Consider the following 72,089-nt stretch of genomic DNA (forward strand, 5'->3'; position numbering starts at 1 on the left):
TAGTTTAACCCGGGGTACCTCTTCTTTAACTGGTTGGGTCAGTTCCCTCACCATCCTTCGCCTCTCTACCAGTGCAACAACTCGTCATAGGTGGAGGGGTAATTCTGGCTTACCTAGGTGTGAAGGTCTGGCGGTAGTCCTCTCATGTACCGGTCTATGACCAGAACCTCTAGTATCTCTTCTGGACTCCGAAATTCGGTTCGTAATCGTGCGAGATAGATGAGGTCATATAACTGGGACTGTCATAGGTTTCACCCCCACTCTGAACTTTAGGGTACAGATGTGGGGACCTGCATGAGAACCCCTAAGCTTAATTACCAGCTTAGATCAGTATGCTGCCACCACCCAAATAGTTTAAAACAGCTGTTTATGAGTCATTTGGGAAACTCTGTCTTCCCCCCAAAAAATCTCTCCCTCCCAAGTACGGTAACCCTTCCCTGGGTAACCTTGAGAGACTTCTCCACCAATTTCCTGGTGAACACCGATCCAAACCCCTTGGATCTTAAAATAAGGAAAAAAATCAATCAGGTTCTTAAAAAGAAGGCTTTTAATTAAAGAAAAGAGGTAAAAGAAATACCTCTGTGAGATTAGCATACAAGCTACTCTCACAGACAACAGATTTAAAACACAGAGGCTGTTCCCCTGGGCAAAACCTTAGTTACACAAAAGAAGACCCAATTTGATTATTCCTCTAATGCACAAGACAAGTCACAAAAGAAAATAAACATAAACTAATTTATTTCTTCTTTAATACTCACTATCCTTTTTGATTCCAGGGTCTTTTCACTCCAGCACAAAACTGAAACTAACTTCAGACAAAGGAAAACTTCCCTCCTTCCTCTTGAAACATCTTGTCCCCTCATTGGTTCCTTGGGTCAGGTGTTAGCTAGGCTAGGTGAACTTCTTAACCCTTTACAGGTAAAAGAGGCATTAACCCTTAACTGTCTGTTTATGACGGGGACCGTGGGGTTTTGTTTTCCTAGTACCTCCACTCATGATACCGCTGGGCCCACACTGCATTTGTTACCCCAGATCTGGCCAGGATCTCTGCTTTCAGCTGTGGGTAGTCTGCCGCAGACTCTTCAGACATATCATAGTAGGCCTTCTGGACCTCCCCACACAGGAATGGGGCGAGGATGCCAGACCACTGATCTCAAAGCCAAGCCTCCCATAGGGCTATCCTCTCAAAGGCCAGGAGGTATGCAGCTATGTAATCCTTCCGCGTCATTTTCTGTGACCAATTGCTGGCCTGTATGACCCGCGTCCCATCATGGCTATGGTTCATCTCTGTAAGGGCTTTCACCTGGTTTACCAGTTCCTGCAACATAGCACGGTCTCCTCTTCTCCAGCCCACCACTGCTCCCGCTTAGGTGCTGGGGGCACCTCCCCCAGCGCTCCAAGACAAGCTGGAGAGCCTCGTGCCTGCTGCATGTAGTCTGGCAGAGCCTATGGAGGAGGGTGTGGCAGGATTACCACCAGGCGTGGGAGAGGGCCCACCCCAGGTGAATCTTCCCTCCCCCATGCCTCCCCACCACTAGCTCCCCGAGCTCCAGTGCCACCACCCGTAGCCCCGGCCCGACTCCTGTCCACCAGCCCACGGATGATGCCATGGAAGGCTGAATCCAAGTACACGTGAAGTGGGGCAAGTGGAAGGCTTGAGCTCTGCTCCTTCCATCTGATGCAGAGGCCCCCCGAAAGACCAGGAAGGGAGCCACCGACACCGAGCCTTCTGCCTTGCCCCCGGGTGTATCCCATCTACTAGAGCCGGCTGGGGATGATATGGCAGCAATGGAGGGTAGCACTGCCCCTCCTCCGGAGTCCCTCCCTGGGGGTCCTCCAATGGAACCCCTCCTGCCCCCTTGCCACCTGACCTCCCTGCATGCTCTGAGGCACAAATCACTTCAGGCACCGGTGAGGAGGTCCCCAGGGTGGTGGGTGGTGATTTCCCCTCCATCTTTGAGGAGATCGAGGCCCTGGGTCTGACCCCAGTGAACCAGGGGGAGGACGACCTTCTGCCAGTGGGCCTCGATCTGGGCGACATCACCCTGGCCCCCCCCTTCCCCATGCTCTCTCCCCCTAACTGCTGCTTCTGCTCCCGCCTCTGAGGAACCCCTGGATTCTTCCACCAGCCCGGCTGCAGATGAGCCCCCGCTAACGGCCGCCGAGCCTATTGAGGCGATGGCCAGTGCCACGTGGCCGGGACCTGACTCATCAGGGGCATCCCTCATTGATGCGGAGCAGCCGACCTCCTTCCCGGGTGGGGGCCCCACTGCTGCATCCCCACCTATCGATGCCGTGGCCACAACACCCGCCTTGGAGTGTGAGCTTGGTATCGTCGAGGGCCCTCTTCCCACTCCACAGACCCCTGAGCCTGACTGAGAAATGCCACCCCCCCGGTAGCTCGGCTGCCGGGGCTCCCGGTTCCAACTCTGCCCCTCTCCCCAACCCTGCTCCTGACCCCTGCCCTGCCCCTGATGCCGACCCCGGCCCCCTCCCCTCCACCTCCCGTGCTGCTATTGATGCCCCAGGGGCCGTCTCCTTCCCCTTCCCAGAGGATGACCCCCAGGGAGCGGCCTTCATGTTCTCCTGTTCCGACCCCATAGGGGCTGCTATTTTCCCTCCGCTGCCCCCCAGTGAGCCGGGGTCTGAGGTGGGCTGCGTGGCGCTGGCACATCGGGCGCCACGCCGGGGGTCCGCCCCCTGCCTGCCCATCTTGGTAGCCCATGGGGCTTCGACAGGGGCCCCACTAGAGGACGGCCAGGGGCCTGTAACCCTGCCCCCCAATAGGCTGTGAGAGGAGCAGCGAGAGTTTCTCCAGGACGCCCGTGGGTCCCGAAACAAGGTGCAGCTCGCTCTCCAGCTCTGGGAGGACTTTTATCAAATTCTCTGGGCCATAAGGGCCATTCTGGGGGAGGGTAAAGGGACCGGGAGGCAGGCAGCTTCCGTGACTCTTTGCTCACCTATGGGGTAGGTCATGGTTTGCTGCGCGGCCCAATGGGGGCCGTGAGTGTCCCTGCCGGCAAGGATCCCCCCCAGACCTCCACATGGCACCCATCATCTTCACAATGTTAAACACCGGGGGCTGTAGGATGGGTCTCCGCAGGTGCCAGGTGCTCTCCTTCCTTCGGAGGGGGGGTTACTCTGTGTTTTTTCCTGCAGGAGATCCATTCTGATCCAGCCGCCGAAGCAAGTTGGTGGCTCGAGTGCGGGGACAGAGTCTATTTTAGCCACCTCACAGTTCGTACAGCTGGAGTGGCTACCCTGTTCTCCCCTGACCTACGGTCCGAGGTGCTTGGGGTCACCATGGCTGTGCTGGGTCGCCTGCTGCACCTCCGGGTCCGTATGGAGGGGCTAATGGTCAACTTCGTCAACATTTACCCCCTGACATCGGGCCCGGAGCAGCTGCACTTTTATCAGCAGGCGTCTGCCTTCCTTGGCTCTTTGGATCGTCGCGAGTGCCTGGTCCTGGGCGGGGACTTTAACACCACCCTCAAGGAGTGGGACCGCTCGGGGACCGAGCAGTGCCCGGCCTTTGCGGATGTCCTCCGGGAGATTGTCGACCGTCACTCCCTGGTGGACGTCTGGCACGACCACCACCCAGACCACGTTTCGAAGTTCACCTTCGTCCGGGTGGAGGCCCATCGGTCACGCCACTTCCGGTTGGACCGCATTTACTTCTCATGCTGCCACCTTTCACAGGCCCACTCCTCCAGCATCTGGCCGGTCCCGTTCTCAGATCACCACCTAGTGACCGTGATGGCCTCTCTCTGCGTGGAGAGGCCGGGGCCAGCCTATTGACACTTTAATAACAGCTTGTTCGAGGATGTGGCATCCTTCTGGGAGTTTTGGCTGGCCTGGCGACGGCACAGGCATGCCTTTCCCTCGGCGCGGCGGTGGTGGGATGTGGGGAAGATGCGCGCCCAGTTCTTCTGCCGCGACTACACCCGGGGCGCCAGCCGATGGAGAGATGTGGCGATAGAACAGTTGGAAAGGGAGGTCTTAGAGCTGGAGAGGCATCTAGCCACCAGCCGCGAGGATCCATCCCTCTGCTGAGTGTGCCGGGAGAAGCGAGAGGAGCTCCGGGCCCTCGAGGACCATCGGGCCCGGGGTGCCTTTGTTCAATCCTGCATCTGCCTCCTTCGGGAGATGGATTGCGACTCCAACTTCTTCTACGCCCTGGAGAAAAAGAGGGGGGCCAAGAAGCACGTCACCTACCTCCTGGCAGAAGACGGCACCCCCCTCACGGATCTGGCGTAGATGTGCGGGAGGGCCAGGGCCTTCTACGCAGGCCTCTTCTCCCCAGATCTGACCAATCCTGACATTTGCAAAATGCTCTGGGATGGACTCCCGACAGTCAGCGCGGGTGACTGAGACCGGCTAGAGCTGCCTCTCACTCTGGCCAAGTTATCGGAAGCCCTCCGCTGCATGCACACCAATAAATCTCCGGGCTTGGACGGGCTGACCGTGGAGTTCTACCGCGTGTTCTGGGACATCCTTGGCCCGGACCTTTCACCATCTGGGCCGAGTCCTTGGAGAGTGGGGTCCTCCCCCTGTCGTGCAGGTCAGCCATGCTCGCCTTGCTCCCAAAGAAGGGAAGACCCCCACGACCTTTGGAACTGGTGTCCCATCTCGCTCCTCAGCACGGACTACAAAGTTGTAGCGAAGGCCATCTCACTGCGGCTGGGGTCCGTGCTGGTGGACGTGGTCCACCCCGACCAGACCTACACCGTCCCGGGCCATACCATACTGACAATCTGTATTTGGTCTGGGATCTCTTGGAGTTTGGGTGTAGGGATGGTCTGTCGTTCGCCCTTCTGTCCTTGGATCAGGAGAAGGCGTTTGACAGGGTGGACCATGGGTATCTCCTGGGCACTCTACGGGTGTTTGGCTTTGGACCCCAGTTCGTGGGCTTTCTCCAGGTGCTGTATGCCTCCACGGAGTGTCTGGTCAAGCTCAACTGGACCCTGGCCAAACCGGTCAGCTTTGGGCTCAGGGTGCATAAGGGGTGTCCGCTGTCAGGCCAGCTGTATGCTCTGCCGATCAAGCCCTTCCTCTGTCTCCTCTGTCGGAGGTTGACTGTGTTGGTGCTCTGTGAGCCAGAGTTGCAGCTCGTCCTGTCAGTGTATGCCAAAGATATGCTCCTCGTGGTCCAGGACCCGGGTGACCTGGTGCAGGTGGAGGCTTGCCAGGCTATCTACTTGGGGGCCTCCTCTGCCCAGGTCAACTGGGTCAAGAGCTCTGGCCTGGTGGTTGGGGACAGGTGGCAGAAGAGCTCCCTCCCACCCGCTCTGGTGAGTGCGGGTCCGCTGCTCTATCTTGGCGTTTACCTTTCTGCCATACATTCTTCTCCACTGGAGAACTGGCTGGGGTTGGAGGGCATGGTGTCTGAGCAGCTGTGGAGGTGGACGGGACTACTCCGGTGCCGCTCCCTGCAAGGGAGGGCACTGGTGCTCAACCAGCTGCCCCTGGAGGAGAGAGGGCAGGGCCTGAAGTGCATGCGCACTCAGGTCCACGTTTTCCACCTCCAGGCCCTGCAGAGGCTCCTTTATGGTGCAGGTAGTCCGGCATGGAGCACACTGGCTCACGCCTTCCTGTACTGCTTTTGAGGACTCCGATATGACCCGCAAATCCTTTATCTTCATCTAAGGGGTCTTCTGCGAGACCACTCTGGGCTGCTGGTCTTCTACCAGGACCTCCTCCTGACCTGGAAACTCATCTGGGTGACCAGGTCTGTGGCGGCCACTGAGGGGGCGGATCTCCTCACAGAGCCCCTGCTACACAACCCCCAGCTCTGTGTGCAGGTGGTGGAGTCCCCCTCGGTGCGACAGAGGCTGGTCCTGGCAGAAGTCACCAGACTCGGAGACCTCCTGGAGTACGACCGCTGAGACTGGCTGGATCCCCTGATGCTCGTTCAGCGCATGGGGATCTCCAGCCTTCATACTCCCCGACACGTATTTCAGGAGGTGAGAGCCTCTTTACCTGCCCACTGCTTGGGCCTACCTTGACTGGGTCCTGCAGGAGGGCACCCCCTGCCCAGCCTACACCCAGGCCCTCTGGACCTTCTCATTGGGCCCCTGCTCCATGGCCCCACCCAACCATCCCACCCCTTCACTGTGAGCTGGCTGCACGAACTGCAACTGGCTCATTTCCGGACTGCACCAAGGAGACATCTATACACGCTCGTGCTCCACACCCTTCATGTCCTCATCCTCGCATCCCACCCTGCCACAAAGTGGTGGGGCCTCCTACCACCTCTGGAGGGTGAGAAACCCCAGTGGGTCAGCCTATATTCCACCCTGGTTCCGAAACCCGCCAGGGATATTAGTTGGTGGCTCCTTCACGGAGCCATGAGCATGGGCGTGTTCTTGGTGCGGTTCAACCCCGTCCTGGACACCTGTCCCTTTTGCAGCATGAGGGATACCCTGGCGCACGTGTATGTGGAGTGCGCCAGGTTGCAGCCCCTATTCTGGCTCCTCTTAGATATCCTGTTATGTTTTTGGCTGCACTTTTCCCATCACCTCCATATCTATGCACTCCCTATCCATGGCCCCACAAAGTCACAGGACCTCCTTGTCAATCTCCTCCTAGCACTGGCCAAAATGGCCATCTACAAGACCAGAGAGAGGAGGTTGGCTGACAGGGTTTCCTGCGACTGCGGGGCCTATTTCCGATCCTCCGTCTGCTCACACATCTGGGCAGAGTTCCTCTGGGCGGTGTCCACTGGCTCCCTTGACACCTTCGAGGAGCAGTGAGTGCTGTCCAGGGTTCTCTGCTCAGTGTCCCCATCAGGTTCCCTTCGTTTAGTCAGGTTCCCTGTGACTTCACTCCTGTCCCTGTGTGACAGGGTAGTTGCTCACTACTGTGGCGCCTCCTTCTGGTCGTCTCGGGGAATTAATTCGAACCAGTAGAGCGCCCTCTTCGAGTGGCGTCCCACCTGTCGTCTCGCCTTTGCTAGGTGCGCAAACTTGCGTTGCCCCCAACGTATGGCGTCCTCTTCAGGAACACTGCCCTCCGACAGTGTCCCTTTGTCCACTCACACCCCCTTCCGGGGGGGGGGGGGGGGTTGGATGACCCACAGTCTTACACCCTCAAGTCCGATCCCCTCGGTCAAGGATCTGGTGTAATTTCAGCCGGCCGCTCCCTGCGGCCTATGGCTGAGGGTATGGCCCAATGGAACAATAAGGGGGGAAGGGGGGGGGGACTCAGGCCTGCCCACTACTCTGAGTCCCGGTCCAGAGGCCCTCGGGCGACAGTCTGGCTGTCCTCCTTCTCCTTCCTCCTCTGACTACTCCTCTGGACCACTTCCCCAACGGCCCTTCTCTGTGCTAGGCCTTCTCCTTCCAGACCTGCCGCCTGGCAGGCTACGGAGTAGGGTCTTCTCCCATTCTCTAAGGCTGGCCTGCACTGCGCTGTCCGTGGTGCTGGCCTCCCAGCTCTGGAGACAGACCTCCCCTCTGAAAGCCTGGGACAGACTGACTGCTCTCGCGCTGAGCAGTCTTTTATATGGCTGAGCTGGGCCCAGATTGGCTGGCCCCAATCTGTCCTCTGATTGGTTCCCAGTAAGCCCTTCTCGGATTGGCTGCACGTCTACGCAGTCGTCCAAGCCTGCCGCAGCCCACCCTCTCCGGGTGTGGGGCAGCCGCCCCACCACACACCCTCCCCCTTAAGAACCCTCCCGGGCGGGGGGGTGTCCTAACCGGCCTAATGGCCTAGAGCACGGAAATTAGCCTTCGTCTCACGGTGGCCCGGCTTACCGGCTCCCAGTCTAGGAAATTAGCCCTCGCCACCGGGCAATATGGCCTACCGGCTCAAAGTCCTGGAGATTAGCCCTTGTCACAGGGCCTCCCGGCCTAGTCACCGTCTCAGCAGGGATCCCACCGAAACACGCTGAGGCTTACCGGGTCCGACGTACCAGTCCGTCAATTCCCGTAGACTGCTTCCTATCTGTTCGGACGCTGGGGTGTCCCACAGGTCTCCCGATTCTCGACGGGTCTCGTGGTCCGCCGCCTCTTTTGGTTCTTCCCATAGTGAGGCTCCCCCTCGACCTGGAGAAGTCGCGGTCCCTGGCGGCTCCGGGAGTGCAGGCCAGTCCTCCACCGGGGCTTCCCACATAGGTTCTTCACCTACGGCTGCCTGTCTAGGCTGGGGTATCCTCCCTCCTTTCGCACTCTCTGTGCATTTGGGACATGCCCCGTACGAGCGGGACGAACCCTCCGCCGTCAGGGCTACCTGTCCGGGGCCTCTATAGGTGGGTTGGGGCTTGGCTGCCCCCTCGCAAACCTCCCCCTGCACTAAGGATCCCCCATCCTGGTCTGTTTCCTTGCCCTCCTCCCCCAACCTGGAGAAGAAATCTGCGTTAGTATGGGCCTTACCCGGGCGGTGGAACACCTGGAAGTCGTAAGGCTGGAGGGCGAGGTACCACCGCATAATTCTAGCGTTGGTGTCCTTCATGCTGTGGATCCATCGCAAAGGGGCGTGGTCTGTGATCAATTTAAAACTGTTCCCCAGCAGGTAGTAACGTAGGGCGTCGATAGCCCACCGGACCGCTAGGGCCTCTTTCTCTATTGTTGAAAAATGTCTTTCCCGGGGGAACAGTTTACGACTTAGGTACAGTACTGGATGTTCTTCCCCGTCTACTTCTTGGGAGAGCACTGCGCCCAAGCCGACTTCGGAAGCGTCCGTTTGAAGTATAAACTCCTTCGTGAAGTCGGGGTGTCGTAGGATGGGTTCTCGAGTGAGCCGTTCCTTTAGTGTGGCAAAGGCTCTCTCACATTGTTCAGACCACTCTACCTGTCGAGGTTGGGAGTTCTTCGTCAGGTCTGACAAGGGGGCGGCTATAGTTGCGAACTCTGGCACAAAATGGCGATAGTACCCAGCTAGTCCTAAAAACTGACGTACTTGCTTCTTCGTCGTGGGGACGGGTACGTCTCTGAGGGCTTGTACCTTGCTAATCAGGGGCGTTAGTTTCCCCCCTCCTACTGTGTATCCCAGATAGGTCACTTCTTCTTGGCCTAAGTGGCATTTCGCCGGGTTAGCCATTGGGCCGGCCGCTCTGAGGGCCTGTAACACCTCTGCCAGGTGGTGTAGGTGGCTCTCCCAGTCGAGGCTGTAAACCACAATATCGTCTATATAAGCCGCCGCATATTGGTTGTGGGGTTGGAGGACCTTGTTCATCAAGCGCTGGAACGAGGCCGCCGCTCCGTGTAACCCGAACGGCATGGTTATGAACTGGAAGAGGCCGAAAGGCGTGGGGAAGGCCGTCTTCGCACGGGAGTTTGGTGTAAGTGGGATCTGCCAATATCCCTTAGTTAGGTCTATGGTTGACAGATACCTGGCTCCCCCGAGGCGCTCCAACAGTTCATCCACTCTCGGCATTGGATATGCATCGAAACGGGAGATAGCGTTGACCTTTCTGAAGTCGATGCAAAACCGGGTCGTTCCGTCCGGTTTCGGGACTAGGACGATAGGGCTTCGCCACTCGCTCGTTGATTCCTCTATCACTCCCATCTCTAACATCGTCTCTACCTCCCGTCGAACTGTATCCCACATTTTCTTGGGTAACAGCCGGTGGTTGTCCGTCACCCTCTTCCCGGGGTCGGTGGCGATATGGTGACTCATTAGAGTCGTCCGGCCCGGGCGGGCCGATAACACATCTGGGAACTCCTCCACCATCTGTTGTAGTTGCCCCCTCTGTCTGGGGTTGAGGCCTGACCCCAACATGGCCGGTCCGGGGTCGGGAAGGTCTCCTGCTAGGGGTCCAAGTTCCGAATCTGGGGTGGATGGGCCAATGTACAGGGCTTCTCGGGTTTTCCATGCCTTTAGAAGATTAATATGATAAATACGAGTCTCCTTACGTCGTCCAGGTAGTCTGACCTCGTAATCGACCGGCCCCACTCGTCGGATTACTTCATAGGGACCCTGCCATTTGGCTAGGAGTTTCGACTCCGCAGAGGGCAGTAAGAGCAACACCCGATCGCCTGGGCTGAATTTCCTCCCTCTAGCCCCATGATTGTAGAGGCGCTCCTGGCATGCCTGGGCCCTTTCCAGGTTTTCCCGGGCGAAGGCCCCTAATGTCTGGAGTCGCTCCCGGAGGTGTAGCACATATTGTAGCACAAGGACCCGCGTTTCCTGAGTTTCCTTCAAGAGGTCCAGTATTCCCCTGGGCTGTCTGCCGTATAAGAGCTCGAAAGGCGAGAACCCCGTCGAGGCCTGGGGTACCTCTCTTATCGCAAATAACAGGGCCGGCAGCAGGGCATCCCAATGTGAGGGGTCCTCCTCTACAAACCTCCGTAGCATGGCCTTTAGCGCACCATTGAAATGTTCTACTAGGCCCTCGGTCTGCGGATGGTACACCGAAGTCCGAAGGGTCCGTATCTGGAGGAGGCGACATAGTTCGGCTATTAACTTGGAGGACACGTTGGTGCCCTGATCCGTCAAAATTTCCCTGGGTATCCCAACCCGGGCGAAAATCTTTACTAATTCATTCGCGATGGCCTGGGCCGTCGCTGTCTTTAGAGGAACGGCTTCGGGGTAGCGCGTTGCATAATCCACGACTACTAATATAAAGCGGTTCCCTGTCTTACTTCGTTCAAGGGGGCCGACGAGGTCCATTCCGATCCGCTCAAAGGGCACCCCCACGATTGGCATGGGTACCAGGGGTGCCCGGGCTACCCCTTTCGGTCCGGCTTGCTGGCATTCTGGGCACAAGGCACAGAAGTCTGCCACTTCTCGGTGGATACCGGGCCAGAAGAACCGGCGAGCCACTCTCTGTAGGGTCTTCTCGCGCCCCAGGTGTCCTGCCCAAGGATTCGCGTGGGCTAGGTGGAGGAGACCAGGCCGGAGTCGTCGGGGGACCAACAGCTGGCGGAACGTCTCCTGGGTCTGGGGTTCCTGCGCTACGCGGTACAGGCGATCCTGCCATACCTCAAAGCTGGGGCCTTGCAGAGTCCGCAGCGTCCCGTCCCCCTCAGTAACAGGGCTGGTGGATTGCTCCCAGGCTCTGCTTAGGGTTGGGTCTTCCCGTTGCTCCCGTAAGAAGTCCCCATCACGCTCTAATTCCCCTTGGGCGTCCTCCACCGAACGGGGCCTGTCTCCAAGATGATTCCCGGGTGTCTCCGCAGTCGAGGAGGTCCCCTCGCCGGGGTCATCCCTTGGCCTGTGCCCGAGCAGCTCCGTTCTAGGTACTATAGTCCTGTCTGGTCAGGGCTTGGGCGGCTGATATCTCAGGAGGACCTCTCCGAAGCCGGGCCAATCCCGTCCCAACACCACCGGGTAGGCCAGCCTGTGGGCCACTCCTACCCGGAGACCCTCCTCTCGGCAGCCTACTCCCATCTTAACTCAGGCCGTGGGATACTGGCGGATGTCCCCATGCACACACTGTAGGTAGATCGGGGGCCCCGAAAGATTAAGATTCGGGACCAGCCCCTCTCGTATGAGGGTCTGGCTACACCCCGAGTCTACGAGGGCGTCTGTGGGGTTCCCTTCGACCCGGACAGGGACTATCAACTTTCCTACCCCTCCCTTCCGAGCCCTTCGTCCGGCCAGCCAGGCTTGCCCGTAGCTGCAATCCATAAACGGGCACTCTCGCCGAAAATGTCCTTCTTGACCACAACCCCAGCACCTCTCTCGGGCCTCGGCTGGGCCTGGGCCTCTTCCGAGGGGGCCTGCCCGCTCCGGGGGCTGTTGCTCCCTCCGAGTCGTCATCGGTGGTAACTTGTGTCGGGGCTCGGGGTTGGGGGGCCTCGGATACCCATGGCTGTTGGCTGCCAGTGGCTCGGAGGGTCCCGCCCCACGAGAGTTCCCTTTCTCTGCCCCGCCCTTGCGACCAAGGTTCCCGGCCGCTCGGGGTGGCGCCTCCACTCCCTCGGCTGATAAGTAGTCCTCCATTAAGGCCACCGCAGCGGATAGGGTGGCCAGTCGATGCCGTCGCACCCAGGCCCTCCCTCCCGGGGGTAGGATCTGGATGAACTGCTCTAAGGCTACCATCTCCGCCACCTGGGGTTCCGTCAGGCCTTCCGGGTTCAACCACTTCCAGCAGTGGTCCCGGATGCGTTGGGCCACGGCGCGGGGTCGGGCCCCCAGAGGGTATTGTTCCTTGCGGAGGCGCTGTTGGTAGGTCTCCGGGCTAATGCCGGTATGGTCCAGGATGGCCTCCTTCACTAGGGCATACTCGAGTGCTTCCCGGGGGTCGAGGCTACGATACGCGGCCTGAGCCTGCCCTGTCAAATAAGGGGCTAGTAACGTGGCCCAATGTTCTGAGGGCCACCGGGCAGCAGTCGCCACCTGTTCAAACGTCACGAGAAATGCCTCTGGGTCGTCCTCAGGCCCCATCTTGGTGAGGTGTTCTGGTAGTGCCCCCGGGGTATCCCCCAGTCCGGTCCCCATGGGGGCAGCAGGGGTGCCTCCCACCGGGCGTAATAGTGCGGCCACCTGTTGTACCAACTGTTCCTGCCGCACCTGCTGCTGGGTGGCCAACTCCCGGAGGAGCTGCTGCTGATTTTCCTGGTGCTGGGTCATCAGCAGCTGCTGTTGGGTAGTCATGTGCTGCAGCATTTGCACCTGCTGCTGGTGCTGCTGGGCCGACTGTTCCTGTTGCTTTTCTAGCATCCATTTTAACAGCTTCTCAGCCTCCATGTTGGGGTTCAGCGGGGTACTCCTGATTCAACTCCCACACGCTGGACCCGTTTGGCAGGTCCGGGTCTGCACCCGCAATCTGGGTCGACCGTCTGTCTGCACAAGTCACTGCTCTGGCAATAGTCCACAGTCTTGGCGCTAGCCCCTTGTGTCCGGGGTGGACCGCTATGCCTGCATTCTCCACCACGTGTGACAGGGTAGTTGCTCACCACTGTGGCGCCTCCTTCTGGTCGTCTGGGGGAATTAATTCGAACCAGTAGAGCGCCCTCTTCGGGTGGCGTCCCACCTGTCATCTCGCCTTTGCTAGGTGCGCGAACTTGCATTGCCCCCAACGTATGGCGTCCTCTTCAGGAACACTGCCCTCCGACAGTGTCCCTTTGTCCACTCACACCCCCTTCCGGGGGGTGGGGGGTTGGATGACCCACAGTCTTACACCCTCAAGTCCGATCCCCTCGGTCAAGGATCTGGTGTAGTTTCAGCCGGCCGCTCCCTGCGGCCTATGGCTGAGGGTATGGCCCAATGGAACAATAAGGGGGGAAGGGGGGGGGACTCAGGCCTGCCCACTACTCTGAGTCCCGGTCCAGAGGCCCTCGGGCGACAGTCTGGCTGTCCTCCTTCTCCTTCCTCCTCTGACTACTCCTCTGGACCACTTCCCCAACGGCCCTTCTCTGTGCTAGGCCTTCTCCTTCCAGACCTGCCGCCTGGCAGGCTACAGAGTAGGGCCTTCTCCCATTCTCTAAGGCTGGCCTGCACTGCACTGTCCGTGGTGCTGGCCTCCCAGCTCTGGAGACAGACCTTCCCCTCTGAAGGCCTGGGACAGACTGACTGCTCTCGCGCTGAGCAGTCTTTTATATGGCTGAGCTGGGCCCGGATTGGCTGGCCCCAATCTGTCCTCTGATTGGTTCCCAGTAAGCCCTTCTCGGATTGGCTGCGCGTCTACGCAGGCGTCCAAGCCTGCCGCAGCCCACCCTCTCCGGGTGTGGGGCAGCCGCCCCACCACACCCTCTTATATCTTTAGTTGTCCCCCGTACTTAATTGAGATCCTGGATTTTGTGGATCCTCTCCTTAGACTGGGGGAGGTCCTTTAGCAGTGGCTGGGCTTCCGCCTGCCCACTTCCAGGATCCCAACAGGACCAGACTCCTGCACCCAACTGGTCTGGGTCTGGCTAGAAATCCCTGTAGCCTGGGTCCAGTCCTTCCCCTCAGTCCAGTCTTTGTTCCTCAGGTGTTTCCAAGAGTCTCCTTTGGGCAGGGAGTCAGTGAAGAACCACAATGATGTCACTCCCCTGCTTTAAATAGATTTTGCATATGGTGGGAACCCTTTATCTCTAAGCTTGGTTCCCATGCCTTTCAGTGGAAAAACACTGGTATTCCAAGATGAAGCCCAGTACTAGGTGACTTGGTCATGTCTCTGTAGGGCCATAGCAGCCATGACTTGGAGGCTGGTTGTAGCGTCCTCAGGAAGGCTCCCCGGTGGGAGATAAACTTCTTCTAAGACCTATTGTTTTCTCTAATGGCCCTTCCCAGCCAGCCATCTAAACCAGGGATCTCAAACTCAAATCACCACGAGGGCCACATGAGGACTAGTACATTGGCCTGAGGGCCGCATCACTGAAACCTTTTCATACAACGATACAAAAGTATAGTCAAAAATGAAAAAAAAAGAAGAGTAATATAGTATGCTATTAAAAGTCAATGTAGTAACTTTTTTAAAACTGTAATGTGAAAAGGGGTTTTAATATAATATAAACACCTGTAACTATTCCTTATGTGGTCAGTAACACTGATGATGATCTACACTAACAGTCTATCAACATAGCTGCAATGGCAGGAACTTTTTAAAGTAACTATTCATACAAAATACATTGCCACTTTTAACAAACGTTCTTCCCAAATACTCACAGCAAAGAATCTGAACTTCATACCTCAGACGGCTCATCTAGTCCATGCTGTTTGGCAGCGGAAAGCGCTGGGAGGTAGGTGGAGGAGCAGGGACGCGGCATGCTCGGGGGAGAAGAGGAGGCCTGGGGGGAAGGGGAGCTTGGCTGCTGGTGGAGTCGGTGTCTATGGTGGGCTGCAGGAAATAACTCCGCCGCATGTTTAGAATCATAGAATATCAGGGTTGGAAGGGACCTCAGGAGGTCATCTAGTCCAACCCCCTGCTCAAAGCAGGACCAATTCCCAATTAAATCATCCCAGCCAGGGCTTTGTCAAGCCTGACCTTAAAAACCTCTAAGGAAGGAGATTCCACCACCTCCCTAGGTAACCCATTCCAGTGCTTCACCACCCTCCTAGTGAAAAAGTTTTTCCTAATATCCAACCTAAACTTCCCCAACTGCAACTTGAGACCATTACTCCTTGTTCTGTCATCTGCCACCACTGAGAACAGCCGAGCTCCATCCTCTTTGGAACCCCCTTTCAGGTAGTTGAAAGCAGCTATCACATCCCCCCTCATTCTTCTCTTCTGCAGACTAAATAATCCCAGTTCCCTCTGCCTCTCCTCATAAGTCATGTGCTCCAGACCCCTAATCATTTTTGTTGCCCTCCGCTGGACTCTTTCCAATTTTTCCACATCCTTCTTGTAGTGTAGGGCCCAAAACTGGACACAGTACTCCAGATGAGGCCTCACCAATGTCGAATAGAGGCGAATGATCACGTTCCTCGATCTGCTGGCAATGCCCCTACTTATACAGCCCAGAAAGCCGATAGACTTCTTGGCAACAAGGGCACACTGTTGACACATATCCAGCTTCTCATCCACTGTAACCCCTAGGTCCTTTTCTGTAGAACTGCTTCCTAGCCATTCGGTCCCTAGTCTGTAACAGTGCATGGGATTCTTCTGTCCTAAGTGCAGGACTCTGCACTTGTCCTTGTTGAACCTCATCAGGTTTCTTTTGGCGCAATCCTCTAATTTGTCTAGGTCCCTCTGTATCCTGTCCCTACCCTCTAGCGTATCTACCACTCCTCCCAGTTTAGTGTCATCTGCAAACTTGCTGAGAGTGCAGTCCAAACCATCCTCCAGATCATTAATGAAGATATTGAACAAAACCGGCCCCAGGACCGACCCCTGGGGCACTCCACTTGAAACCAGCTGCCAGCTAGACATGGAGCCGTTGATCACTACCCTTTGAGCCCGACGATCTAGCCAGCTTTCTATCCACCTTATAGTCCATTCATCCAGCCCATACTTCTTTAACTTGCTGGCAAGAATACTGTGGGAGACTGTATCAAAAGCTTTGCTAAAGTCAAGGTATAACACATCCCCTCATCCACAGACCTAGTTATCGCTTCATAGAAGCTGAGGTGAGGCTGACTGGCCTGTAGTTCCCCGGATCCTCCTTCTTCCCTTTTTTAAAGATGGGTACTACATTAGCCTTTTTCCAGTCATCCGGGACCTCCCCCGATCGCCATGAGTTTTCAAAGATAATGGTCAATGGCTCTGCAATCACATCCGCCAACTCCTTTAGCACCCTTGGATGCAGCGCATCCGGCCCCATGGACCTGTGCTCATCCAGGTTTTCTAAATAGTCCCGAACCACTTCTTTCTCCACAGAGGGCTGGTCACCTTCTCCCCATACTGTGCTGCCCAGTGCAGCAGTCTGGAGTTGACCTTGTTCGTGAAGACAGAGGCAAAAAAATCATTGAGTACATTAGCTTTTTCCACATCCTCTGTCACTAGGTTGCCTCCCTCATTCAGTAAGGGGCCCACACTTTCCTTGACTTTCTTCTTGTTACTAACATACCTGAAGAAACCCTTCTTGTTACTCTTAACATCTCTTGCTAGCTGCAACTCCAAGTGTGATTTGGCCTTCCTGATTTCACTCCTGCATACCTGAGCAATATTTTTATACTCCTCCCTGGTCATTTGTCCAATCTTCCACTTCTTGTAAGCTTCTTTTTTGCGTTTAAGGTCAGCAAGGATTTCACTGTTAAGCCAAGCTGGTCGCCTGCCATGTTTACTGTTCTTTCTACACATTGGGATGGTTTTTTCCTGCAACCTCAATAAGGATTCTTTAAAATACAGCCAGCTCTCCTGGACCCCTTTGCCCTTCATGTTATTCTCCCAGGGGATCCTGCCCATCAGTTCCCTGAGGGAGTCAAAGTCTGCTTTTCTGAAGTCCAGGGTCCATATTCTGCTGCTCTCCTTTCTTCCTTGTGTCAGGATCCTGAACTCGACCATCTCATGGTCACTGCCTCCCAGGTTCCCATCCACTTTTGCTTCCCCTACTAATTCTTCCCTGTTTGTGAGCAGCAGGTCTAGAAGAGCTCTGCCCCAGTTGGTTCCTTCAGCACTTGCACCAGGAAATTGTCCCCTACACTTTCCAAAAACTTCCTGGATTGTCTGTGCACCGCTGTATTGCTCTCCCAGCAGATATCAGGGTGATTAAAGTCTCCCATGAGAACCAGGGCCTGCGATCTAGTAACTTCTGCTAGTTGCCGGAAGAAAGCCTCGTCCACCTCATCCCCCTGGTCTGGTGGTCTATAGCAGACTCCCACCACAACATCACCCTTGTTGCTCACACTTCTCAACTTAATCCAGAGACTCTCAGGTTTTTCTGCAGTTTCATACCGGAGCTCTGAGCAGTCATACTCCTCTCTTACATACAATGCAACTCCCCCACCTTTTCTGCCCTGCCTGTCCTTCCTGAACAGTTTATATCCATCCATGACAGTACTCCAGTCATGTGAGTTATCCCACCAAGTCTCTGTTATTCCAATGACATCATAGTTCCTTGACTGTGCCAGGACTTCCAGTTCTCCCTGCTTGTTTCCCAGGCTTCTTTCATTTGTGTATAGGCACTTTAGATAACTCACTGATTGTCCTGCTTTCTCAGTCTGAGACAGGAGTCCTCCCCTCTTGCACTCTCCTGCTCGTGCTTCCTCCCGGTATCCCATTTCCCCACTTACCTCAGGGCTTTGGTCTCCTTCCCCCGGTGAACCTAGTTTGAAGCCCTCCTCACTAGGTTAGCCAGCCAGCTTGCAAAGATGTTCTTCCCGCTCTTCGTTAGGTGGAGCCCATCTCTGCCTAGCACTCCTCTTTCTTGGAACACCATCCCATTGTTGAAGAATCCAAAGCCTTCTCTCCAACGCCATCTGCATAGCCATTCGTTGACTTCCACAATTCGACAGTCTCTACCCAGGCCTTTTCCCTGCACAGGGAGGATGGACGAGAACACCACTTGCGCCTCAAACTCCTTTATCCTTCTTCCCAGAGCCACATAGTCTGCAGTGATCCGCTCAAGGTCATTCTTGGCAGTATCATTGGTGCCCACATGGAGAAGCAGGAAGGGGTAGCGATCCGAGGGCTTAATGAGTCTCAGCAGTCTCTCCGTCACATCGTGAATCCTAGCTCCTGGCAAGCAGCAGACCTCTCGGTTTTCTCGGTTGGGGCAGCAGATAGATGACTCAGTCCCCCTGAGGAGGGAGTCCCCGATCACCACCACCTTCCTCCTCCTCTTGGGAGTGGTGGTCGTGGAACCCCCATCCCTAGGACAGTGCATCTCATGCCTTCCAATTGGTGGAGTCTCCTTCTGCTCCCTTCCCTCAGATGTATCATCTACTCCACTCTCCGCATTAGTACCTGTGGAGAGAACATGAAAACGGTTGCTCACCTGTATCTCCAATGATGCTATATGGACGCTCCTCTTTCTTCTTCTGGAGGTCACATGCTGCCAATTTTCTACACCGTCCCTCAGTACCCTCTGTGCAACCTGCTCCGATTTTTCAGAATGTTGTGCCTGTAGAAGCATATCCTGACGTCTGTCCAGGAAATCTTCATTTTCTCTTATGCAACGCAGGGTCGATACTTGTTGTTCCAGACCTTGAACCTTCTCTTCCAATATGGAGACCAGCTTGCACTTTGTACAGACAAAGTCATTTCTGTCCTGTGGAAGAAAGACAAACATGGCACAACCTGTGCAGGTTACAACAACTGAACGCTCACCTTCCATATTACCTTCCTTCTAAGAGCTTCCTCAGCTGTTGCAGAACCCAGCCAATCATGGAAGGGCTTATTGGGAGCCAATCAAGTGGAGGCTTGAAAGCAGCCAATCAGGGCCAGGATGGGCCCTATATGAAAGCTGCAGGGCAGAGAGGAGGGCAGTATCTCCCTGGAGAGCAAAGGGAGAAGAACTGGCTCTTAGAGGGAAGCACCTAAGACATAACAGGGCTGGGCAGGGTCAGCAGAGGCTGGGAGAGCTCTAGGCTGACGACTGCCAGACAGGGGCCCTGACACAAAGATGCAGAGAAGGTGCTGGTGCTATGGGGAAGTGGCCCAGGGAAGCAGGCAGTAGAGGAGAGTTGGAAGAGGGCAGTAAGTGGCTGCCGCTAGAGGGTCCCTGGGTCTCGGCCCAGAATAGTGGGGGGGCCTGGGCCCACCTTTTTTCCCCCCACTTCCCAGTGATGAGAGAGGCTAAGCCAGACTGCAGTTTGCCCTTGGAGGAAGGGGCTAGACTGAGGATTGCAGTGAGCCACTGAGGCGAGTGATAGAACCAGAAGCTGATGGTTCCCCAGAAGGGGAGGAAAGCCAGCGGAGTGGGCACAGCCGGAGAGCAGTGTCCAGAAGCAGCCACCACGGTCCAGGAGTGACGTGGGTACGACTGTGAGGACGGGTGAAGGCAGAGAAAGTAACGGAGGGTGAGACACCACTAGCGAAGGCACACCACTGAAAGAGCTAATTCCCTAACCAACCAGCAGGATGTGCTGTTGTGGTGAGTCCGGTCCCATTACAGGGTGACAATCCTTCCTTTTGTCTGGAGTCCTGATCTCAGATGGTACACCTAGTACTGGCATACGAACCATAAAGAACATTAAGAATAATCCCATATAAAATATGCCAAGTACATTGCATTCAGTGGTCATTAATTTTCAGGAGTCTGCTGTACTTGAACCTACAAAATCAAGCAAGGAAGGTTCAGATGTGTCCACTTGTTTCTTCATACATTTCCTACAGCCCTAGATAAAGCCAACTTCGTATTTCTTCCACATCACCAAATCACCTAGCTGGTACGTGGGGTGGGCTGTAAGTCATTCATGCCTCCTTCATTCTCTAGGCCAGGCCAGATGATCACCATAGTCCCTTCTGGCCTTAAAATTGATGAATCTGTGAGAGAGAAAAAAGACGAATCCCCATGTGACATTCCCCTCTGGTGTCATCTGGATCGGTGATCTGCTAGGTCACTCCAATCCTTGACTCTGGGAGCTAGCCTTACCCTGCTCTGCTGTGAGAACCTCCACTCCTGGGCTGTTCACGCACAGCCTCTGGCATGTAAGCTGCTCCTTGGATTATGCAACCGAATGACACTAGCCATTAGTAGAAGCATTGCCAGCAGATCGAGGGAAGTGATTATTCCCCTCAATTCAGCACTAGTAAGGCCACATCTGGAGTATTGCATCCAGTTTTGGGCCCCCCACAACAGAAAGGATGTGGATAAATTGGAGAGAGTCCAGCGGAGGGCAACGAAAATCATTAGGGGGCTGGGGCACATGACTTACGAGGAGAGGCTGAGGGAACTTGGCTTGTTTAGTCTGCAAAAGAGAAGAGTGAGGGGGGATTTAATAGCAGCCTTCAACTATCTGAAGGAGGGTTCCAAAGAGGATGGAGCTCGGCTGTTCTCAGTGGTGGCAGATGACAGAACAAGAAGCAATGGTCTCAAGTTTCAGTGGGGGAGGTCTAGGTTGGATATTAGGAAACACTATTTCACTAGGAGGGTGGTGAAGCACTGGAATGGGTTACCTAGGGAGATGGTGGAATCTCCTTCCTTAGTGATTTTTAACGCCGGCTTCACAAAGCCTTGGCTGAGATGATTTAGTTGGTGTTGGTCCTGCTTGAGCAGGGGGTTGGACTAGATGACCTCCTGAGGTCTCTTCCAACCCTAATCTTCTATGAGTCTATGATTTTATAACATTTCAATAGATTGAGCATACTTAAGGTTTACCAAAGCAATCTTTAAGGCCGCCTCCAAGTCCACCCCACATAGCTGCCAAAAATCTATATACCATGTCTGGATGAAAAATGTGCTGATCTCCTTATACAGTATGAAAAATCCAGTGATCTAGAGCCTGAATGCAACTCAAAGAACATGCTGGGAAAAAGCAGTTTTAGAAATGGACATGTCATGATCTACCAAGAAAGCATGGACACTCATCAGGAAGTTCAGAGCAGTACAAAACCCACCAGATACACGGCAGTGGAAGGTCTCCCCAAACAGTGTTGCCACACATCTGACCAACATCGCTAATGCAGATAAAGATTTTTTTGAGGTGTCAATCAAAAAACAGTGGCAACAATACAAGCAGCTTGATCAAGATGAAAACTTCCAATCATTCTCTAGGGAAGAAATACAAAAGGCACTGAAATCAATGAAAATAGGGAAAGTTTGCAGCTTTGACTAAGTGCCACCTGAACTACTACAAGAAAATGGGAAGAAAAGGCAACACTGGTTGAACATCTTCATGTCCTGCGCCATACAGGAGAACATGATACTCAAGGCCTGGTGAAAAGCTAAGGTGATAGCTTTACCAAAGCCAGGTAAAGACCACTTGTTAGCAGCCAGCTATCAGTCAATATCACTCCAGAGTTGTAGCTACAAACTCCTGGAGTGGATGATCCTACAGAGACTCAAGCCCATGACAGAACAACTTCTGAGTGATGATCAGGCTGTTGCCGGCCCCGAGGGCCCCGAGGGGGCAACAGGGTTCGTTGCCCGGTGTGCGCTGCACCAATAGACACACCAGGGTGGAGAAGCAAACCAAGTTTATTTGAGATCTCAAAGTGGTGCAGGCAGACAGGCATGTCTCAAATCAAGCACAGCAAATACAAGCAAGTTTTCCCTTTTATAATCCAAGCTGTTTTCAGTAAGCCTTTTGTTCTGGTTTCTCCCTCCTACCCCTCCCTACCCGATAGCAGTTACAGCAGGTACACATTGTGCATGTTAGAAACATTCCTGTTCGCATGCTTATCTTCGGCCTTGCAAGCTCTACGCAGTAGGCCTTTCCCTCCCCCTTTCCCCCCCCCCTTATCACTACCATTTCTGCTAGTACGAGCGAAACTGCAGCTGTCTGCTAAAAAAAAGCTGACATTACATATTCTGCTACAGCCTTTAGGCTGTGAGCATGGAGGTTGGTCAAGGTTCACAAGATGGGGTTACTGTGGCTCACTTAGACCCAGAGCAGGGGAGTTTCATCAGCACTTATGGCCTTCCATTCCCCCGAGTTACCTGGTAGCTATGCCTAGTGTCGTCAACAATTTCCTCCTTTGAGAACACTCAACAAACCTTTGGCAGAGTTTTCTCATACTCTAAAGACAAAATGCGATTAAGCGCCATGCAATTGGGATCATCAATGAGAGAGTATAAAGGAACTTCTGGGGAATGGGAGGTACAAATCTTATGTATGAGCACTTTACAGCAAGCGAGCAAAAGGAAAAGAACAAAACATATCACAACACCTGTGAGCAAGATGCGAACAATGCCTCCCCCTAGTCCCCTTAGACCAGGTAACCAACCCCAAAGGGAATCAAAAATAGTGGGTTCTCCTTCCTGGGCCTTCCACTGGTTCAAGGCCTGTTCGGCTGACAAGATGTGCTTGTTAATATCCTGTGAAAACTCTGGGACATAGGTACAACATTCTTCTCCAATAAGGGCACAGACCCCGCCCCGTGAGGCTAACACATAATCTAGGGCCTGGAGGTTTTGTAGAGCCAGCAATCGAAGCTGGTACAGCTCAGAGCTTATGCCTTTTTCTATGGCTAGGGTATCATTGGCAAACTGGGTGAGAAATTTAGACAGTCTCCTGTAGAGTTGGGCTAGCCGTCCCACCCCATAAGTAGGAAGGAATATCATTCCAAACCTGTCTCCTTCTCCGATGGTTCAGTGGTAGCTCTCAAGGACCGATGGTACCTAGGGCGACCTGAGGGAGCCTGGGTTAAAACACGGAGGGGAGGAGCGAGATAGCCTTTGTAACAGCTACCATGCCAACCATGAGGAAGCCATTTATAGGCACTATTACCACAGATCCAGAATGCTTCATCATAACTAGCCTTTCCATTGTTACCTTGTAGGTCCCGTAGGGTGGCTTGTGGGGAAAGGGCAAAAAATGCAGTGCCGGTTTGCCAACTGGTGGCATTTAGTAAAGGGATAGTGAGACTTATACCAGGACCAATATAAAATCTACATGTACTAATGCCGACAAACCAGGTATGATTACTTGTACTGGCTTGCTGAAAACATATGAGACCAGTGGGTGGAGAGCGTAGACGAATAGGCTGGGGCTTAAGAGCGCTACTATAGTGGGAAGTCCAAGAGCCATTGTGTAGGCCATAAGGAGCTTCCGCAGTACAGTTGGATCGCAAACTTAAATTGTCAGAGGTGCTGCTGCTGGTAACCACCCACCTTTGACAATAGTCTGACCAATTTTGGGGAACTATTCTCCAGGGCAATCCAGCCGAATGGTGGGGAGTCTGGGCACATATCCAACAGTGGGAGAGATTGAACTCACGGGCAAAGGCAATTTTTAGAGCCTCATAGGTATTGGTAGCCATGTCTGCAGGGATGGCTCCCCATCCTGCATGCGATGTGGGTGAAACAGTAGGTAACAGAAGGATTACTTCTGTGACAAAAAGGAATGTTGTGAGAGACCCTAAACCTGAACCCATATTGTGATTACAACAACCCAAATGCCCAGAAGATAAGAATTATTGACACCAAACAAATCAAAAAAATAAAAGGACCAGGACCATAGGCTAGGTCGGCCTACTGTGAATAGATAGAACCAATGCTCAGGGTTTTCGCGGAGAATGCGCTGTGGCTGTTCAGAGAGATCACCAGGCATTCCCAGCTATCCTTACTGTCTTTTGAACAACAGCTTAAGTCCCAAATCGTCACTGGCAGTCTTCTCTACAGGCTGGACAGTCCACTGTTCAGGAGTGGGTTCTGCTTTCAGTCGAGAGTGATGAATCCAGTTCTTGTGCCCTTCGACCTTTGCTGCCGTGTGGGAGACCAGCAGGACGGTGTGGGGTCCCTTCCACTTCTCTTGGAGAGGTTCGTCCTTCCAGGTCCGAACGAGAACGGAGTCACCAGGCTGTAAGGAGTGGACCGGGGCATCCAGCAGAAGAGGCTGTGAATCTTTGGTGTATCTGTGAAGAGAAGAAAGAACAGAAGACAGAGAGCACATGTACTGAGACAAGAACCCACACCCCATTTCCCACTCTCCTGCCAGAACCGGTGTACCATTCAGAGGCCATGCCCTTCCAAACATGATTTCGAAGGGACTAAATCCTAACCTGCCCTTGGGGAGAGCACGAATACGGAGTAACACAAGGGGCAAAGCATCAGGCCACCTAAGAGAGGCCTCCTGACAGACCTTTGAGAGGTGTCGCTTAAGTATCTGATTTGTGCGTTCCACTACTCCACTGGCTTGTGATCGCCATGGTGTGTGGAGCTTCCACGGGATTTGCAAAGCACTTGATATCTTTTGAACAACTTGAGATGTGAAGTGTGTTCCGTTATCAGATTCCATCCACTGGGGGAGTCCGAAGCGAGGAATGATCTCCTTGACAAACTTAAGAGCCACCGTTTTGGCAGTGTTGTTACGACATGGGAAGGCTTCGGGCCATCCACTGAATCGATCCACCAAGACGAGGAGGTACCTGTACCCTTGGGTCCTGGGAAACTCAGTAAAGTCTATTTGCCACACCAATCCTGGGCCTGGGGTAGGTTCCAGAGTGGCTGGCAACACTGCTACTCCTGGTCGAGGGTTGTTCTTTTGGCAGATTAAACATTCAGCCTGTACCTGTGATGCTAGGGGTTTAAATCCAGAGGTTAGAAAATATTTATTCATAAGCTGGGTAAGAGCCTCTCTGCCTGCGTGGGTGGTTTGATGCAGTTTCTGCAACACTGGTCGGATCAGGCCCTTGGGCAGGAGGATTTTTCCCTCTGTGGAATAAAGCCATCCCTCCTTTTCCTGGAGACTGAGCCTGTCAGCCAGGTTTCTGTCATCATGGGAGTACTGAGGAGCTGCAAGCTCACCAACTGATGGGATGAGGGCATGCATTTGGGCATTCTCCTCTGTTGGTGATTTCAGGGTAGCAGCGCGCTTGGCTTCCCTGTCTGCTTTGGCATTGCCCTTGGTTACATCTTGATCTTCCTTTTGATGGGCTTTGCAATGCACCCCTGCTACTGCTGAGGGGAGTTGTACTGCCTCTAACAGCCGGAGAATTTGAGACCCATGCTTAACCGGGAACCTTGGGCTGTTAGCATCCCTCTTTGCTTCCACAGACCAGCGTGAGCATGCAATACCCCAAAAGCATACTTTGAGTCAGTAAAGATATTAACCCATTTGTCTTTTGCCAGCTCGAGTGCACGAGTCAGGGCCACTAGTTCAGCAAGCTGGGCAGATGTCCCAGCAGGTAAATTCTCAGCTTCCACAGTATCATGGAGTGTCACAATAGCATAACCCACCCTCCTTTGCCCATCCACAACAACACTACTGCCATCAGTATACCATTCCAAGTCAGCATTTGGGAGTGGTTGATCTTTTAAATCTGGACGACTGGAATATTGTGCATCTATGATTTCCAGACAGTCATGTTCCTGCTTTTCTGTCTCTGGTAGCAGGGTAGCTGGATTAAGGGAGGGACAGGTTTGCAGGGTAACTTCAGGATTCTCTAACAGTTTTGCCTGGTACCGAGCAACCCGAGCCTGTGTGAGCCAGAAACCACCCTTAGTGTCCAGCAGGACTTGAACCATATGGGGAATATACACTTGCACAGTTCCTCCCAGTGTCAGTTTTTCAGCTTCCCCAAGCACTAGGGCAGTGGCTGCGACCGCCCTCAAGCATGCTGGCCACCCCTTTGCAACTTGATCCAGTTGTTTAGAGAAATATGCCACGGGACGTTTCCAGGTGCCTAGTAACTGAGTAAGCACTCCCAGGGCTATCCCTTTCCTTTCATGCACATACAGTTGGAACGACTTAGAGAGATCCGGCAGACCCAGGGCTGGGGTTTCCATCAGCTTCCTTTTCAAGATTTTAAATGCCCTGTCCGCTTCTGGGGACCAGTGAAAGGGGTCATGATCCGTTCCCTTAACACATTCATACAGAGGGTTAGCCCACAGTCCATACTCTGGGATCCATATTCTGCAAAAACCTGCCATGCTCAAAAATGCCCTGAGCCGTTTACGGTTGCTAGGGATAGGAACTTGGCAGATAGTCTCCTTTCTTTCATTTGAGAGCTGCCTCTCCCCCTGTCTTATGTGAAATCCCAGATACTGTACTTCTGAGAGAGCAATTTGAGCCTTGCTCCGAGCTACCCTGTATCCTCGGAGTCCAACAAAGTTCAGGAGACTCACAGTGGCTTTGAGACAAGGGATTAGACCCACGGCAGCAATTAGCAAGTCATCTACATATTGCAGGAGCAGGACTCGGTCTGCATTATTCCACTCCTCCAAGTCTCTGGCTAGAGCCTGGCCGAACAGAGTGGGGGAATTTTTAAATCCCTGGGCCAATATTGTCCAGCAAAGCTGCTTTTTAACCCTTCTGTTGTCCTTCTTATGCCTGGCAGTATTTTGCAGATCTCATAGTTGCTTGGGCACATTCAGGCCCTCCTTTTCTTGGTTGTCAGCCAAGTCTTAGCTGTGAACAATGTCCTTGGATGGGGCCAGCATCTTATCTTTGGACTGAGCTTGCTAGCTATATTTTCCAGTTAACTCGTTCTGTTCTTTTTCCTCCTTTCTTGGCTTCTTTTAACCTCCAAAGAAACCTTCCACTCTTCACTCATACACCTTTTCCCAACAATGAACACATACACATTGCCATTATACACCCTTCCAGTAACATAACTTCTATACAGAGCTTTGGAGCAACAAACCAGGACAAGCACACCCACTTCTGAGGATTCCACTCCACTTCAGACAACAAGGTTCTCATAAGTATATTGCAATCATCCCAGTCAGGCTTATGGCTTGCTAGACACCCTTCAAAGATTGAAATAAACCGATTTGGATTCGTTGAGAATTCCCCTGCTTCTGCCTTAAAGGCAGCTAGGTGCACTGGGTTAAAAGGCACATGAGAATACACTGGCACAATCTGGGCTGCACGATCCTGTGTTCCTGGACGGGCTACCACATTCTCAGTAATCAATGGATACAATCCCACCGAGGGGGTACTCTCTAGAGCCTGTGGGGGTGCTGGAGCCGAAGGGGATACCGATTCTGCCATTACAACTGTGGGAGGGTTCTGGGGATTAGCACCAGTTACTAACGAGTCTGTCGGAGTCAAATGGCACTTGTCCAAAATATCAGTCCTATTTCTTAATAGCATAAACGTATACGCATAGAGATGTTCATTCTATTTATACCTGTTCGCTGACAAAACAAAAGTAACTGAAGGATTGTGTTGTAATTAAATGATCCTTCCGGTGGCCACCTTTCCTGGCACTCTAGCTGGTATTGAGGCCAGTCAACTGTATAGAATCTTTTCAATTTACTTCTAAGCATCGAATCTGACCCAAACACGTCCCAATTTGCTAGAACGCATTCTAAGGGCGTACACTGTGCCCCGCCGGCTGTACTCTGTCCCTGCCCCATACTCTAGCAGGCAAAAAGTCCCCACTGGACTGTTCCTACCTTATCCAAGGGTCCGGTTCCTCACCGTCGCCCCCAACTGCCTCTCCACTACTCGAGTGCGTTGCACCGTTGTGCCCTCCGGGGTCGATCACACCACATCTCAGCCGAGGCCCCCGATGAAGTCACCGGTGCGCGCTGGGCGTCAGTCGTCGCCGTAATCCGTCTGCCACCAGGAGGGATCCGGGCAAGGCTAAATTTCAGCCTCAAGCCCCACGTTGGGCGCCAAAACTGTTGCCGGCCCAGAGGGCCCCGAGGGGGCAACAGGGTTCGTTGCCCGGTATGCGCCGCAGCAATAGACACACCAGGGTGGAGAAGCAAACCAAGTTTATTTGAGATCTCAAAGTGGTGCAGGCAGACAGGCACGTCTCAAATCAAGCACAGCAAATACAAGCAAGTTTTCCCTTTTATATTCCAAGCTGTTTTCAGTAAGCCTTTTGTTCTGGTTTCTCCCTCCTACCCCTCCCTACCCGATAGCAGTTACAGCAGGTACACATTGGGCATGTTAGAAACATTCCTGTTCGCATGCTTATCTTCGGCCTTGCAAGCTCTACGCAGTAGGCCTTTCCCTCCCCCTTTCCCCTCTCTCTTATCACTACCATTTCTGCTAGTGCGAGCGAAACTGCAGCTGTCTGCTAAAAAAAAGCTGACCATTACATATTCTGCTACAGCCTTTAGGCTGTGAGCATGGAGGTTGGTCAAGGTTCACAAGATGGAGTTACTGTGGCTCACTTAAACCCAGAGCAGGGGAGTTTCATCGGCACTTATGGCCTTCCATTCCCCCGAGTTACCTGGTAGCTATGCCTAGTGATGTCAACAAGGCAGGTTTTCGACCAGATTGAAACACCTGTGATCAAGTGCTAGTAGTTACTACATACATTGAGAATACATTTCCAGAGAAGAAGAAAACTGGAGCTGTCTTTTTTGACCTTATAGCAGCCTATGACACCATCTGGCAGACCAGTCTGCCATACAAGATATCAAGAGCTCTGCCTAGATGCGTTGTCATGGCAACTGAACTGATGCCCCAAAGGCAGACATTTTCAACTGTCTTTGGGCCACAACCTCAGCATCTGAAGATTCCAGAAGACCAGACTCCCACAAGGCTCAGTGCTGGCACCAACTTTATTTAATTTATTCACCAATGACCTACCAAACACCATCCCCAGTCAGTCCATGCACACCAATGATATTTGCTTGGCCTTAAAGAACTGTGACTTCTAAAAGATTGTAGAGACCCTGATTAGTGATATGGGTGCCAATAGATGACTACTGAAAGAAATGGAAACTGAAACCAAGTATAATCAAAGACTGTATCAACATGCATCCACTTTCACCATGCACAGAGTTCACTAGAGCTTCACATCTTTTTGAATGGTCAGCGATTGGCACATAATCCAAAGCCAGTGTACCCTAGATTGTACACACACATACAAATGCCATCTCACTTAAGTAGCTCAAAAGATCAAGAGCAGAAACTGTCTCCTGAACAAATGAGTAGAGTCCACCTGGGAAGCCAATGCACAAACACTGTGTAGTTGAGGGCTCGCTCTCTGCTATTCAGCTGGTGAATAGTGTGCCCCAATTTGGTTAAACTCTGCTCACACTAGATTAGCAGACACACAGCTTAATCATATCAAGAGAATTATCACAGGCACAATCTGCATAGTTACCAGTCCTAATCAATGTTCCTCTGTCTAACATCCAGCATCTGAATGCAGCCAGCATACAGCAGATGCCATGCTTGCCCCTGTTTAAGGATCTATGGACTGCTCCCTGCCACAGACAGTGCTACCCACTCTTCATCCAGCTGAAAACATCATCAGCACACTGTGGCAGACAGAATGCAAGAGAGCCACTGCCACTCCCAGGAACTCCCAAAGCATCACTAGGCCAGATGAACGGCTACCTGGCTTTGGGCTACCAGGTGTGGTGTGGCTCGCTGTACCAAGACCACCCGTGCCTGGGACATCCAGGACAGCCCACTGTGCCTCTTTGGTGCTATGAAGGATGGTGCGCACATGCTGGATGGTTGTTTTGTGTGTGTTGGACTCCCTGGAGGTCTTCTCCAGCTGAACACTGCAGATTCAGAGGCCATTAACTGGCTCAAGACTATTTAGCAGTTTTCTAAGTATAGCCTTGCTTGTCTTGCCCATACACAATTGTGCTCTCTCTCTTCCCCCCTCTGTGTGTGTACACACACACACACATGTCATGGAGAGATTACGGTCATCATTTTCATACTTGGGGGCCTCAAGTTATACACCTACCTGTAAATCAGTACTTAGGCCCTAAAGAAGTTGCTCAGCACCTTTGAAAATCAGGCCACTTGTTTAGTGCCTTTAGACCCTCCAGTACCTCTGTCCCCGGCTCCCTTCCCTTTCTCTACTGCTCCAGAAGCTCTGCCCCCAGCTTCTTTCCTTCTCTATGACCCTTCAAAGTCCTTTAGCTTTCTTCCCTCTCTATGACCTTTCAATAGCCTCCATCTCTGTGACCCTATAGTAATGTCAGGCTTGAGATCCTCCAATAGTCCCCTGCCCTTCCTCTATCCTTGTGACCCTCTATCCAATACCCCATGATGACTGAGACTTTCCAATATCCCTTCTCCCCCTCTTTCCCTCACTGCAACCCTCTACTTCCATAGCATCCTTCTTCTTCCCCATCATCCACCTGTATGGGCTCTAAGGGAGCCCTGGCACAGGTGGGAGTTAGGGAGTGGAGGCAGGAGGAGGGATACGTACCCATTTCTGGGGCTGGGTATGGGAGATTGGCGAAGGGTTGTGCCCATTCTCACTTTTCCCAGCCCTAGCAGGGATTTGGGGCACCAGGGGATGGGGCATTATTCCCATACAGCAAAGCCCTCTCTGGTATATTTCATGGCCAAAGGCAGCTTTAGCTAGACTTGTTAAGACAAGACAATGGGGAAAGGCGCTTCACAGTGAAATGACAAGCTGATCCAACAATGGAGAGAATTCGTATGAAAAGGAAAATGAAAGCTCAGCAACAAGGTCACCTACACTGCCTCAGGCAATCTGGGGGATGACAAAAGTTGAAACATGTAGCACAATCAGCAGAAGACAAAACCTATCTCTGGGGAGAAGAGAGACAGAGGGAAGAGAGTGGAGCATACAAGGAATTTAATGGTGGAAAATTCACACCGATTGCTTCCTATGTAAAGGGTGCTCCTGAACAGATGACAGTGAAGATAGTAGTTTGTATAGCCCTGTCTCCACTGTGGCCCTGATTCTCCACTGCCTTGCATGTTCTGTAGTCACTTATGCCAGTGCAGTAAAACACCACTCTTCTGATCATAGAATCATAGAATATCAGGGTTGGAAGGGACCTCAGGAGATCATCTAGTCCAACCCCCTGCTCAAAGCAGGACCAATTCCCAACTAAATCATCCCAGCCAGGGCTTTGTCAAGCCGGGCCTTAAAAACCTCCAAGGAAGGAGATTCCACCACCTCCCTAGGTAAAGCATTCCAGTGCTTCACCACCCTCCTAGTGAAATAGTGTTTCCTAATATCCAACCTAGACCTCCCCTACTGCAACTTGAGACCATTGCTCCTTGTTCTGTCATCTGCCACCACTGAGAACAGCCGAGCTCCATCCTCTTTGAACCCCCCCTCAGGTAGTTGAAAGCAGCTAGCAAATCCCCCCTCATTCTTCTCTTCTGGAGACTAAACAATCCCAGTTCCCTCAGCCTCTCCTCATAAGTCATGTGCTCCAGACCCCTAATCATTTTTGTTGCCCTCCGCTGGACTCTTCCCAATATTTCCACATCCTTCTTGTAGTGTGGGGCCCAAAACTGGACACAGTACTCCAGATGAGGCCTCACCAATGTCGAATAAAGGGGAACGATCACGTTCCTCGATCTGCTGGCAATGCCCCTACTTATACAGCCCAAAATGCCATTAGCCTTCTTGGCAACAAGAGCACACTGTTGACTCATATCCAGCTTCTCGTCCACTGTGACCCCTAGGTCCTTTTCTGCAGAACTGCTACCTAGCCATTCGGTCCCTAGTCTGTATCAGTGCATAGGATTCTTCCGTCCTAAGTGCGGGACTCTGCACTTGTCCTTGTTGAACCTCATCAGGTTTTTTTTGGCCCAATCCTCTAATTTGTCTAGGTCCCTCTGTATCTGATCCCTACCCTCCAGCGTATCTACCACGCCTCCCAGTTTAGTGTCATCTGCAAACTTGCTGAGAGTGCAGTCCACACTATCCTCCAGATCATTAATGAAGATATCAAACAAAACTGGCCCCAGGACCGACCCTTGGGGCACTCCGCTTGAAACCGGCTGCCAACTAGACATGGAGCCATTGATCACTACCCTTTGAGCCCGACGATCTAGCCAGCTTTCTATCCACCTTACAGTCCATTCATCCAGCCCATACTTCTTTAACTTGCTGGCAAGAATACTGTGGGAGACCGTATCAAAAGCTTTGCTAAAGTCAAGGAATAACACATCCACTGCTTTCCCCTCATCCACAGAGCCAGTTATTTCCTCATAGAAAGCAATTAGGTTAGTCAGGCACGACTTCCCCTTGGCGAATCCATGCTGACTGTTCCTGATCACTTTCCTCTCCTCTAAGTGTTTCATAATTGATTCCTTGAGGACCTGCTCCATGATTTTTCCAGGGACTGACGTGAGGCTGACTGGCCTGTAGTTCCCCGGATCCTCCTTCTTCCCTTTTTTAAAGATGGGCACTACATTAGCCTTTTTCCAGTCATCCGGGACCTCCCCCGATCGCCATGAGTTTTCAAAGATGATGGCCAATGGCTCCGCAATCACATCCGCCAACTCCTTTAGCACCCTCGGATGCAGCGCATCCGGCCCCATGGATTTGTCCTCATCCAGTTTTTCTAAATAGTCCCAAACCACTTCTTTCTCCATGGAGGGCTGGTCACCTCCTCCCCATACTGGGCTGCCCAGTCCAGCAGTCTGGGAGCTGACCTTGTTTGTGAAGACAGAGGCAAAAAAAGCATTGAGTACATTAGCTTTTTCCACATCCTCTGTCACTAGGTTGCCTCCCTCATTCAGTAAGGGGCCCACACTTTCCTTGACTTTCTTCTTGTTGCTAACATACCTGAAGAAACCCTTCTTGTTACTCTTAACATCTCTTGCTAGCTGCAACTCCAAGTGTGATTTGGCCTTCCTGATTTCACTCTTGCATGCCTGAGCGATATTTTTATACTCCTCCCTGGTCATTTGTCCAATCTTCCACTTCTTTTAAGCTTCTTTTTTGCGTTTAAGGTCAGCAAGGATTTCACTGTTAAGCCAAGCTGGTCGCCTGCCATATTTACTATTCTTTCTACACGTCGGGATGTTTTTTTCCTGCAACCGCAATAAGGATTCTTTAAAATACAGCCAGCTCTCCTGGATCCCTTTGCCCTTCATGTTATTCTCCCAGGGGATTCTGCCCATCTGTTCCCTGAGGGAGTCAAAGTCTGCTTTTCTGAAGTCCAGGGTCCGTATTCTGATCAGTTACCTTTAACACACGCTTTGCACAGGTGTTGCTGAATGTGCAAGGTGGGGGATTTTAGCCACCTGGGTAGCCAACCCCATGCAACCCCCTAGCAGAAACATGTTGCATACTAGCCCAGTGCCATTTGCACAGGGTAAATCATGTTTTCACTAGGGGTTTGCACTAGAGCTGCTCGGGAATTTCCCGACAGTTTTTTCTCCAAAAATGTTGATTCGTTGAAACTGTTTGCAAGGCAGCTTCAGTGCTGACAAATCTTCAGACTCAAAAGTTCTTTTTGGTTAAAAAAAAAAAAAAAAAACTATTGAAGGGTCCCATTTCGACATTTGAAGGGTCCCATTTCGATATTTGCCCTGTTGAGTTGTTCCATTTTGCCATTTTCAGAATTAAAAGTTTCAGTTTTTCCAGTAAATATGACTATTCTTGTAGAAATTTTAGTAAATTTAGACTAAAGTATGGTTAAGAAAAATAAAAAAAAAGTCAGCATTGCAATGTTTCGACCTACCTAAGCCATTTTTAGTTCATTTGTTTGTCAGTTTGCAAAAATGTTGGAGCGTTCAACTTTTCATCCCAATTTGGGATGGTGACATTTTTCAAAATCTCACAAAGATTTCCTGCCTAGCCCTAGATTGCAGTAGTGCAGCTACACCAATGGCTAAAACCCCAGAGTAGAGATACATCCCCACTTGGATTTTTCCAGGAGAGCTCTAAGAACTGAGTTATTTCTCTATCCTGGGGTGTGCTGCTCTGTACCTTGGGGAAACACCCTACACCCCCATGTTCATCTTTATAAAATTAGTGTGTGGTATCCAATGCAAGGTTTGTCATGTTGGGTGTCTTCAGAAGGCTCATGATGCACTGAGCATGGATTTTATAGTGATGTTATAGTAATTGTTACAGTAATGTTATAAATTATAATTTCATGTATATAATTATGAGGCTGAAAATGTATCCTCATGGCTTAAAGCAAGCCCAGGCAAAAACTCTCCAAGAACAGAGAGGCAGTTTGCACCTCATCAGAGCATGTATGGGACAAACACAGCCCAGCCTCACAGGAGCAAAGGACGCTGGCCTAGGCAATGACAAAAGGGTCTGTTAGACTCTGAGTGAGTCACCCCCCTTCCTTTGGTCAGTTTGGGACTGCAATGAGGTAATGCTCACCTGACTCTGAAGGGGACGGGGCAAAGTTAAGAGGGAAGAAAGGACATGATAAAAGGGAGAGACATTTGCCATGCCCTCTCTCTTCCACCTACATCTACAGACACCACTACCAAGTGACTGAAGCGCTGATCAAAGGGGAGAGCTTGGCTGAAGAGCAACCAGCCAGCCTGTGGTGAGAAGCATCTAAATTTGTAAGGGCATTGAAAGTGTTAAGATCAGTTTAGGATGCATTTTGCTTTTATTTCATTTGACCAAATCTGACTTGTTATGTTTTGACTTATAATCACTTAAAATTTATCTTTGTAGTTAATAAATCTGTTTGTTTATTCTATCTGAAGGAATGCATTTGGTTTGAAGCATGTCAGAGACACCCCTTGGGATAACAAACCCGGTACATATAAATTTCTTTGTTAAATTGATGAAGTCATATAAGCTTGCAGCGACCAGCGGGCATAACTGGACACTGCAAGATGGAGGTTCCTAGGGTTGTGTCTGGGACCGGAGATCATAGAATCATAGAAGATTAGGGTTGGAAGAGACCTCAGGAGGTCATCTAGTCCAACCCCTGCTCAAAGCAGGACCAACACCAACTAAATCATCCCAGCCAAGGCTTTGTGAAGCCGGGCCTTAAAAATCACTAAGGATGGATTTCACCAATATCTGGTCTGGAGCTTGCATGACAGCCCCTAGAGGGAGCTCAGAATCCTACTCCCAGAACCTGGCAAACAACTGAAGGCAATGTCAATGATCCTTTTGTTCGGCAAATAAAGGAAGTAGCCCACAAGGGAGCCATGTTGGCTAATGCTTTAGAAGGGCCTGTGGGAATTGTGGGAATATCAGTGCTTGCCAAAGGGAAAATGGACCTTACCAATGAGGTAAAAAAAGAAATGCAATTATCAAGCTTCTAAGAAGTTATTACAAAACGTGGGCTGGATGCTGGGTGCCCTCAATTCCCATTGACATTGGAGGGATTATACAGAACTCAGCACCAGACAGGACTGGGCCCAAAGAAAAATTATAGATCAAACATGGGGGCTGAAGTTAGGCTACTAAAACAATAGCTAAGTCCCTACATATAAATTTTGGCCTGATTTTCAGAAGTGCTGAGTACTTGCACTTCTCATCAATTTTAATGGGAGCTACTGGGTGCTCATGACCTTTGAAAATCAGGCTCTTTTTGTGTAGCTGCCTAAGCATGGACTTAATAGCATAACTTTAGGCACCTAAAGATTGTGATTTTCAAAGGAGTGTAAAGACGTTAGGTGCCCAACTCCCCTGGGCTCATTGAAAATCTGTAGTTAGACTGTGGAACTCATTGCCACAGGATGTCATTGGGACCAAGGACTGAATACGATTCAACATGAGATTGGATAACAAGATTACTCAGAGTTATCCTAATTAATGTGGGGGAGGGGCAGAGAATTGGGTGGCTGGTGCAAGCCCAGGACACAGTGACAGCTGTCCGTCAGCACCTCCCTGCCGGACTCCCTCCCTGGGGCTCAGAGCGGGGGCCTGGGTGGGCGGGATCCAGCAGCTGTGTCTGCAGGGGACTGGACCAATCAGCTACAGATGCAGGGAGGGACCAAACAGGAAGCAAACCAATCGGGGCTCTTTCTGAGATGCAATGACCGCTCTGCAAAAATCGCAGAAATTGCCTCTTGTTTGAAAAACCCACCCGGACAGAAGGCGGGGGCTCAAAAAAGAGGCAATGTCTGGGAAAACCAAGACGAACGGTACCCTGCATGTGGGCTGTGATCCAAAGCCCATTGAAGTCAATGGGAGTCCTTCTCAGCTTTCAGAGGGCTTTGAATCAGACCTTAAGGTGTGCAAGGATTGTTCCGGTGTGTAAAGATTTGTAGGATCATGCCCCAATTTTGTCCTGACAGATAAATTCACTTTCAAGCAACATTGGGAGACAAAAGATGTTATCTGATTAATCTCAGGAGCATACAGTGCTAGTAAAACATCATTTTGAAAACACCAGATGGATGATGGAAACATCTTAACAATACCCACCATTTAAATGTTTAATGTGCAGTGTGCTCAGCCAACCAAGCTATCTGATTGTTGGTATATACCTAAATGCTTCAAGGTGGAAATTCACCCTTGGGCAGAGAACCCATACTAGGCCTTTTCACAGCTTAAGTCCAATTAGGAGGACCCTTGTGCTGGCCTTCTACATGAGGATGAATTTTATCCTAAAAGATGAGATGCATGGAGAGGTGTGCAAATATTGCAAAATCAGAATTTGTAAGCATGCATTGGAATTCTCAATGGCTGTTTGGTTCGGCCTTGTTCATGCTCATTTTCATTTGCTATTTTCCAGTGTTCATGCAACTGTGTTTTGACAACACACTTGTTTGGGGAATGACTATTCTTTGTATTAATACCCTTACGTGGCATATGTGGGTATACATGCACAAACAAGAGCATGTGCTAGTCATTATTATTCTGTCTAATCTACACGGATCTCACCACCACGGTATCTAAATACCTTTTTTTGTACAGGTATCCAGTCAGGGAACAGAAGCAACACCATGTGACATAGACAACCAATCATGCAACCTGAATAATTAACAGTGAGCTGCCTAAGTGAATAGTTTGCAAATACTTCATAACTTTTTTTTGTCAAAACAAAATTTTCATCAAAACCTCTGAGCAGTGAGTACATATGAACAAATAAGAGTCTGTTCACAAACTATTTGTGATCACAAAAAAGGGCTAAATTTCTCTGATAAATTATTTGTTAAAAAAAGTCAATCTCCAGCTATGGAAGAAGCTTTTATACGGTTATAAATTCAGGAAGGATAGAACAAGAAAAACAGCATAGACACTGCATACAGCAAAATTACAATATCATAGACAAAATACCAAGGTGATCTAGTTTAATTTCAGTTGGCATGTGCTTAGTAACTGCAACTTTTACTTAGCGCATTACAGTGTTGTCACTCACTGCCATTCATGGTGATGTTCTCCCACTGAAATTTTGACAGGTCGGTGGTGGGGATAACTTGTGGTTTGAGATAGTGGTTATGAGATGATTTCCAGATTTAGGACATTGAATGAGGAGATTCTACATTTTGATAATTGGGCAAACTCCTCCAGAAGGCACACTTCTTTCATAGTTCTAATGTTCATCCATCAATGACATTAGTAATATTATATCTATAAAAATATTTGAGCTGCTTTGAGATTGGACCTTCCAGTCCTTGGATATGAGGTATATTATAGACCTGAACTGAGTTGTCATTAGAGTTGGGTGAAGAGGACACAACAAAGAATGGATTCAATGAATTTAGCCTTTTTTTCCTGCTTGTCAATCAATCATTGGTTGATTTGCAATTTACTTGTTATTAAATCTCATTTTTAAATCTGTGAATTGATCATGAATATTCCAAATTTGAGCTCCTTTGCAATTGGTTGGCTAAGTCACATAGCATTATTTCTTCGTGGACACTACAGTGCAAATAATGATGGGCACATAAACACCACCTTATACCAGAAACCTACTGACCGCTATGCTTACCTACATGCTTCCAGCTTCCATCCAGGACACATCACAGGATCCATTGTCTGAAGCCAAGCCCTAAAATACAACCACATTTGCTCCAATCCCTCAGACAGAGACAAATACTTACAAGATCTTTATCAAGCATTCTTAAAACTACAATACCTACCTGGGGAAGTGAGGAAACAGATTGACAGAGCAGGACGAGTACCAAGAAGTCACCTACTACAGGACAGGCCCAACAAGGAAAATAACAGAACACCACTGGCCAACACATATAGCCCTAGGTAAAACCTCTACAGCACATCATCAACGATCTACAACCTATCCTGGAAAACGATTTCTCACTCTCACAGACCTTGGGAGGCAGGCCAGTCCTCGCTTACAGACAGCCCCCCAACCTGAAGCAAATACTCACCAGCAACTAAATACCACACCACAGAAACACTAACCCAGGAACCAATCCCTGTAACAAACCCCGTTGCCTACTCTGTCCCCATATCTACTCTAGCGACACCATCACAGGACCCAACCATATGAACCACACCATCAGAGGCTCATTCACCTGCATATCTACTAATGTGATATGTGCCATCATGTGCCAGCAATGCCCCTCTGCCATGTACATTGGCCAAACCGGATAGTCTCTACATAAAAGAATAAATGGACACAAATCAGACATCAGGAATGGTAACATACAAAAGCCAGTAGGAGAACACTTCAATCTCCCTGGACATCCTATAACAGATTTTAAAGTAGCCATCCTTCAACAAAAAACCTTCAAAAACAGACTTCAAAGAGAAACTGCAGAGCTACAATTCATTTGCAAATTTAACACCATTAATTTGGGCTTGAATAGGAATTGGGAGTGGCGGCTCACTACAAAAGCAATTTTCCCTCTCTTGGTATTGACACCTCCTCATCAATTATTGGGAGTGGACCACATCCACCCTGATTGAATTGGCCTTGTCAACACTGGTTCACAACTTGTAAGGTAACTCCCTTCTCTTCATGTGTCAGTATATTCATGCCTGCATCTGTAATTTTCACTCCATGCATCTGAAGAAGTGGCTTTTTTACCCACGAAAGCTTATGCCTAAATAAATCTGTTACTCTTTAAGGTGCCACCGGACTCCTCCTTGTTTTTATAGCGTTATTTCTGTTCTCTGACTGGATGAACACACTAGCTCTTCTGGTGTGAATACTTACTCATTCACATTTCAAATACATTATCTGGGACTACTCATGTACAGACTTTAAAATTTGCTTCCTGCAGACATTTGTACTGAAAAACTTGATCACTTGGATGTTTGCCGAAAGCAGACATAAAAGGAGCGCTGGCCTAGCTGAAGCAAAAACATTTAAAAATTAAAGAGAAGGTCCTTAGCTTTCCTGAGCCTGCCATGAGAAATGTCAATAAGAACCAGCTATACCATTGCTTCCTCTGACGGAGACACCTGTCTGCTATCCTCAAATTCATATAGGGGCCACTGAACAGCAACAGCTATTCTGAAATGGGTCAGGATTGAACAAGTAGTCTAGAAGCAAGAGTTCCTGAAAGCCCACGCCCAATTCCTGGAGCCATCCAGTCCTCTGAATTTTTAGAAATTTAAAGGATGAATGAACACATCAAATACCAAGACATTTTGCAACAGCAGCAACTGGAGGGAAAAAAAACATGCAGCTACAATCATTGAGCATGGACAGCTCCATATTTGTAGCTTCGAGACAAAGTCAGCAGCAACCGTCAGAATCTGTTTCAAGTTCGACCTTCTGCTTTTATCTATTTTTTAAACCCCACACAAGGTATACAAGGCAAATGTTTCTGTTACAGTCAGAGAGGCCTAAATAATGGATGAAGAACAGAGGCTAAAAAGAAAAAGAAAAAGCTAGAGGGGGAAAAAATAAATAAAAGAACTCTCCAAAATCAGAAAAAGCTGAACAGCTGCCACCAGTGAGAGCATATCATGATGCTGCTCCCACGCCAAGACACACACTGAGTCACTTAGCTGCCATCCCTGACATCACTTAGCAGCAGCAAGTGTCAAAATTAAGCAGCATATGTTTTGCATTTCATAAACTGGGATCAGCATTCAGGGAAAGATGCAGGCTCCCGCCACAGAAAGGGGACAGGATATTTTGAGAGGGACATTGAAAGGGGAAGGTCCCTATATTGGCTGTGGTTGTTCCATATTCCTCTGGTGAAGCTCAGAATGTCCCAAAATATCTTCAGGGCTGATGCAACAGTTGCACCTGTGATGATGTTGCTTCATGACACAGTGACATTTCCAGGGACATGCTTGCCTTCACTGAAGCCCAGGCAGGTGGTTTCCTCCTGTTTCAGTCCAGATCGAAGATGGGGGCCATTATTTTGCAATGGTTTGAAGATGCTTTTTTATCTAAATAGATCCTCTGAAGCTCTGATTCATGGATGTAAGTTATGGGTTCAAGCGCTGTGTGATGGGGGCCCTGCGTGTCAAGCTGGGGCGCCCCTGTTGGTCTAGTGCAGGGTTGGTACATCCCATCACCCTGTCATCGGGCTTCCCCGTTAAGTGGGTGATTTCGGCCAAGTGGGTCTCGGCCCCCAGCAGGGTGACTTAAACAACTAGTCCGGGGTCTCTGGGCAGACAAAACAAACAAACAGCCTGGAGCCCTGCAGCCTCCTGGCTGGGGCAGGCAATAGTACTTGGGGGACTAGCTCCCTAGATGCGGCAAAGCAGCAAGCACGCTGCAGCCCCTGGGCAGGACAAAGTAAGCAAATAGTCTTGAGTCCTGCAGCTTCCCGGCTGAAGCAACAATGGCACTTGGTGAATTAGGGCAAAACATCAATCAGTCTATGGCCCATGGGTGGGGCAAAACAAACAAACAGTCTATGGGCCTTACTTCCCTCTGGGCTGGGACATAGAGAAGGCAGCAGCCTCCTCAGTGGGTGGCAGCTTGGCTTCCCCAGACATCTCTGCCATTTGGCGAGTCGCCTGGAGTGTAGTCCAGGTCTTCAGGCTCTACCACCCGGAGTGTCGCAGGAAAGGGGGCATGGCTGCCTGTGCCCACAATGATTGACCCGTCCGTGGTGGCCCAGTGTAGGGTTGGTACACACCCTCCCTCTCAAGTCTGGACCAGACGGTGGTCCCCGCCCCATCCTCTTTCCCCCCACCCCGGAAAAGAAGTCCATATTTATGTGGGCTCAGCCTGGGTGGTGAAGAACCTCAATTCGTAGGGTTGGAGGGCAAGGTACCATCTCATAATCCTGGCATTAGTGTCTTTCATAGAATGGAACCATCAGAGGGGTGCGTGATCTGTGATAAGTTGGAAGTGGTTCCCCAGCAGGTAGTACCGTTGGGCTTCAACAGCCCATTTCACAGCCAGTGCCTCTTTTTCTGTTGTGGAGTACCTTGTCTCAAGGGAATAACTTTCTACTCAGAACACCAGGTGCTCCTCCCCCTCATGCTCTTGCGACAGGACCGTTCCAAGGCCTACCTCTGAAGCATCGGTCTGGAGTAGTGGATGGTTCTCTGAAATCATCCACTCAATGTGCAGCAGCAGTCAAAAAAGTGAACAGAATGTTGGGAATCATCAAGAAAGGGATAGAGAATAAGACAGAAAATATCACATTGCCTCTATATAAATCCATGGTATGCCCACACCTTGAATGCTGCCTGCAGATGTGGTTGCCCCATCTCAAAAAAGATATATTGGAATTGGAAAAGGTTCAGAAAAGGGCAACCAAAATTATTAGGGGTATAGAACAGCTTCCGTATGAGGAGCGATTAATAAGACTGGGAATTTTCAGCTTGGAAAAGAGACGACTAAGGGGGGGGATATGCTAGAGGTCTATAAAATCATGAGTGATATAGAGAAAGTAAATAAGTGTTAATTACTCCTTCTCATAATACAAGAACAAGGGGCCACCAAATGAAATTAATAGGTAGCAGGTTTAAAACAAACACAAGAAAGTATTTTTTCACACAACGCACTGTCAACCTCTGGAACTCCTTGCCAGAGCATGTTGTGAAGGCCAATACTATAACAGGGTTCAAAAGGGAGCTAGATAGATTCATGGAAGACAGGTCCATCAATGGGTAGTAGCCAGGATGGGCAGGAATGGTATCCCTAGCCTCTGTTTGCCAGAAGCTGGGATTGGGTGACAGGGCATGGATCACTTGATGATAACCTGTCTGTTCATTCCCTTTGGGGCACTTGCCATTGTCCACTGTCAGAGGACAGGATACTGGGCTTTATGGACCTTTGATCTGACCCAGTATGGCCGTTCTTATGTTCTTATGAGTATAAACCTTTTTGAAAAATTTGGGTGAAAAAGGACTGGCTCCTGATTTAACAACTCCTTCAAGGTCTGGGCAGTGTATTTGCAGGCCCTGGACTACTGTACTCTCTTGGGTTGGAAGCTTTTTGTCAGGTCTGTTAGCGGTGCTGCTAATGTGGCAAACTCTGGAACAAAGCATCTGTAGTAGCCAGCCAGGCTCAGAAACTGTCAGTGGGTGTAGCTGCCCCACCCCACCATGTATCCCAGCTATGTTACCTCCTTTTGCCCTAGGTGTCACTTGGAGGGCTTGGCCATCAACCCAGCTTCTCCAAGGGCTTACAGCACTGCGGTGAGGTGTCTAAGATGGTCCTCCCAGCTGGTACTGTATATCACTATATTGTTGATATAGGCGGCCGCGTATTGCTCATGTGGCCACAGTAGTTGGTCCATAAGCCTCTGAAAGGTCACAACAGTGCCATGTAGCCTGGAGCTAGTTGCCATGTAGCCTGAATATAGCCTGGAGCTAGTTGCAGGGACTGTTTGATAGTGTGTTTGTTTGTTTGTTTGAAAAGTGTGAATTGGGAGTGCTTTGTTCCAGGTGGGCCTTGAGTAGTTGATTGGAGGGAAGGCCTTGAGCCAGGTCAACTGCTTTGAGCCATCAGCCTTATAAAAAGGCAGCCAGTTGCGAACTGAGTGAGCAGCAAACAAAGGACAGGCAAACAGAGGGACTTTGCCTAGGGGGACTTCCCACAGAGTGTTTTTGCCTTTCAGGCTTCTGTGAAAAGTAAATACAACATCTGAGGATGCTTTTAGAAGGAAGACATGGATAGTGAGCGATCAGCTGTTGTGACCTGCACAGGATGTGCCATGTTTGTCTTTCTACCAGAGGATAGAAGTGACTTCATCTGTACAAAGTGCAAACTGGTCTCCATATTGGAAGAGAAGGTTAAAGGACTAGAGATGCAAGTATCAACCTTGTGTTGCATCAGAGAAAATGAAGACTTTTTGGACAGAAGTGAGCGTTTGGTTCTGGAGGCACAACATGCCGAAGAATCAGAGAGGGCAGTGCAGAACGGGGAAGAAAATTGGCAGCATGTGACTTCCAGAAGAAGAATGTGAAGAACCCATGTACCTCCTGTGCAGATAGAGGTAAGAAACCCTTTTCAGGCTCTCTGCACAGGTACTACGGCGGAGAATGATTTGGAAGAGCCCTCTGAGGGAAGGAATAAGAAGGAGACTCCATCGACCGGAAGACATGAGATGCATTGTCCTAGGGATGGGGGGTCCACGACCACCACTCCCAAGAGGCGGAGATGGGTGGTGGTGGTTGGGGACTCCCTCCTAAGGGGGACAGAGTCATCCATCTGCTGACCAGACCAAGAGACTCGAAGTGTGCTGCTTGCCTGGAGCTAGAATTCAGGATGTTACGGAATGTCTGCCAAGATTGATCAAGCACTCGGACCTCTACCCCTTCCTACTTCTCCACATGGGCACCAAGAATGACCTTGAGCGGGTCATTGCAGACTACGTGGCTCTGGGAAGAAGGATAAAGAAGTTTGAGGCGCAAGTCGTGTTCTCATCCATCCTCCCTGTTGAAGGAAAAGGCCCAGGTAGGGATCATTGAATTGTAGTGGTAAATGCGTGGTTACGCAGGTGGTGTCGGAGAGAGGGCTTTGGATTCCTTGACCATGGGATGTTGTTCCGGGAAGAAGGATTGCTAGAAAGAGATGGGATCCACCTAAAAAAAGAGGGAAGAATATCTTCACAGGCAGGCTTGCTGACCTAGTGAGGAGAGCTTTAAACTAGGTTCGCCAGGGGACGGTGACCTAAGCCCTGAAGTAAGTGGGGAAGTGGGATACCAGGAGGAAACACAAGGAGGCCCTCCTGATTCATACTGAGAAAGCAGGGCAATCGGCTAGTTATCTTAAGTGCGTGTACACGAATGCAAGAAGCCTGGGAAAAAAGCAGGAAGAATTGGAAGTCCTGGCACAGTCAAAGAACTATGATGTGATTGGAATAACAGAGACTTGGTGGGGTAGCTCACATGACTGGAGCACTGTCATGGATGGGTATAAACTGTTCAGGAATGACAGGCAGGGGAGGAAAGGTGGAGGAGTAGAGAGCGGTATGATTGCTCAGAGCTCCAGTATGAAACTGGAGAAATGCCTGTTGAGAGCCTTGGGTTACGTTTAGAGATGAGAGCAACAAGGGTGATGTCATGGTGGTCATGTGCTATAGACCACCGGACCAGGAGGATGAGGTAGATGAGGCTTTCTTCGGACAATTAACTGAAGTTTCCAGAACACAGGTCCTGGTTCTAATAGGGGACTTCAATCACCCTGACATCTGCTTAGAGAGCAATACAGCAGTGCACGGACAATCCAGGAAGTTTTAGAGAGTGTTGGGGACAACTTCCTGGTGCAACTACTGGAGGAACCAAGCAGGGGCCGTGCTCCTCTTGACCTGCTGCTTACAGACAGGGAAGAATTGGTAAGGGAAGTAGAAGTGGGTGGGAACCTGGGAAGCAGTGACCATGAGATGGTTGAGTTCAGGATCCTCACAATAGGAAGAAGGGAGAGTAGCAAAATACGGACCCTGGACTTCAGAAAAGCAGACTTAGACTCCCTTAGGGAACTGATGGACAGGATCCCCTGGGAGGCTAATATGAGGGGGAAAGGAGTACAGGAAAACTGGCTGTATTTTAAAGAAGCCTTATTGAGGGCACAGGAACAAACCATCTCGATGTGCAGAAAGAATAGCAAATATGGCAGGCGACCAGCTTGGCTTAACAGTGAATTCTTCAGAGGTCTTAAACACAAAAAGGAAGCTTACAAGAAGTGGAAACTTGGTCAGATGACTAGGGAGGAGTACAAAAATATTGCTCGAGCATGCAGGGGTGTAATCAGGAAGGCCAAAATATAACTGGAGTTGCAGCTAGCAAGGGATGTGAAGGGTAACAAGAAGGGTTTCTACAGGTATGTTAGCAACAAGAAAAAGGTCAGGGAAAGTGTGGGACCCTTTATGAATGGGGGAGGCAACCTATTGACACATGATGTGGAAAAAGCTGAAATACTCAATGCTCTTTTTGCCTTGGTCTTTACAGATAAGGTCAGCTCCCACACTGCTGTCTTGGCCAAAACGGTATGGGGAGGAGGTGAGCAGCCCTCAGTGGTGAAAGAACAGGTTAAGGACTATTTAGAAAAGCTGGACATGCACAAGTCTATGGGTCCAGATCTAATGCATCATAGGGTATTGGCTGATGTGATTGCAGAGCCATTGGCCATTATCTTTGAAAAATTGTGGCGATCAGGGGAGGTCCCGGACGATTGGAAAAAGGCAAATATAGTGCCCATCTTTAAAAAAGGGAAGAAGGAGAACCTGGGGAACTACAGACCAGTCAGCCTCACCTCAGTCCCTGGAAAAATCATGGAGCAGGTCCTCAAGGAAACCATTTTGAAGCACTTGGAGGAGAGGAAGGTGATCAGGAATGGTCAGCATGGATTCACCAAGGGCAAGTCATTCCTGACCAACCTGATTGCCTTCTATGATGAGATAACTGGCTTTGTGGATATGGGGAAATGGTGGACGCGATATATCTTGACTTTAGCAAAGCTTTTGATATGGTGTCCCACAGTATTCTTGCCAGCAAGTTAAAAAAGTATGGATTGGATGAATGGACTATAAGGTGGATTGAAAGCTGGCTAGATTGTCGGGCTCAACGGGTAGTGATCAATGGCTTGATGTCTAGTTGCCAGCCGGTATCAAGCAGAATGCCCAGGGGTCAGTCCTGGGGATAGTTTTGTTCAACATCTTTATTAATGTTCTGGATGATGGGATAGATTGCACCCTCAGCAACTTTGCGGATGACACTAAGCTGCAGGAAGAGGTAGATATGCTGGAGTGTAGGGATAGGGTCCAGAGTGACCTAGACAAATTGGAGGATTGGGCCAAAAGAAATCTGATGAGGTTCAAAAAGGACAAGTGCAGAGTCCTGCACTTAGGACGGAAGAATCCTATGCACTGCTACAGACTAGGGACCGAATGGCTAGGTAGCAGTTCTGCAGAAAAGGACCTGGGGATTACAATGGATGAGAAGCTGGATATGAGTCAGCAGTGTGCCCTTGTTGCCAAGAAGGCTAATGGCATATTGGGCTGCATAGGTAGGAGCATTGCCAGCAGATCGAGGGAAGTGATTATTCCCCTCTATTCAGCACTGATGAGGCCACATCTGGAATATTGTATTCCACACTACAGAAGGGATGTGGACAAATTGGAGAGAGTCCAGCGGAGTGCAATGAAAATTATTAGGGGGCTGGGGCACTTGACTTACGAGGAGAGGTTGAGGGAACTGGGCTTGTTTAGTCTGCAAAAGAGAAGAGTGATGGGGGATTTGAGAGCAGCATTCAACTACCTGAAGCAGCATTCAACTACCAAAGAGGATGGATTTAGACTGTTCTAAGTGGTAGCAGATGACAGAACAAGGAGTAATGGTCTCAAGTTGCAGTGGGGGAGGTATAGGTTAGATATTAGTAAAAACTTTTTCACTAGGAGGGTGGTGAAGTACTGGAATGGGTTACCTAGGGAGGTGGTGGAATCTCCTTCCTTAGAGATTTTTAAGCTCAGGTTTGATAAAGCCCTGACTGGGATGATTTAGTTGGGGATTGGTCCTGCTTTGAGCAGGGGGTTGGACTAGATGACCTCCTGTGGCCCCTTCCAACCCTGATATTCTATGATTCTATGAAATCAATGCTCCATAAATTCGTGGAGGATGACTTGCGACACTGGACTTCCTTTGAGAAACCTGGGAGGAACAAAAGTCATGAGTTATGGCGTCAGTTCCATATATATTACAACTGTGAGAGCGCTTGAAGAGGCTTCGAGAGTTTGCCCATGAAAACTGAATGAAAGCCCAACAGACCCAGGAGCAGAGATACAACCAGGGCACCCGTCTCAGACCTTCAAACCCGGTGATTGTGTCTTGTTGTTACTCCCCTCGTCTGAGTCCAAACTGTTAGCCAAATGTCAGGGGCCATTTGAAGTCGTCCAAAGATTGGGACCGGTAGATTACAAGGTCCAGTTGCCCGGACGGCAATGCAATACCAGAGTGTACCACGTCAACCCCTTAAAGGCCTGGAGGGCCCAGGAGGGCATGCTAATTGCACCTTACATGGCTGACTCTGAATTAGGGCCAGACATGTTGAATGCCCCTGATGCAACAACGTCGCCATCAGGCAGGAGCTCAATGAAGAACAGCGGTAAAAACTGCAACAACTGACCCAGTCCTTTCCGGCCGTTCTATCACCCTGCCCCGGATCTACAAAGATGACGTACCATCACATAGCTACCAGCCCAGGACAGAGGGTGCGAGATCATCACCAGCCATTGCCCTGGAAGCTGTGGGGGATCATCAAGGAAGAAATTGAGGCAATGCTAGCCTTGGGGGTCATGGAAGAGTCCCATAGTGAGTGGAGAAGTCCTATCATCCATGAGGTACTGCATAGACTTTCGGAAAGTAAACGTAATCTCCCAGTTTGATGCATACCCTATGCCATGGGTAGATAGATACTGGAATAGCTGGGGAATGCCGAGTTCATATCTACTCTTGATCTAACACAGGGGTACTGGCAAATTCCCCTGACTCTGGCTTCCTGGGAGAAGACAGCCTTCGCCACATCGTTCGGCCTCTTCCAATTCACGACTATGCCATTCACAGTATCATAGAACATTAGGGTTGGAAGAGGTCATCTAGTCCCAGGGCCAGTGCAAGGATATTTTGCACCCTAGGCAAAACTTCCACCTTGTGCCCCCCTCCCCCCCTCTCCCCCCGGAGTATCGCTTATTATAAACTTTCAAAAATGAATACTGCATAATGTGGCATTGTTCGTTAGAATTAATACACATTTGGCTTGAAAATTTATTAATTTCATTATTTAGTCTACATACAGTATTTAATGAAAATAAATGGCCTTGGGTCTCCTGCACATGGCTAGAGTCCCTCCTGCTCCCCCGCCCCCATGGATCTGGAAAGGGCTGTTTTGGGGATCAGAGCACAGATCTCGGGGGCTCGGGGAGGAGGTGGCTCTGAGTTGGCGGGGGGGGGGCGCAGGCGGGCGGGGATGTGGGGCACAGTGCAGGGAGGCGGTGGGGCCTGCAGTTGCAGAGGATGCCCGCAGAGATAGGTGCTAAGGGGCAGGTTCTGTGGGTGGAGAGGGGAGCGCTGTGGGGTGGGTTCCCAAGGGCAAGGTCTGCGGGGAAAGAGGAGCGCTGCGGGGAGGGTTCCCCAGATCAGGTTCTGTGGGTGGAGAGGGGAGCGCTGCGGGGTGGGTACCCGAGGGCAGGGTCTGGGGGGAGAGGGCAGCCCTGCGGGGCGGGTTCCAGGGGGAAGGGTCTGGGTGGAGAGGGGAACGCTGCGGGGCGGGTTCCCCAGAGCAGGTTCTGTGGGTGGAGAGGGGAGCGCTGCGGGGTGGGTGCCCGAGGGTACCCCTCTCCACCCAGACCCTGCCCTTAGTTTTTACTAATATCTAACCTATACCTCCCCCACTGCAACTTGAGACCATTACTCCTTGTTCTGTCATCTGCTACCACTTAGAACAGTCTAAATCCATCCTCTTTGGAACCCCCCTTCAGGTAGTTGAAAGCAGCTATCAAATCCCCCCTCACTCTTCTCTTCTGCAGACTAAACAATCCCAGTTCCCTCAGCCTCTCCTCATATGTCATGTGCTCCAGCCCGCTAATCATTTTTGTTGCCCTCTGCTGGACTCTTCACGATCCCATAAAACCTCTCGACTAAGCCATCGGTCTGGGGATGGTAGACGGAAGTCTTCAGAGCCTGGATGTTTAGTAGCTTGCACAACTCTGCCATTAGTTGAGATGAAAAGTTGGCGCCTTGGTCTGTCAGTATCTCTCTTGGTTGATATCCCAACTCGGGCAAACATTTCTAAGAACTCCTTTGCTATGGCGGTTGCAGTCGTTGAATGCAAGGGGACTGCCTCGGGGTATTGGGTTGCATAGTTTACCACCACCAATATGTAGTGGAACCTTGAACTGCTTTTCTCTAAGGGCCCAGTTAGGTCCATGCCTATCCTCTCAAATGGCACTCCTACCATTGGGAGTGGGATATGGGGTGCCTTGGGTATTCCTTTGGGGCCGGCCCATTGGCACTTTGGGCAGGAGGCACAGAAGTCACTCACTTTCTTATGGATGCCGGACAGAAAAACCTAAGGGCCACCCAGTATAGGGTCTTCTCTTGCCCCAGGTGTCCAGCCCAGGGCACCAAGTGAGCCAACCGCAGCAAGTCACACCAGAACTTACGTGGCACCAGCAGTTATTGGATCACTTCTTGGGTTTGCGGGTCCTTGGTCATCCAGTATAGGAGTGCATTATGCATCTCAAAGCGGGGTCCTTGGGGTGTCCGTGGCTTGGCATCCCCTTCCTCCTCGATTGGGGTCAATTACTCCCATGTGTGACTCAGAGTCAGGCTTTCCCTTTGCTCTCTCAGGAAGTCCCCATCAGTCATCAGCCATTTCTGCTTCACTTCCAGCGTCTCCCCTCCCGCAGGGCATGGTCTGGGGCCTTCTGCAGGGCAGGAGGGTCTCTCCTCTCATCCTTCTTCCTTTTGGCCTAGGAGTCCCCTCACCCATTGGTTTGTTTCTGCTGGTGGCTGGCACCCCCATTCTTGCATGACTTCCCCAAACCAGCACCAGTTGCGACCTAGACTTGAAGTCTTTAAATCACGATCTGGAGACTTCAACAGCTGAGATAAGGGAAATTGGGTGGGTCAGCTTTTGTGGCCTGCATCATGCGGGAGGTCAGACTAGATGACCATAATGGTCCCTTCTGACCTTAAAGTCTATGAGTCTATGAGTCTAGGACTGTGGGATATGACAGTTTTTTGGCCAGGCTGACCCGGCATGTCTTCTCATGACCGCCCACTGTTAGCTTTACCTTAATGGCGGGGTACAGTTGTATATCCCTGTGGATGCACTGGAGATATATAGGGGCCTCTGTCTGATCCACTGACTTCACCAGATCAACCCATATGAGGGTCTAGCTGCAACCCAAGTCAATAAGACCAGATACTGGGGTGCCATTGACCTGCATAGGGACTATCAGTTTTGATGAGCCTCTTTGTTGTGCCTGAGAACCTGCTACCCAGACCTGTCCATAATTGCTGTCCATGAAAGGGCGGTCAAGTCTGACGTGTCCCTCCTGGCCGTACTCATAATCCTTCAATGTGTCTGCCTCAGAGTAGTGTGGCACTGGCCCCAGCCCACCAGCTGAGACCTCTTCCCCTTGGGGTCTCACCCTAGGTCTCTGCGTAACTCCTGGGTGGGAGGTTGACCCTTGTGCCCCCAGCCTACTTCGAGGTCCTTCTTCCTCTGGTTTGGTCTGTCTCTCACTTGGGTCCCTCCTGGTTTAGGATCTAGAAGTCGGGGTCCCTCTGCGGCCAGCTAACCTTCCATCAAGGACACTGCCTCAGCGAGAGCCCTCGGTCAATGTCAGTGAACCCATTCCTTCCCCTCCGATGGGAGGATCTGTGTAAACTGTTCCAGGGTGATAGCCTCTGCCACTTGAGGCCCGGTCATATTCTCAGGTTCCAACCACCTGCACCGCCCGAGGTCGCGCTCCCGGGGAATACCTCTCCCGTCAAAACCACTAACGGAATGTTTTGGGCAACAGAGGGTCCTGTGGCACCTTTAAGACTAACAGAAGTATTGGAGCATAAGCTTTCGTGGGTGAATGCCCACTTCATCAGACGCAAGTAATGGAAATTTCCAGAGGCAGGTATAAATCAGTATAGAGATAACGAGGTTAGTTCAATCAGGGAGGGTGAGGTGCTCTGCTAGCAGTTGAGGTGTGAGAATGCTTGATGAAGATCTTGTAGGTGTTGGTCTCTGTCTGAGGGGTTGGAGCAGATGCGGTTGTACCTCAGCGCTTGGCTGTAGCCGATGGATCGTGTGGTGTGTCCGGGGTGGAAGCTGGAGGCATGAAGGTAGGCGTAGCGGTCGGTGGGCTTTTGGTATAGGGTGGTGTTAACGTGGCCATCGCTTATTTGTACTGTGGTGTCTAGGAAGTGGACCTCCCGTGTAGATTGGTCCAGGCTGAGGTTGATGGTGGGGTGGAAGCTGTTGAAATCATGGTGGAATTCTTCCAGGGTCTCCTTCCCATGGGTCCAGATGATGAAGATGTCATCAATGTAGCATAGGTAGAGAAGGGGCGTGAGTGGACGAGAGCTGAGGAAGCGTTGTTCCAGGTCAGCCATAAAAATGTTGGCATATTGTGGGGCCATGCAGGTGCCCATGGCGGTGCCACTGGTCTGGAAGTATATATTGTCACCAAATTTGAAATAATTGTGCGTGAGGATAAAGTCACAGAGCTCAGCAACAAGTTGTGCTGTGTCATCGTCAGGGATACTGTTCCTGACAGCTTGTATTCCATCTGTGTGTGGGATGTTTGTGTAGAGAGCCTCTACATCCATGGTGGCTAGGATGGTGTTTTCTGGGAGGTCACCAGTGCATTGTAGTTTTCTCAGGAAATCAGTGGTGTCACGGAGATAGCTGGGAGTGCTGGTGGCGTAGGGTCTGAGTAGGGAGTCCACATATCCAGACAGTCCTTCAGTGAGAGTGCCAATGCCTGAGATGATGGGGCATCCAGGATTTCCAGGTTTGTGGATCTTGGGTAGTAGATAGAATAACCCTGGTCGGGGCTCTAAGGCAGGCCTGCACAACATACGGCCCGCGGGCCGCATGCGGCCCGCCGGGGCTCACTGTGCGGCCCGCGGGGGCTCACTCTCAAGCCTGGGAGGGAGGTGGAGCAGCGGCGAGCGAATCAGCTGTTTCGCGCGCTGCCGCCGCTCGGGGTCTCCCCCTCCCTCCCAGGCTCTCAAACCTGGGAGGGAGGGGGAGATCCCGAGCGGCCACGGCGTGCGAAACCGGCCCCCCTGCCCCAAGCGGGACACGGGCAGGGAGCCCTCATGCGCCGCTGCGCCTCTCCCCCCCCCCCCGCTCCAAGCGGGACACTGTCAGGGAGCCCTCGCGCGCTGCTGGACCCCCCCCGCCCCAAGCGGGACACGGGGATGGAGCCCTCGTGCGCCGCCGCGCCTCCACCCCCTCCGCCCCAAGCGGGACATGGAGCCCGCGCGCGGCGTCGCACCCCCCAGGCCTCAAGCAGGACACGGAGCCCTCACGCGCCACTGCCCCTTCCCACTGCCCCAAGCAGGACACAGGGCTCAGCCACCGCCCCCGTCCTGAGCGCTTTTTGGCCCCCCTCCCGGGACTCCGGCCCCATCCAATCCCCCGCGTTCCTTGATGCCCCCCCCGGGACCCCTGCCCCATCCACCCCCTTCCCTGTCCCCTGACTGCCCTCCGCCGCCCCATCCAACTCCTCTCCTGATTCCCTATCCAACCACCCCTTCTCCCTGTCCCCTGACCACCCTTGGAACCCCTGCCCCTGACTGCCTCCCACCGCCCCATCCAACCCCTGCTCCTTCCTGACTGCCCCCCGGGACCCTTGCCCCCATTCAATCCCCCTGTTCCCTGCCATCTGACCGCCCCGACCCCTATCCACCCCCCCACACCCCTCTGAACTCCCCTGCCCTCTATCCAACACCCCCTCCCTGCTCCCTTACTGCGCTGCCTGGAGGTGGCTGGCGGCGCTACAGCCACGCCGCTCGGCTGGAGCCGGGCCACGCCGCCACCGTGCAGTGCCTGGAGCACCGGGTCAGGCTGAGCTTGCAGCCCCCCCGCTTCCCGCGAATCAGCTGTTCGCGCAGGAAGCCTGGGAGGGCTGAGAAGCAAGTGGCGGCTTCGCTCTCAGGCCCAGGGAGGCGGAGCAGAGGTGAGCTGGGGCGGGGAGCGGTTCCCCTCTGCGCCCCTCCCCCCGGGTTACCTGCTGTGGCGCGGGCAGCTCCCCCCACCCCAGCTCACCTCCGCTCCGTCTCCGCCTCCCTGGGCTTGAGCGCGAAGCCACCGCTTGCTTCTCTGCCCTCCCAGGCTTCCCGCGCGAACAGCTGATTCGCGGGAAGCGGGGGGAGGGGGAGAAGCAGGGCAGAGTGTTCAGAGGCGGAGGCGGAGCGGAGGTGAGCTGGGGCCAGGGAGCGGGGCGGAGAACTGGAGCACCCATGGGGTCGGCTCCTAAGGCGCCACTTTTGGATAATGTGCTCAGGGGGAGCAGCCGCTCCCTCTGCTCCCCCCCCCAGCTACGGTCCTGGTCACTTCAACTTACCGGTTGTTAAATTTAGAAGCCCTTTTAGAACCGGTTGTCCCGCGCAGGACAACTGGTTCTAAAAGGGCTTCTAAATTTAACAACTGGTTCCCGCGAACCGGTGCGAACCGGCTCCCGCTCACCACTGGAGACTCCCCTTGCCGCTCTCACCCTAGGAGCCAGAGACCTCCCAGCAGGGCTGGTGAGTGCAGCCAGGGAAGGGGGAAGGGTGTGGTGGAGTGAGTGTCTGGGAGATGTGCGGGGGGTGCTGGGCTGTGAGGGTGTGGAGGGCGCTGGGCAGTGGGGGAGGTTTGTGTGTTTTGGGGTGCTAGGCAGTGGGGGCCTGTTGGGGGGTGCTGGGCAGTGAGGGAGATCTGTGTGTGTCAGGGCACTGGGGGTCTGTGTGGGGCATTGTTTAGTTGTGGTGGTGGGGCTGTGGGGAAGGGCACTGGGAGGGAGGGAGGAGAAATCTGTGTGTATTGGGAAACTAGCGAGTGGGGGGTTCTATGTGGGGTGCTGATGTGTATTAAGAGTTACCAGCTGGATTGAGGACTGATAGATCTGGACAGAGTTTATATTGAATGGGCAAATGAAAAAGATCGCAGGGAAAAACAGTAAGGTTAGTTTAGCCGTCTTTGACATTTCGACCAATAAGGAAATTAAAATGCATTTGTAATTACATATCTTATTCTTGGCTGATAATCATTTATTGATATTTTTTAGGAAAATTTTCCATTTAAAACACAAACTTTTGTTTTTCTTTTTTTACTTATGATGTCTATCTGAAAACCCATATAAATTGACACAAATTGCAAATTAAAACTTTTTAAATGTATAAGCATTTTACTCACTTGGGCGCATTTGCCTCATGGCACACAAATTTGAACTCTGCTTCAAAAATTTGCACAGAAGAAATTTTTCTTTTACCTTAATTATACTATCTTAGGAGCCCGCTATAACATAGTACCAAGGTTCAATACAAAGTCATATAAAAGTTATACAAAAATGCATAATGCAGAGATTTATCTACAACTGCATTGATTGACTGCTGTGTGCAGTAATATAGTGACCCCTGGACCTACAGGCTTCCACACACCGTCAGTGCCTTGCTAGTGTGCCATGCGCCGTGAGATATCTCTTCTCTTTGTGTGTGACTGTGAGTGTTTCCCTTGTGTGTGAATTTATTCAACAAAATCTTGAGCTTCATAATGGATACCATGAGTGAAAAGAAAAAGAGAAAAATAGAATCAGCGCACAGAGTTTTCAACACTGAATGGACGAATAAATACTTATATACTATTTCCAAAGACAAAATACTGTGCCTCGTGTGTCGCGAAACGTTAGCCGTTCCGAAAGAATACAACCTTCGGTGGCACTTTGAAACTAAGCATCCCAATCTCGCCAAATTGAGCCCAAATGAAAAAATAATTAAAGCAGCCAGTTTAGCGAAAAACCTTAGTAGAGAACAGCAAATTTTCAAGAAAGTGAGCACTGAGAACGATACAGTTACTAAAGTAAGCTTTAAAATTTCTAAGGAAATTGCTGCTGCTGGGAAATACTTGACAGAAGGCGAGTTATTAAAAAAGTGTATGTTGATTGCTGTATCTGAGCTATGTCCAGAAAAGAGGGGAATATTTGAGAATGTCAGTCTATCACGCATGACTGTACGGAGAAGAATAGCTGACATATCTACCAATTTAAGTGATCAGTTAAAGCAGAGAGTCAGTGAATTCTGCTTTTACTCCCTAGCTATGGATGAAAGCACCGATTTAAAAGACACCGCCCAACTTCTTATTTTTATTAGAAGTATTGACAAAAACTTTGAAATTACTGAAGAACTTGCTGGCATGTGCTCCATGACGGGTCGCACAACCGGAAAAGAAATCGCCAGTGAAGTAATAAAGTGCACGAATGATAAGTCGGGATTAGATTTCACAAACTTGGTGGCCATTTGTACTGATGGTGCTCCAGCTATGTGCCAAAAAATGTTGGAGCAGTTACTCTTCTTGAAGAATTTATCGGGAGAGAAATAACCAAACATCACTGCATTATGCATCAGCAGGTTTTGTGTAGCAAAGTATTAAAATTTGAGCATGTAATGTCAGTGGTAGTTTCCATTGTAAACTACATCCGTTCTAGAGGACTAAAACATAGGACATTTCGAGCCTTTCTTGAAGGGGTAGACACTGAATGCAATGACTTAATCTACCATACAGAAGTGAGGTGGTTGAGTTGAGGAAGAGTGCTCCAGCGTTTTGTTGCTTTGAAAGAGGAGGTAACAAAATTCCTAGAAAATGGGCCAATAAAATTCCCAGAGCTTGAAAATGAGTCCTGGAATCAAGATCTCTTTTTCTTTTGTGATATTACAGCACACCTGAATGATCTCAACATTCAACTTCAGGGAAAAAATCAACTTATAATTTCAAATGTGTGCAGCAGTGAAAGCTTTCAAAATGAAATTGAAACTTTTCAGAAGTCAGCTGTCAAAAGGTGAAATGTGTCACTTTCCCACTTGTGCACAGTGTATCCCTCAGCACAAACACGCCGAGTTAGGAGAAAAATACACAAAGCACATCATTCTTTTGATTGAAGAATTTGACAGAAGACTTACTTTGTCTAAAGAAGAAGACATCCAGTTGAAGCTAATTGAAGATCCCTTTTCTGTGGATCCAGAGGTAGTGCCACTAGATTTGCAGTTGGAGGTTATTGAACTTCAGTGTTCAGCAGTTTACCAAAATAAGCACAGAGAAAGAAGCTTGCGGGACTTCTACAAAAGTCTGGACAATGAAGTTGCACTGAAAACGTTCAACATTTTTGGACGCACTTACATATGTGAACAAACATTTTTCCATCATGAACATGAATAAAAACAAGCAACGTTCTTCTCTGACTGACGACCATTTGGAAGACATTATGAAAATATCCACTTCAAATATGACCCCCAAATGCGACAAACTTGTTGCCGAAAAGAGATGTAATATTTCTCATTAAATTTGCAAGGTAATTATGAAAAGTACAAATGTTTTCTTTCAACGGAACAGATGTTTTTAATTTTTCCATGATTAATAAAAAAAATTAAAATAATTTAAAAAATTGTTTGATTTAATTGAAAAATTCTTAATAAAGTATCACACACCCTCCCCCCCAAACCTTAGCTGTTTCCGCGGGGCGGTGCTGGGGAAGGAGGGTTTGTTTCCGCGGGGCTGGGCGGTGCTGGGGGGGGGGGGGTGTTTCCGCGGGGCCGGGGGGTTTCGGCCCTCAGCTGTTTTCTTTGGAGTAATATGGCCCTCGCCGCTTTACGAGTTGTGCAGGCCTGCTCTAAGGGTATGTTGATTTGTTCCTGTGTTAATGTAGGGAGTGTCCTGAGTAGATGGTGCAGTTTCTTAGTGTATTCCTCAGTGGGATCTGAGGAAAGTGGCCTGTAGAATTTGGTATTGGAGAGTTGTCTGTCAGCCTCCTTCTGGTAGTCAGACCTGTTCATGATGACAACAGCACCTCCTTTATCAGCCTCTTTGATGATAATGTCAGGGTGGTTTCTGAGGCTGTGGATGGCATTGCGTTCTGCATGACTTAGGTTATGAGGCAAGCAATGTTGTTTTTCCACAATTTCTGCCTATGCACGTCGGCGGAAGCATTCTATGTATAGGTCCAGACTGTCATTTCGACCCTCAGGAGGAGTCCATGTGGAGTTCTTCTTCCTGTGTTGTTGGTGGGAGGGTATCTGTGTATCAGTGCGCTGTTCAATGTTATCTTGAAAGTATTCTTTGAGTCGGAGGTGGCGAAAGTAGGCTTACAGATCAACGCAGAACTGTATCATGTTCATGGGGGTGCTGGGGCAAAAAGAGAGTTCCCGAGATAGGACAGACTCTTCTGCTGGGTTGAGTGTGTATCTGGATAAATTGACGATACTGCTGGGTGAGTTAGGGGTACCCCTGTTGTGGCCCCATGTGGCAGGTAGGATTTTAGACAGCTTACAGTCCTTTTTCCTTTGTAGAGAGGTGAAGTGTGTAATGTAGATCTCCTGTCTTATTTTAGTAAAGTCCATTTGTGTGGAGGGTTGGTTATTTATGAAAGTCTCCAGGTTGGAGAGCTCTTTCTTGATGTTTTTCTGTTTGCTGTATAATATGCTGATCAGGTGGTTCCTCAGTTTCTTTGATAGTGTATGGCATAATCTCTCACTGTGGTCTGTGCAGTATGTAGATAGCAATGGATTTTTCACCTTCAGTCCATTTGGTATGATGTCCATCCGTTTGCATTTGGAAAGGAAGATGATATCTGTCTGTATTTGTGCAAGTTTCTTCATGAGGTTGATAGATTTCCATTCCATACGGCTAAATGCAGTGCCTTGCATGGTGTCAAGTATCAGAGGGGTAGCCGTGTTAGTCTGAATCTGTAAAAAGCAACAGAGGGTCCTGTGGCACCTTTAAGACTAACAAAAATATTGGAGCATAAGCTTTCGTGGGTGAATGCCCACTTCATCAGACGCAAGTAATGGAAATTTCCAGAGGCAGGTATAAATCAGTATGGAGATAACGAGGTTAGTTCAATCAGGGAGGGTGAGGTGCTCTGCTAGCAGTTGAGGTGTGAACACCAAGGGAGGAGAAACTGCTTCTGTAGTTGGATAGCCATTCACAGTCTTTGTTTAATCCTGATCTGATGGTGTCAAATTTGCAACTGAACTGGAGCTCAGCAGTTTCTCTTTGGAGTCTGGTCCTGAAGTTTTTTTGCTGTAAGATGGCTACCTTTACATCTGCTATTGTGTGGCCAGGGAGGTTGAAGTGTTCTCCTACAGGTTTTTGTATATTGCCATTCCTGATATCTGACTTGTGTCCATGTATCCTCTTGAGTAGTGACTGTCCAGTTTGGCCAATGTACATAGCAGCGGGGCATTGTTGGCACATGATGGCATATATAACATTGGTTGTTGTTGCAGGGAGAGTGAGGTCCCATCATGATGTCATTGTCCCCCTTTTACATCTTCTTCTCACTTGCTGGAAAGCTCTTTTGCTGTGACCTGGGTCAAACAGTTCCCATTGTGTAGTGCTATCTGTGAGAGGTTTCTGGGGTAATCCTTGTGCTTGTGTGCATTTCCTCAATAAGCCATTAACATTGTTTGGCCTTTCTACTGTTATACCTGAAAGGCTGTATGTAGGTGCTTTCAACCTTACAACATGTTTCAGTAACATATACATAGCCAAACTTCATAACTTCACATATGACAAGAACACATACAACCCAACAAGATTTTAATGTCTAGCAGATCAAGACTTTTTGAATGATACCTCACAAGATATACTTTGTACAAAACATATCCTAATTACATGACAGTGGTGAATATTGGGGTGTCAGGTCATGTGGTGACTATTGGGGTATCAGGGTGTCACACCCAGGATGGAATCTTAACCTTAATGATGAATAACAGAGGTGTGGGTTTGAAGCTCACTTCTTACATCAGGCTAAGAGCTGATATAAAGACCTGCACAATTTGTGGAGCACAAGAAGATGTTTTACTGGTCCTACAGGAACTATGCTGCATGTTCTTCAGTGCCATCTATTGGCACCTTATCTAGTAACTACATATACACAGCCCTCTTGTAACAATAAGCATCAAACTTTTGGGTGTTTATCATTGGCGGTGCGTATAATAGGTCAGGGGAGGCTACCGGACTCCCTGTTGTGGGGTTTGGAGGTGAAGTTTTTGCTTTGTTATGCCCCATGCAGATTCCAGGGCAGCTGAGGAACTGGTATGTGCTATTCAGCTTCCTGGGTTCATCAGTAATCTTCCTGGACTCCAGACAGATTACTGAAGAACCCATGAAACTGAGTAGCCCCGGAACCTGCATGGGGCATATCAAAAGCATCTCCAAAGAGATGCTTTTCCCCGGGGTGGCTTGGGTCTGGAGAGGGGAGCGGAGGGGAAGGGCGGCATGGCTGCGGCTGGCCCGAGTCACCTCCAGGCAGGTGAGGGGTCACTCAGGGCTTTGGCCGGCCCAGGGCTCCTCTGGCCTAGGGGAGGAAGGTGCTCCAGGTTGCGGCTGACCTGGGGTTCCTGCATCCGGGGGGAGGGAAAGGGGGCGCTCGAGGCTTCTCCAGGCAGAGGGGGTGTGGCGCCAACCACGGGTGGGGGGCAGAGATCTCGGGGCTCCGGACTTGGGGGGAGGCAGAAGGGGCACAGACAGGGGCTAGCCTTCCCAAAGGGGAACTCCACCTGTTGCCCATGGTGTTTATCCAAACTCTGGGACATTTTGAGTTCTGTCCATCAGGTTATTAACCTCCCTGTCTGACCGCACCTACTGTGTCTGTTATCAGATAGTTTGTAATGGAAGGTCTTGAGTGATTGACTGTGTGTTTGCTTGTTTGAAAAGTGTGAATTGGGAGTGCTTTGTTCCAGGTGGGCCTTGAGTGGTTGATTGGAGGGAAGGCTTTGAGCCAGGGCAACTGCTTCGGGCCAGCAGCCCATAAAAAAGCAGCCAGTTGTGAACCAAGTAAGCTGTGAACAGAGAAGCCAACAGAGGGAGTTTGCCTGGGGGGAGTTCCCACAGAGTTTTTGCCTTTCAGGCTTCTGTGAGCATTAATTACAACCTCTGAAGAGGCTTTTAGAGTATGTCTACATTGGCAGAGATGCAGCGCCGGTAGATACGGCGCTGCTCAGAGAGCGCTGAAGGGAAACCGCTGTTGTGTGTTCACACTGTCAGCTGCCTGCGCAATAGCCTGTTCACTCTTGCGGCACTTGCAGCGATATTTGGAGTGGTGCACTCTGGGCAGCTATCCCACAGAGCACCTCTTCCTCTTCTGCCGCTAAGAGTTGTGGGAAGGCAGAGGGGGTCACGGAGCATCCTGGCTCCTGTCCCAATGCCCCGTGATGCATTGCTTCGCATCCCAGCAATCCCTGTGCTTCTGTCCGCATTTGGCGCCACCTTTCAATGGTTTGTGTACTGTGCGCTCTGCCTCTTCGATCTGCAGGAATGGATCCCGAACTGTTGACCAGTATGCTGCTTGTTCTGACTAACACATCACGAGTGGCAGTGGAGTTATTGCTTAAACTACAAAGGCAAGAGGAGTGTGACATTGATCTTGCCATGCGTACTAGCTATGACACGAGATTGCTTGTGGCATTCACAGAGGTGCTGACCAGAGTGGAACGCCGCTTTTGGGCTTGGGAAACAAGCACATAGGCTACGTCTTCACTACCCGCCGATCCGGCGGGTAGCAATCGGTTTATCGGGGATCGACTTACCGCGTCTCGTGAGGACGCGGTAAAATCGATCCCTGATGGCTCTGCAGTCGACTCCGGAACTCCACCTCGACAAGAGGCGGTAGCGGAGTCGGCGGCAGCGCGGCAGCGGTCGACTTTCCCGCGTCCTCACCGCCAGGTAAGCCGACCTAAAATACGCAACTTCAGCTACGGTATTCACGTAGCTGAAGTTGCGTATCTTAGGTCGGAAGTCCGCTGTAGTGTAGACCTAGCCTAAGTGATGGGATCAGATCGTCATGCACATCTGGGTTGATGAGCAGTGGCTGCAGAACTTTCGGATGAGGAAAGCCACATTCATGGGACTGTGTGATGAGCTCGTCCCAGCGCTGCAGCACAAGGACACGAGAATGAGAGCTGCCCTGCCGTTGGAGAAGTGTGTGGCGATTGCACTGTGGAAGCTGGCTACTCCAGTTCGGAGTGGGAAAGTCGACCGTTGGACTCGTGTTGACGGAAGTGTGCAGGGCCATTAATCGCATCCTGCTCCGAAAGACCGTGACTCTGGGCAATGTGTGTGATGTTGTGGATGGCTTTGCACAAATGGGCTTCCCTAACTGCAGAGGAACGATGGATAGGATGCATATTCCAATTCTGGCACCAGACCACCTAGCCACTGAATACATTAATCAGAAGGGATATTTCTCAATGGTTTTCCAGGTGCTTGTGGATCACTGCGGATGTTTCACAGACATTAACACAGGCTGGTCCGGAAAGGTGCATGACGCACGCATCTTTTGGAACACTGGCCTGTTCAGAAAGCTGCAAGCAGGGACTTTCTTCCTGGACCAGAAGATCACCATAGGGGAAGTTGAAATGCCCATTGTGATCCTGGGAGACCCCACCTACCCTTAATGCTGTGGCTTATGAAGCCATACACAGGGCAACTTGACAGCAGCAAGGAGTGGTTCAACAGCAGGATGAGCAAGTACAGAATGACTGTTGAGTGTGCTTTTGGCCATTTGGTGCTGCCTATATGGGAAGCTGGACCTGGCCGATGACAATATTCCTATGCTTATAGCTGTGTGCTGTACACTCCATAGTATTTGTGAAGGGAAGGGTGAAAGCTTCACTTAGGGCTGGACTGCTGAGGCTCAGCAACTGGAGGCTGAATTTGAACAGCTAGAGACAAGGGCTATTAGAGTGGTGCAGCGCGGGGCCATAAGGATCAGGGATGTCTTGAGGCAGCAATTTGAAGCTGAAAGCCACTAATATTTGTTGCTATGCTTGGGAGTGCAGTGCTTGTAATGCTAGGAGGTGATTGTGATTGGTGCAGACGATGCAATATGAAGGTTAAAGATAATTGTCTGTTGTTTTGCAGGGCTCTGTTTTATTTCAATTAATAGAATAAAAATTGCTTTCAAACCAATGCAATTCTTTTATTAAAAAAACAACAACTGGAGGAGAGATTCAAACAAAAAACACATCAGCACTGAGGGGGATGGGGGAAGGGAAGGGAAGGGAAGGTCCCAGGAGGAGGTGGGGTCCCGGGACAGTTAAAGATTTGTGTATGTCCAGGGATCATATCCAACCTTCTCCTTTGGAGTACAGTGCAGTGAGTACTGTATTTCAGCAGGGCTGAACTGCAGAGGGATGGGTGTTGAGTGCAGTGGGTACTGGGAGTCCACAGTCCTGGACAGTGATCGTGCAGGAGTGGAATGCTGCGGGTACAGACTGGAGCTAGGAGGTTAATAAGAGTGTGTTAGTGGTGTCTGGGGGGGTGCATGGGAAAGAGTTTTGTGGCTGCAGGGGAGGGTGGGCACAGAGCTGCTTGGTTTTCAGTGCTAGTATCACCTGGAGCATGTCTGCTTGGCGCTCCATAATGTTTAAGAACCGCTCCATGGCTTCATTCTGGTGTGCCGCGTTCTCCTTTCGGTCCCTCTACTCACTGTTTCGCCACTCCTTAAATTCCTGTTTTTCGGCTGCGGAGTGCATCATGACATCATGCAGAAAGTCCTCCTTAGTTCTTCGTGTCCACTTTCTAATTCTGCGCAGCCATTCAGTCACCAATAACAAAGAGGGAGGCTGGGCTCTCAAGGTCATCTCTGTGAAGCCATAATACAACATTTTAGAGAAGCAGTATTGTTTGCAACACACAGATTCAGTGATTTAAAACACAGCCAGTACTCTCATACCTGTCACTAACTGGCTGACCCCAGGCAAGCACACATGAGCCACAAGACCCCCAAAATGGTGAGTAGCCGCAGGGGCAGGGTAAATCAGTGTTCCCGGATCCTACTGTACACTGGGCAAGTGGCTCTTGGGGAGAGCCAGCACTGGGGGGGGGGCTGATAATCATTCCTGTCCCCACATTTTCCACAGGCTGTGAACATTATCTTGCTGATATCTTGCTGCTGAGGGTGAGCAGGGAATCAAGGGTGGGTCTTCTCCAAGACGGCGGCTTCCGCCCTGGCCCTTATGTGGCTCGCCTGTGTGCAGCAATGGTCATCCCCCACATCCGCCTTCCCTCCCCCCGCCCCCCGTGATGGCACAGTAGTGTGGGAAAGTTACTGTTAATGGGGCAAGAAACAAAGCAGCTCTGCCAAAGAACCTGCGGCAGTGGTTTGCCCAGTATCTCCATGATAGTTTCCTGGAGATCTCTGAGGCAGATTCCGGTGAAGTGAGGGAGTCAATCAACACCCTGTTCTGCCACTCAGACTAAGCATGTGATGGTGAGAACATCATACAGACACAAGCCTGCTTTCTGCAGCCCTCCTGCCCCCAACAACTTGCTTCAGCTATTCTCAAAATCATATCCACTTATCAGGGACCTCCTCTTCTGCTACTCTGAAACCTCTTCTGTTTGCGCTTCGCCAAGATCTGACAGCTGTGACTGACAAGCCTCCTCCGGGGTAGAAAAGAGCTCCTGGATGCATGCATCTCTGACCTCCGAGTCATCCTCTGCCTCTGGGTCCCCCTCCCCATCCTCGTCCAAGATTTCCTCCTCCTGGCTTAGTCCATTCTCGACTGGCACGTGAGCCACCAAAGTATCCACAGTGGCCTTCGCAGTGGAGGTGGGGTCACCACCAAGTATCATGTCCAGCTCTTTGTAGAACTGGCACCTCGTGGGCGCAGCACTGGAGCGGCGGTTTGCTTCCCATGCCTTGTGGTAGGTGTTCCGCAGCTCCTTCACTTCCACCCTGCATTGCAGTGTGTCCCGGTCATGGCCCGTTTCTGTCATGCATCATGAAATCTGTCCATAGATATCATAATCCCTCCAGCTGGAGCGCAGCTGGGACAGGACAATCATAAAATATCAGGGCTGGAAGGGACCTCAAGAGGTCATCCAGTCCAACCCCCCACTCAAAGCAGGACCAATGACCAGACAGATCCCCACCCCAGATCCCTAAATGGCCCCATCAGGGACTGAACTCACAACCCTGGGTTTAACAGGCCAATGCTCAAACCACTGAGCTATCCCTCCCCCCAGTCACTAGTGTAAATCAGGAGTTTCTCCATAGAAAGCAGTAGGCCTGATTCTGAAGGTGATTCTACATAGCAAGCAATGGTCAAGATTCTCCCGATGTCTTAAATCCTGAGTAGCTGAATCAGAGTCAATATTCTGCATTTATTCCAGTATAACTGAGGCCTAAATCAGGTCCCTGATTTCTGCATTTGATCATAAATCTTGCCCCTGTTTGAAAGGGGCTCAGACCTTTTACAGGCCTTTGATTATGGTCAAAACAACATAATGCCTTGGAACTGCACTTTGAATTTAGTTAGGTTGCAGGGTGCACTGGCTTCTTTGCAAAGGGACTGCCTAATTGCCTGCAGTTTAGTAAGAACAGTTTGCAGCTGTTTAGCGCCTTTCTATCTGAAGGACCCCAAAGTGCTTTACACACTTAACAAACCAACACACCAACCAGAGGCTTTCCCGTGCCTTTTAAGAAGCTGAGCTAGGACGGAGAGCCCTGGTGCTCAATGCCTGAACTAAGGGCCCTGGAGGCACTAGGTCTCATTCTGTTCTTGCCTGGGTATAAATAAGAAGTAATTGTTGAATTCAGCGTGATGCTTCTGTAAGAGAATCAGGCCTGGTCTGCACTACGAGTTTAGGTCGACTTTAGCCGCGTTAAATTGACTTAAGCCTGGACACGTTTACACTACGAAGCCCTTTCTGTCGACTTAAAGGGCCCTTTAAACCGGTTTCCTAACACCACCTCGACAAGGGGATTAGCGATAAAATCGGCCTTAGGGGGTCGGAATTGGGTTAGTGTGGACGGAATTCGACATTACTGGCCTCCGGGAGCTATCCCACAGTGCTTCATTGTGACCGCTCTGGACAGCACTCTCATCTCAGATGCACTGGCCAGGTAGACAGGAAAAGCCCTGCGAACGTTTGAATTTCATTTCCTGTTTGCTCAGCGTGGAGAGCACAGGTGACCATGCAGAGCCCATCAGCACAGGTAACCGTGATGGAGTCCCAGTCCCAGTCCCAGGATCGCAGAAGAGCTCCAGCCTGGACCGAGCGGGAGGTACGGGATCTGATCGCCATCTGGGGAGATGAATCAGTGCTCGCCGAACTCCGAAGCAGTAAAAGAAATGGCAAAACATTACAAAAGATCTCCAAGGCCATGAAGGACAGAGGCCATAACAGGGATGCACAGCAGTGCCGCGTGAAAATTAAGGAGCTAAGGCAAGCCTACCACAAAGTCAGAGACGCAAACGGAAGGTCCGGGGCAGAGCCGCAAACATGCCGCTACTACGCGGAGCTGCATGCCATTCTAGGGGGTGCAGCCACCACTAGCCCAAGCGTGTTCTATGAGTCCCTCTCTGGAAACGGGGAAGCGGGTTCGGCAGACGAGGAAGATGAGGATGGAGAGAACATAGATAGCTCACAGCAGCAAGGAAGCGGAGAAACCAGTTACCCCAACAGCCAGGATATGTTTGTCACCCTGGACCTGGAACCAGTAACCCCCGAACTCACCCAAGACCCTGAGGGCACACAGGGGACCTCTGGTGAGTGTACCTTTGCAAAAATTACACATGGTTTAAAAACAAGCGTGTTTAATGATTAATGATTAATTTGCCCTGGCAATCGCGGCCAGTACAGCTACTGGAAAAGTCTGTTAACGTGTATGGGGATGGAGCGGAAATCCTCCAGGGACATCTCCAGAAAGCTCTCCTTCATGTACTCCCAAAGCCTTTGCAAAAGGTTTCTGGGGAGGGCTGCCTTATCCTGTCCGCCATGGTAGGACACTTTACCACGCCAGGCCAGTAGCACGTAGTCTGGAATCATTGCATAACAAAGCATGGCAGCGTATGGTCCCGGTGTTTGCTGGCATGCAGACAACATCCATTCCTTATCTCTCTTTGTTATCCTCAGGAGAGTGATATCATTCACGGTCACCTGGTTAAAATGGGGCAATTTTATTAAGTGGACATTCAGAGGTGCCCCTTCCTGCTCTGCTGAACAGAAATATACCCCGCTGTTAACCACGCGGTGGGGGGGAGGGTTGAAGTGACCATCCCAGAGAATTGGGTGTGTGGGGGAGGGGAGTTAGTTGGGTTTGTGCTGCATGTTAAACCTGAAATCGCAGCCCCTCCTTTTACATTGCAAACCCATTTTAAATGGCACGGGTGCTTGGTATGGGAAATGAGGGCAGAACTGTTTGAAACCATCCCCACATGTTAAGAAGGTTAAAAAAGCCCAAAGACTATATGTCTTACCATGGCTGCCTGCAAGCTGAAATCTGTGTCCTGGCACTGCGTGAGTGATCTCTCACACCAAACCAGGAGACTCTCAATATAAGAGGAAAAATGCGACCTTGTAACGAAAGCACATGTGCTGTGTGATGTTGTGAACAGCAAAATCTAACGTGAAAGAGTCTACCCATTGTTCTCTAAAATGTATCTTTTTTAACAACCTCTCCCTTCTCCACCAGCTGCAAATCTTACTCCTTCGCAGAGGCTAGTGAATATTCGAAGAAGGAAGCGAAGGACGCGTGACGAAATGTTTACTGAACTTCAGACTGCCTCCCACGCTGACAGAGCACAGCTGAATGCGTGGAGGCAGTCAATGACTGATTTTAAAAAAGCCCAATATGAGCGAGAGGAGAGGTGGCATGCTGAAGAGGAGAAGTTGCGTGCTGAAACGCGGGCTGAAGAGGAGAGGTGGCGTCAACTTGTAATCAGAAAGCAAGAGTCGATGCTCCGGCTGCTGGAGCATCAAAGTGATATGCTCCTGCGTATGGTTGAGCTGCAGGAAAGGCAGCAGGAGCAGAGACCGCCGCTACAGCCCCTCTGTAACCAGCAGCCCTCCTCCCCAAGTCCCATTGCCTCCTCACCCAGACGCCCAAGAACACGGTGGGGGGGCCTTCGGCCACCCACTCACTCCACCCTAGATGATTTCCATAGCAATAAGTTTTAAAGTTTTAAATTGGAGTGTGTCCTTTTCCTTCCCTCCTCCCCCACCCATCCCAGGCTACCTTTCCAATTATCCCCCTAGTTGTGTGCTGAATTAATAAAGAATGCATGAATGTGAAGTAACAATGACTTTATTGCCTCTGCAAGTGGTGCTCGAAGGGGGGAGGGTAGTAGGGGAGGGTGGGGTGGTTGGTTTGCAGGGAAGTAGAGTTAACAGGGTGGTGGGGGAGGGGCAGAGGGTTCATCAAGGAGCAACAAACAGAAGTTTCACTCCGTAGCCTGGCCAGTCACAAAACTGGTTTTCAACGCTTCTCTGATGCGCACCGCGCCCTGCTGTGCTCCTCTAACCGCCCTGGTGTCTGGCTGCGCGTAATCAGCGGCCAGGCAATTTGCCTCAACCTCCCACCCCGCCATAAATGTCTCCCCCTTACTTTCACATATATTGTGGAGCGCACAGCAAGCAGCAATAACAATGGGGAGATTCTTTTCGCTAAGGTCTGAGCGAGTCAGTAAGCTGCGCCAGCGCGCTTTTAAACGGCCAAATGCACATTCCACCACCATTCGGCACTTGCTCAGCCTGTAGTTGAACAGGTCCTGACTACTGTCCAGGCTGCCTGTGTACGGCTTCATGAGTCATGGCATTAAGGGGTAGGCTGGGTCCCCAAGGATCACGATAGGCATTTCAACATCCCCAATGGTTATTTTCTGGTCCGGGAAGAAAGTCCCTTCCTCCAGCTTTCGAAACAGAAGAGACTGCCTGAAGACGCGAGCATCATGTACCCTTCCCGGCCAGCCCACGTTGATGTCGGTGAAACGTCCCTTGTGATCCACCAGGGCTTGCAGCAGCATTGAAAAGTACCCCTTGCGGTTTATGTACTCGGTGGCTTGGTGCGCCGGTGCCAAGATAGGGATATGGGTTCCGTCTATCGCCCCACCACAGTTTGGGAATCCCATTGCAGCAAAGCCATCCACTATGGTCTGCACGTTTCCCAGAGTCACTACCCTTGATATCACCAGGTCTCTCATTGCCCTGGCAACTTGGATCACAGCAGCCCCCATAGTAGATTTGCCCACTCCAAATTGATTCCCGACTGACCGGTAGCTGTCTGGTGTTGCAAGCTTCCACAGGGCTATCGCCACTCGCTTCTCCACTGTGAGGGCTGCTCTCATCCTGGTATTCTGGCGCTTCAGGGCAGGGGAAAGCAAGTCACAAAGTTCCATGAAAGTGCCCTTACGCATGCGAAAGTTTCGCAGCCACTGGGCATCGTCCCAGACCTGCAACACGATGCGGTCCCACCACTCTGTGCTTGTTTCCCGGGCCCAGAATCGGTGGTCCACGGCATGAACCTGCCCCAGTAACACCAGGATTTCCACATTGCTGGGGCCTGTGCCTTGTGAGAGGTCCATGTCAATTTCCTCATCACTATCGTCGCCGCGCTGCAATCGCCTCCTCCTCAGCTGGTCCTGGTTTGGCTTTGGCATGTCCAGGAGGCTCTGCATGTTTTCCAGGACAATGCGCGTGGTGTTCATAGTGCTCATAATTGCTGCGGTGATCTGAGCGGGCTCCATGATCCCAGTGCTAGCTATGGCGTCTGGTCTGAAAAAAGGCGCGAAAGTAGTATCTGACGGACCAGGGGAAGAAGGGAGGGAGGGAGAGAGGGAGGGGTGAGTGACAACATGGAGTACAGGTACAGGGAATTAAAATCAAGAAAGGTGGCTTTGCATCAGGGAGAAACACAAACAACTGTCACACAGAATGCCCCCCCCCCAAAGATTGAACTCAAAAGCCTGGGTTTAGCAGGAGGGAGGGGGGAAGCAAATGAATGCAGAATAAATCTATTTTTTACATCTTAAGACGACGGTGCAGCATGACTGATAGCCCTCGGCATTTTCTGGGTGCTTGGCAGCAAATACTGGGCGCTTGGCAGTAAGCCTTCAGGTCTATTGCACCATCTGATACCCACTGCACTATGACAACGACGGATACCAATCGTAATATGCTATCTACTGCCCAAAAGGCAAGGGGTTGCTGCTGTGTAGCAATCTAGCCCCACGTCTGCCAGCCCCATGTCTGCCAGCACCCAGATCGCCATCGGCCTCTTCTGGGTGCTTAGCAGACAATACTGGGCACTTGGCAGAAAATAGCATACTACGACTCTGCTAACGTGCAATGAGCCAACAGGGCGCCTGGCAGAAAATAGCATACTACGACTGATAACCATCATTGTCTGCCCGGGTGCCCATGATCGACAGCCACTGCAGTACGACAACGACGGTTACCAGTCGTAATAAACCATCTTCTACCAAAAGGCAAGGGGCTGGTGCAATGCAGCCCTACGGCTGCCAGCCCCACAGCTGCCAGCACCCAGATCGCCAATGAAGGCTACCAGTCATGCTGCACCGTCTACCACCAAAAGGCAGTAAGCTGCTGCTGCTGTTTAGCAATGCAATCCCACGTTTGCCGGCACCCGGAAGAGATATGGTGACGGTGAGCTGAGCTGAGCGGGCTCAATGCTTGGCGTGGTATGTTGTCTGCACAGGTAACCCAGGTAAAAAGGCGCGAATCTATTGTCTGCCGTTGCTGTGACGGCGGGGGAGGGGCCTGACGCAATGTACCCAGAACCCCTCGCGGCACTGCTTTGCATCATCCGGGCATTGCGATCTCAACCCATAATTCCAATGGGCGCCGGAGACTCCGGGAACTGTGGGATAGGTACCATAGTGCAATGCGCCGGAAGTCGACGCTAGCCTCGGTACTGTGGACGCGGTCCGTCGACTTCATGCACTTAGAGCATTTTAGGTGGGGACACACACAATCGGCTGCATACAACCGGTTTCTATAAAACCGGCTTCTATAAATCCGACCTAATTTTGTAGTGTAGACATAGCCTCAGGCCCCTTATGCACAAGGCTTTCAAAGGCCCCCAGAAGAGTGTGGGGAGAGGATCCCCAACTGCAGCTTTAAAAAATTGCTGCCAGCTATATTATTTGGCAGTGGGAGAAGCAGTATTATAGTGCCCAAAGACCTCAGTCAGGCTCAGGGACACATGCTTTGTGATGTTACAGGTACGTACACTGGACCAGCCCCTGCTTGGAGGATCTGACAGCCCAATTAAAGAGAATGTGCCACAAATGGGAAGAGCCTGGTGGGTTTTCCTAAAGTATCCAAGACTTCCAATGAGACTGGTGCCCTTAAAGTCATGGAGGCACTTTGCAGTGCTAAGAATAGGTGGTTGTGAGCAGGGAGAACGGGTTTGTCTCTCTGAGGGATTGCTGCCCACAACCCCATAGATGTGCTGCACCAGTGTCAAAATGCAACTGACTCCGCTTTCATGCCAGGACACGTGGCTGAGGGCATTCGCAGTGGTGGAGCTACATCCCTCCTGCAGGCAAGCCCACAGCTTTATGCTTCCAAGGCATTTTAAAAACACACCTGTTGGCAGTTTGTCCACAGGGTGCATGGAGAGCCTCAGCCCTGGTCCCATCTTCTCCCTGCCCAGATTCACTGCCCTGGGGCTGCTAGTTCTGCATGCATTTCTCCCTGTGGGGTCTAGGGCCTGACCCAAAGCCCTGAGAAGTCAATTAAAAGTATTCATTAACTTCAATAAGCTTTGACTCAAGTCCTCTGAGAGTTCTGAGGGGTCTCCCTGTGTGCTTGCCCAGTGCTGTGCAGCTGGGCTGGAGTAGCTGGAACTGAGCCACACAGATAGCAGGAACTCACCAGCCTGCACTTGCTACATTGCATGCTCTGGCCCAGACATGTCACTGTCCAACCATTGAAGTCAATGGAGCTTCTTCTGCACCAAGATCCAAAACAGCAGGAATAGGGGAAACTGGCTGGCCCAGAAAACAATGGTGTCCTAACTCCACCTATTAGCTGGAGGAAGACACGTGGTGCCCTAAGCATGCGTGACTCAGGGTCCACTATGGCTCCACCCCACGACCCATCACCCCACTCACTTGTAGGGGGAGTGACTTGATCCTCCAGAGAAGTAGGGTGGGATCCCTTTTACTTCTTGAGAAGCTGCATGAAAAGGTCCACCTCCACTTGGGAGCAACATCAGTGGCAGAAAAGTCCCCTGTTTTCCCCCAGAGAGGCAGAAAGGGGCCTCATTACTTACCCCTAGATGCTGGGGTCAGTAATGGGGACCCCATCTAATTGAATTTTCGGGCCGGGCCCACTGCTCTCTTCTCCTCCTGCTGTTCAGGGAATCAATTATCTGCTGGGATGGGGTTGGCAGAATAGGGCTTTGAGTTCACATCCCATTGATGGCCTGAGGCATCTCCCCCTCTCAGAGCTTTTGTTTCAGGCTGTCTGCGGACTCAGGCAGGGGTTGGGTCATGATTTCATGCTTTTCCTTCCAAACATGTGAACCAGAAACTTACTTTAAAAAGAATGAAAGCTGAGATTTTGATAGCCACTGTCATATGACTGCAGTAATTGGGGTCCTCAGGCAAAGATATATATTCCCAGATTTTTAAAGGCTTTTAGGCCATGCTGCACTCAATTTTGCAGCACCTTCATCTCATTTTCAAAAGGAATCTAATTCCTAAATCACTTTTGAAATGAAACTTAGGCTCTTAAATCAGTTAGGCATTGCAACACTGAGCACAGCAATACCTAAATGCCTTTGATATAGAATTATTCTACTTAATGGCCAGGGGGCAAATTTGTCACGTACACATGGGAAATATGTAGTGTCAGCTATAGGTTGTCTTAACTCAGGAAGTTCCTTCGAGAGGAAATATAGCCAAACTCCAAACCTGGAGACAATGGACCTTTCTGTGCCTGCGTCCTGTAGATAGCTAACCACTTAGTTTGCAAAATAAGCAAGGAGGAGGGGGCAAGCAGATGGACAATAAGGGGTCATAAGAGGGGCAGATACATGTAACTTGCTAATTATGTATGGTAATGATGGCAAATTTTGGCCAATCATAGAGCGATAGATTATCATAAGCAACTGCATATAATGCTTTGGTGTAAGTGTTTTCTTTGTTCTTGCTGACTTATGAGCTCGAACCCAATTGCAATTGAAATAAACGGATCGCCCCTCCCGGGGCTCCTTGCTTGGCTAGCTGTGTCCGTCTCTCCTTATTCCTCAGCTGGAATGGACAGAAATTTCTATGACACCTTTAAAAATCTGGGCCAGAGTGCCTTAATCCAGTTTTAGTTCATGTTTTATGTATCATATGCTGGGTGATAACATGAGAAGACTCCAGGTTTCTACAACTGTCTCTTCATTAGGAGAGCTATTTGCAGAGGTGCTGCAACAGCAGCTAACATTCCAACCATGTGCACACAGACTGACTGCCTGGTGCCTCCTCCAAACTCTTCCCTCCTGCAACCCGTCCTCCTCTCTCCAAGTTCCACACAGGTTGCTACTGCTCTCACCAAAGATGGAAGAGCAGGGACCTGTAGCAAGCTTTAGGGTTTCCTTATTTTTACCAAATCTACTACAGTACATTTAGTAGTTCATTATGAAATATTATAATAAATAATTAACACTGAACTACAATTGATATTATAAAGCATGTGGTGGAATGAATTATTCTTCCTTTTTATTGTGTTGGTTCACTCAGAACATTCAATAATTTGCAATGGGACACC

Source organism: Terrapene carolina, unplaced genomic scaffold, assembly GCF_002925995.2.
Source record: "Terrapene carolina triunguis isolate 2854851 unplaced genomic scaffold, T_m_triunguis-2.0 Scaffold983, whole genome shotgun sequence".
Classification (NCBI taxonomy): domain Eukaryota; kingdom Metazoa; phylum Chordata; order Testudines; family Emydidae; genus Terrapene; species Terrapene triunguis.